This window comes from Tauraco erythrolophus, chromosome 4, assembly GCF_009769465.1.
Source record: "Tauraco erythrolophus isolate bTauEry1 chromosome 4, bTauEry1.pri, whole genome shotgun sequence".
In the NCBI taxonomy this organism is placed as follows: domain Eukaryota; kingdom Metazoa; phylum Chordata; class Aves; order Musophagiformes; family Musophagidae; genus Tauraco; species Tauraco erythrolophus.
Genome location: NC_141468.1, coordinates 88,268,450 through 88,340,538, shown reverse-complemented (window position 1 = coordinate 88,340,538; position 72,089 = coordinate 88,268,450). Strand labels below are relative to the sequence as shown.

General features: G+C 45.4%; 1 protein-coding gene across 1 annotated transcript; it reads right to left on the bottom strand.

The window, feature by feature from the left end:
* Nucleotides 1-16,189: 16,189 nt before the first annotated feature.
* On the bottom strand, nucleotides 16,190-59,052 carry RIMKLB (ribosomal modification protein rimK like family member B). The gene is made up of 5 exons (XM_086610788.1): nucleotides 58,878-59,052; nucleotides 23,529-23,759; nucleotides 21,546-21,632; nucleotides 18,470-18,673; nucleotides 16,190-16,653 (listed from the first exon to the last, which is right to left on the bottom strand). Exons 1-5 carry the CDS (start codon nucleotides 59,050-59,052, stop codon nucleotides 16,190-16,192), a joined length of 1,161 nt encoding a protein of 386 aa, XP_086466914.1.
* Between the last annotated feature and the right edge of the window lie 13,037 nt (nucleotides 59,053-72,089).

Below are 72,089 nucleotides of genomic sequence, written 5' to 3'. Positions count from 1 at the left end.
GCTGTTTATCCCAAGCACGGAAGCATGCTGATGTCCAAGACAAAGTGCATGGCCACCACACAGTGCAGGGCTCCGCTTACTGGCCAGCGCTCTGCTCACAAGCCTGTGCACCAACAGCGAAGCTATGGTGGGGAAGAAGCCTTCCAGAGCAGCATCCTCTCTCCCACGGATTCCACTCTTGAGGCAACTCTCATCCATGGCACGCTCACCCTTCTCAACAACATGACCATCTCAGCAGAGGAAGCCCTCCGAAGTAACACGTCTGGGAAACCGCTGAAGTGATGACAGCATGGGATGAGAGTGTCACGGAGAAGATGACGGGACATCTAGTTCCAACGCCACACCTAGGTTTGGCAGACTACCTAGAGGTAAATGTAAAGCGATAAACCAAGTTGGTCGGGCACGGAAAGAGCAGGTTGGAGAAGCAATGAAGGGAATAAGGTAAAAAATAAGGAAAGTCACCCAGAAAAACAAAAAAAAAAGATGCGGTCAAAACACAGCTGTCTGCTTCCGTCGTGCACAACTGGGAACACAGGCCAGCCAAGTTACAGAGGTTTTCCAGATCTCACACTAAACAAAATTACGTCTTTCCCAGTTTGGCCTCAACCCAAATACACTCCACCCCAAGATCTCTTTATACTACGCAAACCAGAGTTTTAGCAGTACTCCATTTGTGTCGCCAGCACGAAAGCACAATTCCAATTCAACGGAAACGCAGCAGAAGCGCAAAAGGAACAGTTTATATCGGGTTTCCCCAACCATCACAGCACAGGTCAGTATTAGCACCACAGACTTGTTATTACTGGTTTCACTGCACTGTACCAACAACAGTATCAAAATATTTTATTATGAATATCCAATTACTACTTAATTACTGATACCTAGTATCCATACTCAAAGGATAAATTCAAAGGAAGTCAAGAAAGACAAAGAAAAGTAAAACTTAACATGTTACTAACACGTTTCTGACCATAGGCTCTTGAACTGGAGCTTCTGAGCACGGTACACAAAGGGATGGATTGTGAGGAGACCGATCCCTCTCCTCGAGGATGACTGAAGCAGAGCCAGGGACCTCCTGATCTTCTCAGTGTTGCCATCTGCTCATTCTTAGTCACGTAAGACATCACAGTGAAACCAGACAGCTCCCTTTTCATTCACTTCTTTTCATTCTTATTTAACTTCTAATGCGTTTTAGGCTACGAAACACCAAAAGGAAACACGTAGTAACAAAACCTGCCTTTCTCCCCCTAAAAAAGGAAACCACGCTTTTAGGGTAATTCACACAAACATCAAAGAGTGGTTATGTATAATAGACACTGAGTAAGAAATACTCTTAAGCTACTCTGTGTGCCTGGGACAAGGAGAAGAACGAGCTGGGCCAGTGGGTAAGAGTCCAAACAACAGCAGGTCTTTTGCTATGACAAGCCAGTAGGAGTATGGCGGGGGTGGGGGGGGAGGAGAGAAAAAAAAAAAGTCAATTTGTGAACTTCAGGCAGTAGAACAGAGAGAAAATTGCTGAACATCCAGAAACAAAATAAAAAATAACTGAAATATAGATAGGGGCCCAGAATTAGCTTAGCAAGATGGGACATATGAAACTAAGAAGGCATTTAGAAGATTCCCAGCTGTCCTACCCTTACAATGTGAAATATTAAGGAAAATGACAGAAAAGCACTTATGGAAGCACCAGCACATGCACCAGCACACCCCCAAGTACTGAACGACAAAAAATCCAATGGCCACAGGTCTGCAGAGGCAGCCACGTTCCCTGCTTCCCGAGGTATCCAAGGGCTGCCAGAGGTGTGGTTTGACATACAGATGTGCAAACCAACCAACCACAAACAGCAGCTATTGGAGGACAGGCAGGCAGAGCACCAGCCACACTCCAACTTTCCCTGACCCATCACTAACCATAACAGGCATACAGAAAACAGGAATGAAAACATCCCTACCGTCACGTCGAAACTTGTTCAGCAGCAGAGCCCTCGCGCTTTGGCACGTTCCAGCAAACAAGTTCCTGTACAGTTTGTTGTAATATTGGAGAACAGAGAACCTGCTGTCCTAGAAGACATGCCTCCGTGCGAGGAATTCCATTTCAACCTTGAGTCATCAAATTGTTTACAGCGTGAGAGGTGATGTCTCAGCTTGACCTTGCACAACAGCACTGAGTGCCCCTCTCCCTCTTCCACTGAAATACCTCTCTAGAAAGATCTGAACGTTACATCTCGTTGCTACAATACATCGGTGGTTCCGTGGTCATGTGGATGACAGCCATGGAAGTGCTTTTAAAAAGAAAACAATCGCTAAACTCTTGGTCTAAAGGTCACCTTGAAGCCAATTCCTTCCTTCATCTTCTAATCTGAGGGTACTTTCTGCACAAAGTGTGTTATACTGGTTTTACCCAACTGTGCTAGCTTTCAGCCTAGTGTGATGCAATCTAACTTAATAAATATGTTGAAGATTTAGAGTCCGAAGGGATACGACCCTTTAATTACCTTACGCTCCCTCTTGCAATTACCAACCAGCTAAAGGTTTTACATTTAGCTCCATTTTCCACTTCAATTTCACCAATTCTTTGTTTTAATTTGGTCAAGCTTTACAACGCGTGATCACCTCTGAAAGATTTAGCCAGGATTTCAAGGACAGAAGGAAAAAGATTACAAGGAAACGGAACATCTTACCTTGTCAAGAATAAGAGGTGTTTACTGACAGTCTTACCAACTCAGTATCTTGCCTCCCTTTTTCGCTTCACTTTTTTTAACACGAATTTCAAGTAGGCACCTTAAAGAAATAGCATTAGTGTATGTCTAACTCTTGACAGCGTTTCACTGACAACAAACCAAGAGAGGTACGTGCAAGATTTATAACCTATGGTTTTAAAGATTAGCTCTCTTCAGAAATTAAACACAGCAAGAATTTATAGGAGCATGTCTACAACTGTGGCCTCAAAATCCAAAGGCACGTTATCTAATAGTTTAAAGAATCTGACAGGTTAAGAGTCGTGGTTCTGTGTCTCTCCAGCGGTCACCAAAGCTGTTTGAACAGCACCATCAGTACAGGAAGGTTTTCCTTTTACAACTCAAGCGACTCACATTCCCAGTGACTCAGGTGAACTCATAACACAACTGAAAACCCAAGGCCTGACACTGAGGTTTCCAAGGCAGTCGGGAAAATTACTCATGTCAATATAAAGCATTTAGAACTCTTAAGAATGAAATAATCGAAGGTGGCTAACACGATGAAGAATATCCAACAGATTTTACTTTTCTGGCTTAGCTGCATCAAAGCTGCAAGATCAACAGATTTCTGCAGTTCACCAGCACTTCAAGAAAGGGGAGTTGGCGCAGAAGATACCGAAAAGAACCTCACGGTCTCATGAATTAGAATTCACCACTCTTTTATTCAGTTCTCCATGTTAGCAGGACAGTGTTCATCAAGACTGTTAACCCCAACTATGGGCATCAGCCCATTCCGCACCGCTGCTGGTCCATGCTTTCTGCCCTTCATTGTGGAGGGGGCATTATCAAGAGATAAGTGCCCCGTAAGAGGGAAGAGAAGACCTCCTGCTGGTGTAGAAAAACCTAGAGAAACAAATTGTTGAAGAAGTTAGTCTTTTCCCCCCAAAAAAAATCATATCAGAAATTCAAGCAGACGTCATAGAAAAAGATCTCTGTAACTGGCATCTCTCCGGCTTCCTTGATAGCTGCATGAGAGATGCACCAAGGACTGAGCCACGGGTACCAAACCCCTCTTCTGACCTAGGAAAAGGCCCTTCCAGGTCAAGGAGTGAGATGTAGTGAAGGCTGTGTTCTAAAGGTAAAAATCTAGCTCCCGTTACCTTTCCTGCAGGTAGAGGAGTTCAATCTCTGCAACTGTTGATCCAGCATCTTTCACAAGCGTTACATTCCTGTGGAAATATTTCATGTGGAGGACAAATTGCGTAAAAGTTTAGCAAAGTCAAACTGCAGCCTCTTTCTGCCTAGTTCTCTCACTGATAAAGCTTCAGTATTTGCCATCCGGTAAACGAACATTTCCATTCAGGCATGGATGAGCATTCCTGCATCACGTTACATCCGCGCTACTCCTCCCATACACTGCTGGAAGGATGGGATGAGTGGGAAGAGTAACCGTAACATTTGTGCTGTTTCTGTAGGCCTGGTGTTTGTTAGAGGGATGGGAAAACATACACAAGGGCACACCAAGCTTCCTCCTGAACCTTGACAAAACACTATACACCTTTCAGGCTTAACACCCAACACCACTGAACAGACAGAATCCAGAGAAGAGTAAATCCCAGCAGATAGTGCTTTGCACAGTAGTAGTGAGGAAGAGAAACGGCACACGCACCCTTGGGCAAACCACACGTCTTGTAAACACCAGATTCACAGTTGTACGGTCAAAGTGACGTTCCTGTTGCTCGTCATGGTATCAGTGAAACAGTCCTCTGGACTCCTGGCCTCCCACTCCATCCATAAGACAGAGCTGAAAGGACATCCGTGTCATACAGCTGCTGCTTCACGGGCCCTTCCTGCTTAGTACACGTAACACCGTGTAGAGTTGTCACCTCTCCAGCTCCTTTCTCCCCAAAACCTAAGTATTTTACCATTCAGGTAAACTAAGCATCGAGGAAGCTCAGTGATGTCACTGCTCCCACCATGAGCAGGCAATCTGCAGAGAAAAAACGCGTGACTGGCCAAAGAGGTAGCAAAAACTGGCTAACGTAATATGGAATTTACCTCCCTCTCTAGCAACAAATGCTACTTTGTACGAGGGGTATCGTCCCAATAAATTCTGGAAATTAACATATACCCCTGAAAATTGATGAGCGTGATAAATTAGCTTTCTTCTGATTAGCAGACTTTATTGAAAAAAAAATCCAGTGACCTCTAACAAAACTCCATTTTTTTTCCACTCCTATATTAAAATACATCAATTATGTTGCAATTTGTCTAAGACAAAATTTCAGTCCTGATCTGGAAAACTGTATATATCGTATTACACTAAATCCCACATTAATATAACACAGTACCTATCCTTGGGAAAACACAAAGCATTACATGGTAAGGGAAATATGAAAATTCACCGTTGACCCAAAGCAACTGCACTTTCCAGTCACAGCTACACGGGACTCTGCTACTACTGCCTATGTCGCAATACGAACGCACAGACCACCAAAATCTACGTCAGACTTTAACCCTCTGTCCTCGTCCAGTCCCAGCCCAGATGAGCACATCTGGCCCTTCTCGGCGATGGAGCATTCGACACCTACTCCCCTGTCCGACCGACCTCAGCCCTTCACACCAGAGACATCTGAGGAGACAACACTTTCTTAATGAGATAAGTGCCCAGGAGTACATGAAGGAGTTCTAAGAGCAAAATGAAACGGCAACAGGAGATGTTGTTCAACACACACGACACTTTGAAAGCCCCTTCTCAGAAGTTCCTTTGCCTACTCTTACTAAAAGACAGACCAAAGAGCAAGGCCCTGAGCAACCTGATCTAGTTGGAGATATCCCTGTTCCTTGCAGGGGGGTTGGACTAGATGACCTTTGAAGGTCCCTTCCAGCCCTAACCATGCTATGATTCTATGATTCTATGACACCAGACTCTGGATATAACCAGTCCTGTAGTTCCTACACGTTTTGATTGCTTTCCCTTAACCATTCTGCTTCCTATAGCAATGGACAACAGAACGACCTACTTAACTCCCAAACACGCTTCCTTCCTTTCAAGCAAACAAAAGATCTGTTTCTCTAAGACCGAGTACTATACGCAGTTACTACAGCAAATCGCCTCCAAATAAAAAGTAGACTTAGCAGACAGACAGAAAATGGCATAAATCTTTTATGAACCCTTCCCACACACACACTTGGCGGAGCTGAATACGCTGACGCATTCCTGTGCAGACTCCGTGTATTCCAGTAACACTTGTACTTTTTCTAGATGGAACAAAAGGGGGGTTGCAGAAATACCTTGGAAACGCCTTGCCTAAGGACAGTGTAAATGGTAACTTTTCTATCAGCCTAATCCATAATCCACTTTTCAGGCAGCAAGAGGAACCCATCCGTTCCTCCCTGCACACGCACACCACCTCTCGCCTGCACGCGGATGCCTACGATAAGAATGGAAAATACCCTGCCCTCTTCAAAACTCTATCGCATCAAAGTTGTGGAGAAGGATGCTTTGCTATGTCACATCTAGTAGAAAAAAACCAAACCCGCTCTTTCGTACTGAATGTGAAAACGTGGAAGATCTGGGAAAGTACTCTAAATTCCTGCTTATTTTACACCCAAAACGTCTTTCCTAAACAGTTGATCCTCAGTCACCTAGAAGGGTCCCCTTGCTCACTAAAAAGGCGTACACCACTTCCACGCCTCCATCCCTTACTACGCCGAGAAGTGAAAGGCTACAGGTGTACCCGGGCAAGTACGCCCATGTTCAGGGTCACATGTTCCCAGGTATTCCTGTCATCTAAAATCAGCGCAGGAACGTTTTTAATCCACGTGACCACCCACTCTAGCAGGCAAGTACTACAGCTGGTTTCCATATCAACAGTTCTATATGGACTTCCAGCTCTCCTCCTCGGTAGCCCGTCCCCAAAGGCTGGCATGTCTTAGCATGTACTATGTACACAAAGTCTAGTGAGATTCCTCCTTACAAGAAAAAGCTGGGAATGCTCAAGATCAGCAAAAGCTCTTCTACTGCCTCATCTCCCTCTCTGCTGACAGACTGACATATGCTTCAGGCTCCTTTGCCTCTACTACCAGAATTCACTTTCTTTCGTATTTTCAGCCCGACCGGATTTTAAAAAATTTTCTCCACGAGCTTCACCTCACTCACGGACTTTGTTCATCATTATATTTAAGAAAACTCTTCAAATCTCCGTCCACTTTGCACATTTGACCTCCCTGCACTTTGCAGTAACGGTTCTGGGATTTCCAGCCTGCGGTCCACATACTATTTTTAAAGGCTGTCCAAAAAGTGAAGAGCTACTGAGAAAAGCACACCAGTTGCCCAGAGTCCTAAGTGGTACCCAATGTGCACTGGAGACTATTTAGTTGCCTGAATATCAAAAACTCAGATCCAGCTTCGTTCCCATAGGTAAGTGTTCCTGATTTTCGGGTGACTACCCCAGGTAAGGACAGAAAACAGATTCTAGAACTTATCAGCTCATACTTACCTGTAAGTGAACTTGAAACATTTATGAAAGTACAACAGCTACTGCTGTGTTCAGTGCATACTACTGTGCATATTAGTACGTATTCTGATCATCATCTTTTTTCCTAATCCACTCGGGTGCGTTTCCCTGTATTTTCAACTGATCCAGATTCAAATTTCCCTAGGCCAGACCATTCATCAGTGCTTCCATATCCTGTTCTCCCCTCTTCTACTTTCTTTTCAGAAAGAGAATTCATCCTAATAGAGGTCAGTATCTTAATCTCTGGTAGGAGACTGACTTAAACTGGAAGTGGGCTTACGATGGAACATACTAACGACGTGTGCAACCACAATTCTTTGAGGATGTCCACATCAGCGTTCGCCAAAGCGGAGTGCAGGTTCCCCAGGGGGGTACACGAGACAATCCATATGGTTGCAGCAAGAAAACATTTTTTTACACCATTAGTAAATACAATGAAATAAATGGTTAAAATAGCGTTCATTTCATCTTTATCTCATCCTTTTTTAATTTCTGGGTTTGTACATGTACATTTAATTTCTGGGTTTGTAACATATAAGTTATATAAACTTATAAATAAACATATACTGGAGTCCACGCTCAAAATGTTTTTACTGACAGGGATGTGCAACCAAAAAGTTTTAGAGCCCACTAGTCTGGATAACTGAAGAGGTGGTAGCAACTACTACTAGCCATTAAGTCAGAAGCATTATGTACTTTGCATTTCCCACTTTCTTCCTCTTTCAGAAAGAATTTTAACTGTTGGTGCTTTGAACATTTTTTCTATCATGAGATATGTGAAGTCTCCATAAAGAACACATTCCTCCACTATCATGGTCTTTCTAAGGCATCTATCATTTAATCTGTGTGGTGCTCTATAAATACCATTACACAGTAATTAACACCTACATCAGAGTCACCGAAGAGAAAAACGGATCTGTTTTTTGGCTTTTCCTGGTTTGGAGCTTTTACTTATTAATTCCACATTTGGGAGCGACAGCATTTGGGCGCCTGAGAACATTTTGCACTTTGAGTTTGTTCCTGTATCAGTATCTCATCTCCTCTTGACATAAAAATCTTTTAATATTATGTAGAAACAAATTTTTCTTAAGTGTTACATAAAGACCCTTGAGCATCTCGGTCGACATGAAGTTCCTAAATCCTTCTCATTACATCATAATGAGCTAATGATCAGTATGACCCTAACACGCAATTTATCTTCTGTACTGACTACTTTGGATTTACTGATATGACTAGTTAAACTCATAAAAAGAAGGCCAGGATTCAGAAATAGAGGGGAAAGTCTCAAAGAGGCTTTTTCTATAGAGAAAACCGACCAGAATTTTGAAAAATCCACCTAGATTCATTTGAGTAAGGGTGGACCCACTGCAGTCTACCAGACAAAATCAGAGTGATTTAAAGATAGAGATTAGACTCAATGCAAACCTATTTATTTATGACAGGTGAACCCCTGCTCTTGTCCCTAAATCTCAAGTAACCATCGCGTGCCACATGAAAATTCTGAGTTCTTAAAGTGTCATTGCAGCATGAAGCTGGTTGCTTATCATATGCATTTGTAAACTACACTCCTTGCACAAAAAGAACACATATTGATGACACAAAAAGTTCTTCTCACTCAAAGAGGTACCAGGCTTTAGATTGAAAAGAATCAACATTAGATGAGAAACGTTAAATATATTTATGCACACATGTAATTTCAGTTACCACCAAGTAGCATTGTGATAAAATACTCAGGAACGTTTCAAGAAGAGACCTATATGTACGAGAAGTACGTAAGAGAATCATCCCAAAAGTACCACTAGATAGAAGATGGGCAAACTGGCAAAAAAGGTGGAGCCCATGGAACTTCTCAGCCCATGAAGTTCACCACTCGCTGACAGTAAGAATGCTTTTTACCTTCACAAAACAAAATTCCATCAGTAAAGACTGCAGAAGCTTCCTCATTTATTCCTGGGTTTCTAAACCAGGTTAAACCAAACATGCCACCAACGGGGTAACTATGACTCATCTTCCTGAGGGGCACACAAATAGACAGACTAGGTAAATTCCTTCCAGCCTTATTTTCCAGCCCTCTTAGGACGTGGCAATTTTGGTGAAGTTTAGTTTTTTAAAGCACATACTGCGCCTTATAGTGGCAGTGGGGAAACTGGAATGTTGAATCAAAGATGAGAACCAGGACATCAGGTAACCAAACACCAAATCAGATAGATCGATGTGTCCACTGTACTACAGTCAGTCTTTTGAGGCTTAGAATTCTGTAAATTAGACTCACCATTCAAGGGGACAGTTCAGGGCCTCTGCCTCTCTCCTCCATCCCCCTTACTTCACTTAATACTTTGCAATCCACTGCTCCCAGTACCGGAGGTTTCTCAGGTCTCAGCCACATGAGTTTCTTCTGCTGCTGCTGCCACCTACCAGTTTTATTACTCTGTTGCAGCAGAAGGGCATACAGAAGAAGTTCCTGTTCAGCACGCACGTAATCATCATCCTTTGTCTAAGATGTCATGGCTTATTCAAGTTCTACAACATCTCCTCACACACTAGGCAAAGCAGTGGGCACAACCAGGATCAACACAGGGCTTTGAAAGCCATTCCATAAAGAAAGGAAGGAGCATGATCTGTGAAACCACCTTTCAAGCAACACATTAAATATTAAGACATTAATTTCTGCAGAACGTAGTAAATTTTGATCAACTCTCCTCACCAAAGATCATTTGCAGACACTACAAAGAACGAGTACCGTCCTTCTTTCAAGAAAATCTTCATGCAATACAAATAAAATCAGGTTAGAGATGCAAAACTGTGAGCAAACATAGATCTGTTCAACAAATTTGAGGAAAATCCATTCTTTTTTTTTTTTTTTTTAGACATTACAAACCCACAAATCTCTCCCCCAAAAAGACACCCAACCACATGCCTGAAAGTGTTACACCCGTGTCCTAGAGCAGCTGATGCACACAAATATACACAAATAAAGGAACAGGCCTGCCCAGTGCTGAGATGCAAGAAAGGGATGTGTCTGAAAGGAAAAAGCATTGGAATCATAAATATAACAGGTCTGCAAAATCGTCGTGCAAGTAAAATTTAAGACACAAATTATACACTCAATTATACCAGCGAAATTGGATATCACTCCACTGAGTTTCACAGAGCGACTCCAGGTTTATCTCAGTGTAACTGAGAGCAAAATTTGGCTCTAAAATTACCCCTCCCACCTTAAATTGAAGGTGCAATTTATGGTACTGCCGATAAATTTGCTTTGTTTCAGGAAACTATAAATTGAGAATATGAGAAGTAGACTATTTCATGATGATATAGACGAGTTATTAACGTTCACAGAAAAAAGTCGGAAACAATTGTTAATTCTTTACAGATGTCATGGGAAATAAAAATACCACGTCAGGAAACTTGGAAGCCTGTCTGAAGGCTCATATTCTTCCAGTTTGAATGGTATTCCCATTGTCTGATATTTACCTCTTTAAGTAAAACACAGGTTCTCCTCCTTGGACTAAGAAAAAAAAAAAAATTAAGTTTCCAGCACACTTAAGTGGCTTGAGAATAAGGGAGGGAGTTACCAGAGGAGGATAAAGTGTCTCAGTACTCAGATCTAGCAGTGAGGGCAACATAAATGCATCACCTCGTCCTCCCCAAACAGAAATCATCAGCCCAGAGTCTTCTGCTTCAGCACACGTGTCCTCCCATCCGTCCTCTTTACAGGATCCCGCTCTGTTGAATTTTAACAGATTTAACTTAACGTTCTTAGTACTAGTTTTTCATACCCATCAACCCCTAATTGATGTAGTTATATTTAATGTTCACTTGGCAAACAGAAAGCGTCGTATCTTCCGAAAACCTAAGCTAAAACAGCACACTTGAAGGCAAACTACCTTGAAGTAGTAGGAGGAGGTGGAATGTCTGTCTTGCGAAACTACCCCTCATATACCTACATGAGGGGACTCATTTTTGTCTCACCTGAGCAAAGCAAAGGACAATGACAGTTTTCTTAAAGGTCAACATGTATGTGGAGGGCAAATAAAGAAGAAAAGCAGGATTTTCTCTCAATATCACCGTTCAAGACATCATTCAAGGAGTTTCAGCGAAAGGAAGCGATGGGAAGAGAAGCAGGCAGACAATTTAACAAACTTATGAAGGTTATGGTAAGAGCAGAAGAGTCGATTTACCTGACAACAGGTCGGTCTGGGACGTCACCAAACTGCTGCGTTTACCATTTTACCCGCTTGCATTACTGGGGGGAAAAGTTTAGGAAGGAATATTCTCAAGGACTTTTCATAAGTTCTCACTCTCGCCATCGGAAAGGGGAGAAGGGAAGGTTTTCTCTGGATTGTTTGACTTTTATGGCTCCTGAAAAGTTTTGCAAAGAACAGTAACAAAGTGTGAACCGTTAGAACACATTTCTGCAAAAAAAGGGACAATAAGTCACACCAAACAGAGCCGCAACAAATCCCACCCGAATCCGCGCATCTAATTTGTGCCGTTGGCTTAAATGAATAAACAAACCAACAATTTTTCAACTCAAATTGGAAATATGAGAGGCTTGGAGACTTCCAGCAGCAGGCCAGGACCCACCATCGGAAGGCTCCAAAAGTCACCCTCAAAGGTTAAGAAAGACTTAAAGAAATAAAGCAAAGGAAAAGGCAGCAAACATCTGGTTATAAATCCTGCAGCGTTCAGTTTAAAACAAGTCCTAGAACAGCGAAAAAATTAAAAATGAAAAAAGACAGTAGCAACAGAAGTTACCTGTCCGAGCACCTACTATTCCATAGAGAGAACAGGAGTGGGTCGTGTGTCTCACACCAGCCATAAAGCCCATAAACCTTCTCAAAAAGAGCGAGCCATGAGAAAGATACTGTACATGCCATTTGTTCTCAGAGTCTCTCTAATCCCTTCAGGCCCCTCATGTATTTAAATGCCAGATTTTTGCAATAAGGGAGGGGAAAAAGATTTAGCAAAGGTCAGTGGTTTCGTTTGTTGGATTTCTGAAGTCCAGTGTAACATCTGAAGAAGTATCTCCTTTGGGTCTACCACACACAGATGTTTCAGAGGTATTTCCTGAGTAAGTATCACACATGAAAGCACGTGAAGTGGGAGAAAACGTTCCAAGAGCGACCGTGGGCTCCGAACAAAAACGTTAACAGTCCACATATGCATCAAGCACCGACATTGTGTTAAAAATGAGGTGTTGTAACATTCCAAGACGAGATTTTATAAAACACAGTAAAGCATTAAACACAAGGCTTGAGATACAACCCGTACATTGACATAGCAAGACATTGATTATAAACAGGGGAAGTTGAACAGAAGAAAATCTCCAGCGTTACAAAGAACAAAAATTCATCAGATGTAGTTTAAGAGACTTATTCTTGCAACCGAGAGTTTCTAACTGGCTCTTTCCATCATGATAACACACAAAACCAGTTGGATCACCACCAGCTGTATTAGCACTGTCGTAATCCAGCACTACGTTGACCGTTTCTCCAGCACATGCTCCCAAACCCACACATGGAGGTAGCGGTAGTGCGGCTGTACGGAAGTTTAGAATGTGTTTTTCAGCATATGGAACTGGAGGAAAGAGACAGCTGACGTCTGTAAAGGTCACCTTCAACGGGGAACACTGCCTGGTTACCACGGCTTAGCTTTACTGGTGGTTTTTTCCTGTATGTGAAAACCAGGCACTCCCCTCGCGCCCCCAGCCCATTTTACACACTGGAGCAATGGATAAGTAGGGATTTGTAAATTCGTGAGGTGTGCCCGTTTGTGCCAACGAAGCCTCAGGCGAGGTTTTCGTGCTGGATAAACACCCCAAGCCCAAACGGATGTAGGTGATGTTTCAAATCCTGTCTCCCTCCCTGACCGCTACGCACAGGCTTAGCTCCAAACTAGCAACGGAAGCACCAACCACCAAGGAGCACCTCACCCCAAGAGAGCCAAACTGTACATCTCTCAATCCACTGCATTTCAAAAAAAATCTTATGTTTGCTTCCCAAATTTTACTACTGTGAGGTGTAACCTGGACATCCTGAAAGGGCCATAGGACTGTAAAGATCCTGTGAGCCACAAAGACTCTGGAGACTCAAAAACCATCCCAGAACGTTCAGTTACCAGCTCTTTCCTCTAAAAGATGCTTCCTGTGATAGAAACACAGAGGTCCCACTACCCCAACTGGCACGTTTACTCCCTGCTGTTACTCCACACGTGCTCCACGTGTGTCACAGCTGAGAAGGGAAGGATTGACCCCATCAGCCTCTCAAGGAGCGCAGGCACCTACCGACACACAGAGAAAGGGGGGAAAAAAAAAGAAAATAAAAAAAAACCCAAACACACACCACCACCCAAATTCCCCTTAGATAAACAAGTGAGGAGAGAAGAGCCTCTGGAAGAGACTGCTCAGTGACTAGAAAATTAGGTTTCTTTCATGTTCTGTGATTCTGCAATTCTTCATGGAATTTTGTAGACCCTTATATTCTTTGGGAATAACCTGTGCACTTGAAGGCTCAGGAAGAAAGATCTGAAAACACCTTTCCTGCTGAAGCTCCTTTTTCTTGCTGGACCAGCCGGTCCGCTCTCCTGCTTAACACCAACAGCCAACCTTTCACTTGATTTTAATAATAATATTTAATTCTACAAAAAAAAAAGCCATTTTATTACATTCCTTTTAAAATAAAATAAAAAAAAAAAAAACAAAACCAAACTGTACAAAGAAGCATGATCAAACCTCCATAAAGCAGGTTAATACTGTTCTGTTTATTGCCTCTTGAAGACTCTCTGCATAGTGTCCGTGAGTTGTGTTTAAGGTCCGAGTGAAGACAAAACAGCAGAGCAGCAGAGAGGTGAGGAAGGGCCACAGAGGTGGGCAGTGCCACAGAGGTGGGCAGTGCCACAGAGGTGGGCAGTGCAGAGCCTCAGAGGGTACACGGGACATGCTCCAATAAAGTATCCGGAAAACAGCAGCATTGCACACACACAACCCCCCCCCCCCCCCAAACAAACCCTATTTTCACAAGATTATTTTGCAATTGTAAACGTTTTACTTTTTGTATTTTTAAAAAAAGAGGCTTATCTTTTTATATATATATATATATCTATAGTTCCAGGGCTTTACGAACCCAGAGAATAAGGAATGAAAAGGGAGGAGGAGAAGGAGGAGGAAAAGGAGGGCGAAGACAGGGACTGAAAAACGGACTCAGGATCTGTTTTGGTTATCTGTTTTCCAAAACAGCTCAAGGCTAACGAGAAAATGCACAGCCAGAAGGAAAAAAAAAAAAAAAAAAAAAAAATCAGGCAGCTTGGAAAAAAAATTAGGAGCTGAACAGCCAAAACCCAAAAAGAACTAAAGCAAAGCAAATGCGGCGCACACGAACACACACGAGCGTGTGCGCTCACACCACACACACGTAAGGGTCCAGGATCAACTTGTTAATTGTTTGTGGACCTAGGTTGTATGTTTTATATTTTTTTTTAATTCTGGCTGTTCTATCCTTTTTTTTTTTTTTCCTTTTCTTCCTTCTTTTTTATTTTTTTTTTCTTTCTTTTTTTTTTTTTTTTTTAAACTTTTGTTTTTTAAATCCACTGCATGTTTCCCAAAGCTAAGAATTGAGTATTTCTCCCCAGTTATACTCTTTGGATTTCCGCCAACATCAGCTTTTATGTTCAGTGGGGAAGAAGTGAGCCTGGTAAGCATCGTATGAACTGCAGCTTTATTCTAAAGTACCTCTAGATGTCTCATCACTTTTAACCAACTTCTCCCTCCTCCACATCTTACCACATCTCCCCCCTCCGAAAAAAAAAAAACAAAAACACTAAAAAAAAAATAAACAACAACAAAAAAAAACCCACCCCTCCAACATACAGGCTTTAACTCAGTGTTTTCTTAACAAATAGTCTGCAGTGTTTTCACTTTGGCCACTGGTAAAGATGCAGGCATAGAGAAGGGGGTGTTGGACTAGCATGTATTAAAGAAAAAGGAACATTAACATTGCAGATCTCTCTCAAAAAGACTAAAACACTAACAAACACAAGTCGCTGCACGTTTGCTTTAAACTAGTGTAATTCTTTTTTCACATTGGATTAAACATTATTTTGTACACCAAACATTACAGTGCTGTTTATCTCCTCCAATCATGCAAAAAAGAGTTAAAACTTGCCACTTCTGCCACAAATAGAATATGCCCGATTCCCCTACGTACCTTCCAAAATCGGAACTCCGAATGAGAAAAACTCAAGTATTAAAATCCTCCTTCAAAAGCTTTATAGAGACACAGAGCTGCCAATTAAACACCGAGATGGCACAAACCACAGATTTGCACAGAAAGCTCACGTTGAGTCAACTGACCACTCTTCTCTCAGCCTCATGGTTTGAAAGGCCACATCCTGAAACGTAAGGAAGCGATGACTTCCGAAGGATCCTGAACTTGCAGCTCCCATCTGCAAGAGCACGACCGGTAGGTGTCCAGGAGCTTTGAAACACCTGGTATTTAACACCTTCGACTCACACTGAGAATTTGAGGCACTCAGCAATTTACAGGATCAAGCCTTATCGAGGTAGAAGAGACTTCATTGGTGCAGTAATTCACAGAAGTTTCCAGAGAGCTGCCAGACAGCTTTCTGAAAAGTCTTCAGGCGTGAATCGTGCTCCAATGCTTGCCTGCGAACACACGTGAACTGCGAGACGTCTGGGGACCAAAGCAGCATCCAACCAAAATTCCCACTTAGGCTGTGAACTGAGCACCTTCACCAGAAAGCTGATGCTGAAGAGCCAACCCAATTTTTACGTTCTGAAAAAACAGCAGAGGCAGCAACCCCAGCACGCGTGCCTTTTGCTCTCCTGATGGACATCCCCCCCGTTTCCTCATTCCTCTGAGCTTCTCCGATAAACAGCATTGCAAGTTGGTTTAAAAAAGGAAAAAAAAAAAATAAAAAATAAAAATAAATTTACAAGAGAGAGTTCTGTCGGTCATCTATTTACAGGTGGCGTCACTCCACGAGCAGTTTGATCTCATTGGCTAACAGCTGGTTCATGTTGAACAAAGCCCCCGGGAGCTTGGTGAGCAACTCCCTCTCCGTGGTCTCAGGGTCGCTGTCGACAGAGCTGGAGCTAGCACTCATATTGTCGACAGCGGCACTAGCCGGAGGGCCCAGCTCTGGCTCGCTAGTCTCGCTGGCCGTGGACACCACGGAGAGCAAGGACATGCGCCGCGTCAAGCGACCGGGGGCGAGCAGGGAAGCGGCATAGTCCGCTATGATACCAGCTACATCTAGATTGCAAGCCTTGTCGAAGGCAATGAAACCTACGTTTGCGTTGGCCTCGCAGACGTAGAAGGAGCCGTCGTCCTTCATCAGCAGGTCGATGCCGCACACGTCCATCCCCAGGATGTTCGACACCTGGACGGCCAACTGCTTGCCTTGTTCGCTCAGCGAGCACATCATTCCCACGCCACCTGGGAAAAAAAAAGCCACAACTTGTGTCTGTAAGGCACAGGTGACTGATGTCCTTCTCAACTGCTTGGTGCTTTTTGGTTGGGAAGCTCCAAGACTGCTGAGGACTCAGAAAGCAACCTCCTTGCCGTGGTGACTACTAACGAGCTTGAAGCCACCGCAGGATTTCAAGAGATTCTGACCTGCCAAAAGCAAGTCAAGATTATGACTTGTTTAAAAAACAGTGAAGTGCTGACTTTTTAGTCAAGAAAGACACCACGCGTTTCTACGATCCTGGGATATTAAAGAGATGACTTCACAAAGCACCCTTGTTCCTTCTAAGGTACGGGCTTTCCATACATATTTATAAGTTATCACAAGAAATCTTTCAGCAAAATTAAACCAAGTGTTCCTGATAACAGCTCTAACAGATACAATTGAGGGGGATGAGGGTTCAGACATTCTCATCTGCTCATGTCCCCCTCAGCTTGCTATCAGAGGTTACTTCTCTAAAGCAAGGATTAGGGAAGGTTTGTGCCTGAATCTCAGCTGGTCCGGTTCACAGCCCATCATCTAAGTATTAACTGACTCAGACTTCATCCATCACAACACTTAAGTTCTTTTTTTAAAAAAAAAAAAAAATGATGACAAACCAAAAAACATTCAGCAGAAAAATCTTTCAGGCTGTATTTCCTCAGCATCGAAGAGTAACTAAAAACTCTCAGGCGTTTGGGGCATGCTGACCAACCAAAACTGTACCACAACGAAAACATTTTACCTCATCCCTGCTCAGGTCCGGTACGTTTTCAGCCAGGCAACCTCATCCCTCTTCCCACCATCAGAAACCTCCCTGTTCTACACCCAAAGCTAGGCAGCAGCTCAGTTCTGAGTGGGCTACCATCCATGCAGTATCCTTCCTCGTTCTTCCAGACTTGGTCTGTGAAGGAACAGGTTGCAGGAGCTGCCAGACAGACTTCAGGCAGCACAGCAGCTGCACAAGGCAACCCAAGGCTTTATTGCCTTCAGCAGTTTCCTCCCTTAACACTCTCTTCTACTCTCCTGCCAACTGGTTGTCTCCTCCACCTCCCTCAGCCTCATCTGGACACAGGCTGAGAGAGTTGGGGCTGTTCAGCCTGGAGAAGAGAAGGCTCCGGGGTGACCTTCCAGTACCTAAAGGGGCTACAGGAAAGCTGGAGAGGGGCTTTGGACAAGGGTGTGTAGTAACAGGACACGGGACAATGGCTTTAAACTGAAAGAGGGGAGATTTAGATTAGATCTAAGGAAGAAATTTTTTACACTGAGGATGGTGAGGCACTGGAACAGGTTGCCCAGAGAAGCTGTGGCTGCCCCATCCCTGGAAGTGTTCAAGGCCAAGTTGGATGAGGCTTTGAGCAACCTGGTGTAGTGGAGGGTGCCCCTGCCCGTGGCAGGGGGGTTGGAACTGAATGATCTTTGAGGTCCCTTCCAACCCAAACCACTCTGTGATTCTGTGATCTACTGTCTTGCTTCTTTTTCCATTCCTCTTAACAGGATGAAATGACTGATAACATGGCATTAGCACGACACTGCCACTACCACATCAGTCGTTCCGTGTTCCTAGAACTCTCTCCTCATTTTCATCCATCCCATCCATCTAACACTTCCAGCAGAGACTCTCTCTCCTCTTGCGCTTGCTCAACACACATCTCAATCCTCACTCTCGTGTCTCCTCTGTACACCCCCAACAGTTAAGCACAATTAATACAAAACATAACCTGCAGCTTATTTCAGTTGGCTTTGTGATTTTTCAACTGGATTGAAAAATCCTGCTCAAAAAACGATGAACAATGCTTTTCCTACCAAGCGAGCAGTTACTTTGCATCCTCCCGTCTGTCGAGCAGCGGAGCATGGTGCCCACCACACGGCCTCCTACCACGATGACACGCACGTCCTTGCCGTGGGACTCTTTAACGTATTTTTGAAATAAGTAAGGGGCATCGTGACGGATCAGATGGCTGAGGTCTGCCAGATGGTGCTTGTCTCGTGCCAGGAACACAGCTTTACCTGCATGAAGAACGGAACATCGGGAGATTGGAAGAAGCTCACATTGGAGATGTGAGCCACGTCAACGATTCAGCCCAGAAAAGTAAAGCCTCTGACCAGTACATTCACACGAGCCTCATCTGTAACTTTTACTAATTCTTCTGTGGACACCAGTGTTCCACTGCTTCAGTGCTTCTAAGTGCTCAAGTACTGACAGAGCTGAGGAGCCACATGAGGAGTGAAAAAATAAAAAAGAAAAAGAAAAGAAAACAGCTTTAGATGAAGGAGGTGGTCTTGTAATTTCAACTCCTTTTGGTACAAGTCCTAACAAGAGAAAAAAAGGAAGAAATACTTGAGGAGCAGCAGGAACCAGTGACATGAAACTGTTAAACACCAGGCAGCTAAGAACTCTGAAGTCTCTAGTGTGCCACTGCAGAACCGAGCGCTTCTCCGTGGGCAAGTTGCTGAGAGCTGCTCTTCCCAACATTGACAAGAGCTCACAACTCCAGAATGAGACTTTGCAGTGGAACAACTGGGCTCAGAGGGAAACACTACACTCCAACAGTACCCAGAAATAATTTAGCAGAAGATTCCACAAGACACAAAATTAATGGAATGCACTACAATTTTGAAAAAAAAAAAAAAAAACACAACCCACCCTTTAAGAAATCACTAGCTTTTCTGCAAGCAAACATCTCAAGGACTTGTTTTGTTTAACCTAAAACACATAATTTCATTCCCCTTCATTTCTATAGCACACCAAAGACTTGCTTGTTCTTTTCCAGTTTTACTAATACTGATGAAAGTCTCTCCTGAAATAGGCTCTACCATGTTCCACCTCATTTCTAGACTCACAAGACGGCATCCCTTTCCATCCATTTCCCAGCTCCTCCTCCCCTTTCTTAAGGACTCTTTTAGGTGTTATATTAGATTTATCTTTTGCAATAAGGCTGCACATTTTTTTTTTTTGTGGCAGAATTGTCACTCGACTACGCTACAATGTTAAGAGAGTCGAAAAACCAATTGATAAACCGCCTGTCTTAATTAAGGGATCAGAAATGCAGCAGCAGCAGAACTAGGAGAAACATCACGTGAAGAAGAAGTCCACCAAATGCTCCAAAGCTCAACTGCTGCAGCCTCTGCTTTGTCAGTATTTAAGGCCTCCCATAACACAGAACACTGCTTGAGGAACATGGAATTTCTCGTCACAAGCCAAGTATCAGAACGAAGACAAAAGCCTCCATGTGCTTTCTCCCATTCCAAACTTCAGCTCTCCCACAGGCACTTAATAATCCTACTGTATTCCTGAAATGGGATAGGAAGAACGATGCCTTGGAGGGGAACTACTTCGTTCTTGGGAATTATGCAGCATCATGACATCTTGGCAAAAATAACATTGGCACATTTGCTGCAGCAGCAAACTATGTAGGAAACGGGCCAAGAAGAGTACAGATTTTATTTGTCAGCCAGTACCGATGGCAGTGTTGGCCCTTTTTTTTAAAAAAAAAAAATACAATTTGCAAATGGCTCAATTAATTCCAAAAAGTTTCCCCAACCTTCCTAATTCGAAAAGGTATGTACTGTGCATAAATTTGCATTAAAATGCCTGGAATTTGAAGTGCTCTAAAGCAAAACTTGTAAACAGAGATTTAAATGAATTCTGCCTAAAAAAAAAAGAGAAGAAAGTCGGTAGCTGCAAACTCTTAATTTTTTAGTAGATCTTAACAAGAGGCACCCTCGAGTCAAATGCACTGTCTCAGACACCCTGCAGTTGTCAAATTCAGCTTGCTGCAAAGTCCAACTCCAACTTGGCTTCACTTTAAAACCATATAAACAGGTACCACTGCCAGCAGCAGCAGGTCTGACCTTCCTTTGCCCCAGCCTTTTGCTCTCACTCTTCCATTACATCGACACGAGCCCTTGTGCAAGTAAATGATGATTCTTTTAAGGAATTAATCCAGGTAAAAATAACCCATCTAGATTCATCCCCCATCAGTTCCTGGACCCATTTACTACACGGCTACAGAAACACTCATGCCAGCAGAAGAGATGCACCAGGGCAGCCCAGAGTGGGAACAAACTGATGGACAATAAGAAGGAAGAAGTGGTGTCTTTTCCTTGTGCTTTTAAGGTAACTGCTGGTTTACGTGCTTAAACTTTGGTTGCAGTCTCCTTTTTACTTCTAGTACTTATTAAATTGGTTTTAAGCTGAATTGAAAACAGTGCAACCTCCTTTGCAAATAACCTCTGAAATGGATTTTAAATCCGGTTTCCTCTAGTAGATTGCTATCTAACATTAAAAGAAATCGATGTACTGTTTCATATTCAACGCTTAAAACAAAAGACTGATAACAGAACAATTTCATCTGAATCTGCTGTATTAACACCAGCACTGTCAGGGACATTTTTATGAAAAACAGTGATCCAGTTTGACAAACAATACACGAGATCTTATTTATATCGAAATTCTAATTACAGACAAAATCAAATAGGAAAAAAGTCAAAATAAGACCGAATGAAGTTAAGATTTCATTTCTTATGCCTTTTTAGAAACACCCCTAAAATCCACGTAGGCTTCTCTGTACTGCCCTAAGGCCAGACCTTCCATTATTCCAGTTCCAAGCTTTCCTCACAGAAGTCACCAATGCACCACGGTTTTGAACCCCTACCCCCCTGCTATTGGAAGACCAGGTTCTACTCAAGCTGCTTCCCAGTGTTGCAGCCCACTCAACATTACCAAGTGGAAGGGTGGTAGAATTTAGACGTACCGCAAAGAAGTCCATCACCTAATAGAAGAACCTAGTAGAAGACCTTCCCAACTATCATCCCTTGATGAGACTGAAGGAGTGCTGCTCGGAATACTCCTTGCCCTCACCCCTGACCTCACACCCACCTCGGTGACCCCGCGTGTTCTTCACCACCATAGGGAACTCCAGCACTTCCGCCTCATCAATCATTTTGGCAAAATTCTCATGACCACCTGGCAAAAAGAAAACCAACAACATTATGTGCCACCAATCTGGTGTGGCCAAATTGGGGATGTAATTGCCACACATTCCTCCCACCCTTACAGCTTAGAAAACGCAGAAAAAACTATCAGTTAAGAGCAACTTGGTCTTGGAGCATCATCAGACTTTGAAGGGGCTTTTACTCTGTGGGATACTAACTCCAGCTTCCTTTGAAAAGGAAGACACAAGCTGACAAAGGCCTCTTGATCACAACCCCAAAAGGCTCAATCCGATCTTCCCAATCTGAATGCCCCAATTCTACCATCTTGTTCCAGTTTATCCCATTTACTTTATCAACTCCCACCTTTTCCAATGTCTAGCAGGAAAATAGCACAGACCAGTAACAGTTCCATCCAAACTACTAACCAGGGAAACAACATGGAAGACGAAGACAAGGGATAATCCAGAGGGCAACAACCCAAATCTTGTCACTCCACCTCCCCCCTTTCCAAGGCTTAAGTCTCCTGCATCTCATTCTCCCCATTTCCTGAAGTACCACTTCAACCTTTTTGTCTCGTTGCATCTCTAAGGACCTTAGAGAGGAGCTCTGAATGGCCATTCCCGTGATTACGATTGATACTTCAAGGTCATTTGAGTTCAGTTCAATTCACAGAAGGCTGACCACAGTACAAGAAATACAGAAGAGAAAGTCAGCAGGCAAAGGGATGAGCCTCCTCTACCAGCACGTGCGGTGAGGCGCAGAAGTCAAGCCACGACACTGGTCACAAAGCCAGCAGCAACCATTCCTACCCTGCCATGGATTTTAATGCATGTCATGGAATAACATGCCACTCAGGACATTCTGTTTTTCTTGGCAAACCAGCTCCCACTGATAACTTGATACTTGTGTTAAAAAAGGAAAGAAAAAAAAAAAAAAAATCATGCTTCTGTCAAATTCCAGAGGCAGGCATTAAAAGAAGTGGCAGGGAGTTATGAACAGAGTGGTTCTGCCATTACCCCATCGTTCATGGTTTCCCCTTCCCCTCAAAAAAAATTAAAATCTCATTCCTTTCTCAAAGAGCTACAGCAACCACATCTATAAAGAAAGCGTATGTTTCTTCTCAAATGTGTTTTCACAGAAATCGATGGAGATAGTAACCCATGTTTTTCTTTTTGTCAAGTTTGTTTGTGTTTTTGTCAAGTTGCCATTACAAAAGCCTATTAGTGCAACCACACAAAGGGGAGGGAAGCACTGGTATTTCCCAAGAAGGAAAAGAAGGCCAAGAGGTATCTTAAATTCTTTAATACATTGTAATCAAAAGCAGAAATAGCATCGGGGTAGCTGAGATAAATGGTTCCTCTAACCTTGCACGCTATCAGGAACCACAGACTCCAGAGGCAGGCACAAGAAATATTAATAATTAATTGTTCCAGTGGGAAACAAACTCCACACAATCGTTGAAAGTTGAACACAAGGGCCTGTATTCTTTTTGTCCTTTCATGGTAACTAATATATTTGCAGATCTTTTTATTCATACAGAAGTTTAATCTACTTTCAGGTTTTACCAAAGTCTAGATCTTTATAGGACCCTATAACATTTAGTTCCCCAAGCTCCTGTCCGTCGTTTTGGGCATTTGGAAAAGAGTTCACAGTGTCTTAGTAGTAATGGCCAAAGTTAGTTGCTTGGGAGGCTGAGGTACAGTTAAAATACTCTTCCCAAAGCATCACAGCTAATCAACAAAGCCAAAACTGGAATCTGAGTGCTGTGACCTTCATTTCCCTTTCTGCTTACTGAACGTTTATCTGTGGAACCAGCCTCATGCTACTTAATCCTATGGATTTCCAAAACTTGACTCGCAACTTCTGCACTGCAAAAGCATAGATTATGGTAGGCAACTCTGCCAGCCTTTTGATCCAAAAGCCTTACCATATGAAAAAGTGTCTGGAAGAGGCACACCATGACCAGCAAGTTCTTGAAACGTCCAGAACTTGTTGACACAGTTAAGGATGGCTTGGGGACGATTCATCAACCGACAGCCCATCTTCTCCAGGTGGCGAAGGACTGTGATATCGCTGTCGCTCTGGACCCAAGGTGTTGGCACACGCACAACCACCACCTGCGGGTAGGCAGTAATGAGCTCCCCATTCACCCGGAGACCTAAAGGAGGAAGAGAAAAACATCCCAATCAACTGCAAGGTCTTCAGAAGAAGGTAAACAAAGTACTGCACTATATGTGGTCACGACGGAGATACCAGAGTTCAACAGTGAGCGTTAAAACAGTGCAACTCTCCATAAAATGCATCTCTCTCAGCTATGCTGCTTCATACATATCACTCTTCACCCACTTAAAACTAGGACCAGGCAAAGAACAGACTGTACTGGGGCACACGATCTTGGGCTCTTCCCCAGGGTGAAGGACTTTTTTTGTAAGCTGACATCTCATCCCTTCTACGAGTGTTAGCAGCACAGTGCATTCACATCAACAGCACCAATAGCTCAGGAGGTTCCTGCCTCCCACTGCTGGTCCGTGCCTACGTGATTGTCATGGTTTGATGTGGAGGGGGGGGTGGTTCTGGTGGCAGGAGAGGGGTTTTGCTCCCTGCGACCTCCACGGTTTTGGAACCGGGTTAGGCTTAGTTCTGGCCACCAGATCAGACTGCCATCCCCCTCGGGGTTGAGTCAATAGGGCGCCTCTGCGAATTGCCCTATTTAAGTCAGGACAAGGGAACCGGAAAAGGTGCTTCGCCCAGGATCGACCAGAGAAGGGAGGAGGGCACTGCCCCCGCTCCCTGGCTCCCGGCCGGGCGGCTGCCTGCGTCGGGCCGGCGCCGCCCACGGAGAATGGCGGCAGCGGAGCCAGCTGGGGAACTCGGGGGCACCCCACTCCCGGGGTGCCCACTGGGCTGAGTTCACCTGGAGAGGACTGAGATCTGAGAGAAACAGCCGCATCGACAGCAGGTCAGTGAGGATGGAGCGGGAGGAGGTGTGCCGGAGCCGAGTTTCCCCTGCGGCTGATGGCGAGATGGCAGGCGGCCCCCCTGCAACCAGGACGGCCTCGGTGGAGCAGCGACCCACTCGCAGCCCGTGGGGAGAAGATGCCTGAGCCTGAGGATGGTCGTGTTGGGGTACACAGCAAGGCAGAGAGGCATTTGGAGTCTGCGTGACGACCCACGCCGGGGCAAGTGGCTACAGCTCCCTAAGTACCCGAGACTGTGGTATAGCCCACACCGGAGCAATCTGTGGGGAGGATTGTTTCCAGTGGGCTGGACTCACGCTGGAGAAGTTTGTGGATTTTTCCTCGTGGGTAGGGGATCCATTGGAGCAGGGGAAAAGGGTGTAAGGACTTCTCCTCCTTTAAGAGAGAAGCAGCAGTAACAGCACGGAATGAACTGACCTGCACCCCCCCAGTCCCTGCCCCTGTGCTGCTGGGGGGAGGAGGTAGAGCCGGGAGGAAAAGGAGAGGGTGGGGGGAAGGTGTCAGTTTTAAGATCTGGTTTTGTTTCTTTCTGTCCTCTCGAGTAACCCGTTTTTGTTTCCCTTTGTCCTTCTAAGTAATCATTAATAAACTCTTTTGCTTTGAGAAAGCCCTGTCTGGTTTGCCCAGGACCATGGTTGGTGGGTGCTCCCTCTGTTCTTGTCTCAACCCTCAGTCCCTTTGGTTTTTTTTTCTCTCCTCTCTACTTTACTGGAGAAGGAGAGACTGTGTGAGTTTTAGTTGCTGGATCAGCCTAAAACCAGGACAGCTCGTACCTTTCCCTGGTACCTTTCCCAGTCCCAGCCGTATTGATCCCTCTGTTTGTGGTATCACGTTACACAACACATTGCCAAAGTAACAGAGATTAGATATGACCCTTAAAAAACCCCAACCTGCAGTATTTTTAAACACAGATAATTTCAACCACCTGATTTATACTAAATAAATACTCAGACATAACTTCATCAGCTAACAGGGCAGCACCTCGTGACACTAAGGCAAGAACTAGCAGGAAAGGGAGCTTTGCCACCAAAACCAACGTATTAATCCTGACCTATAGCTGTACAGACTGTGCCTCTGACAAAGAAACCCTGAACGACAGGCTGCAGGAGCAGGAATACGATAGGATTGGACGGGAAGGCATCAAGCTTGACGACAGTCTGGCATCTGAGGATGGGAAAAGACAATTTGGATTGGATATTCGCTTTATTTGCCTTAATTTCAAAGCAAAACTTTCTGACTTGAGCGTAAAATGCACAGCTCACACTGCTGTCAGTACCTCTCAGTGCTGTCAAAAGAGAAAGAAGGTGAGCTGAGAAATCGCAGTGCATCTGCATTTCTGTGCCTAGAAAGGCCAGAACTATTCAGATCCAGCCCAGATTAATTCCCTGGTCAACCCAGTTACACCCACTTTTTGCCCCTGTAACTGCATACATGTCCTGATCCACGTGCCAGCTGTGTAAGAGTCATTTTAGAAAGGATGGCATCACCCACAGAGCCCCAGAACTGCCACTGTATCTTTGTTGTGAACCAAAATCACATCATTTTCTGACTCATAAATCTCTCGGAGTCTATTTGTTGTTTTGGAACACGGAATCTGAAAAAGAAAAATAGTTTGAGGAGATGCATTCGCCTCACCTGGAATTCTCCTGGTGAGAATGAGACTATCAGACTAGTGCAAATCCAGCCAGGAGTGACTTTGGGAACAGCAATGATGTTACCAACAAAACAATCTGAGCTTTTGTTCCAGATTAAGTAATTTTCGCTGCTCTGGATACTGTTCTCCCCAGAACAACAAAACCAAAAAATTCTCTCCCCTCGCAGAAGACAGTTTACAAACAAAGAGAAGAGCTCCTCAATGAAATGCATAATTTGAATCACTACTACTGACATGCGCCATAAAAATTAGCTGCAGTCTCCCAGCAACACGGGGCTGCAAACAGAAGCAGCTTTATTCCAGTAAAAAGGAGAGCCAGATTCTGCCATTGTGGAACAGGCTTGTATTCAGCATTCCATCCCATTAACCGTCAGGTTAATGGCCATCACTGCTGAGTGGGCTGATAAAATAATATTTATTCACTATGATGTGCTGAAAACACTAACACAGAAGATATTAATGCATACAGTTAATTTCTTTTCCAAAAAATCAATTCAAGACTGGAAAGAGGGAGAAAGGAAAAAAAAGATATGCTACAGAGATGTTACTTAAAGAGTGGTTAAGAGGTAACCAAACTCTTTTTTATGAAAATGGAGATGAATTCTCCTTCCTTCGCAGTAATTGTACCATCCTGACCCCTGAGCAGTAACAGCGAGTTACGTTCACGGTTTGCCTGTGTGTCGTGGTTTTTGGACTGAGGGTCGAGACAAGAACCGAGAGGGAGCACCCACCAAGCATGGTCTCGGGCAAAACATGACTCAGGCTTTCTTAATAAAACAAAACAATTTATTAACAGTTACTAAACAAAAGACAAAAGGGAACGAAACCGGTTACTTGAGAGGAGAAAGAGAAAAACAAGGCCCGATCTTAAAACAACACCTCCCCACCCCCTATTTCCCTTTCGTTCCTGGCTCTGCCTTCCCCCCAGCGGCGCAGGGAGACAGGGAATGGGGGAGTACAGGTCAGTTCATCCATGTTGTTACTGCTGCTCCTTTCTTAAAGGAGGAGGAGTCTTTACACCATTTTTCCCTTGCTTCGGTGGATCCCCTACTCACAAAGAAAAAGTCCCCAAACTTTTCCAAAGTAAGTCCTGCCCGCAGGATTGCAATCTTTCCCCATGGATCGCACCAGTTCGGGCTTTACCAGTCTCGGCCTCTTAGGGAGCTGCTGCCACTCGCGTCGGCGTGGGTCGTCCCACGGTCTCCAGATGCCTCCACGACCTCGTCGTGCATTCCATGCCCCATTATCAACAGTACCTGGTCGCGCATCCCCTGCTCCACGACCTCTTCTGGGCTCAGGCATCTCCTTCCCGACGTGGGTTTCTCCACGGACCACGAGTGGGTCGCTGCTCCGCCGAGTACACCCTGGCTGCAGGGGGGCCGCCTGCCATCTCCACACCGATTGCAAGGGAAGCCTCAGCTCCAGCACACCTCCTCCTGCTCCATCTTGGCTGACCCGGTCGCTGTGGTTGTCTTCTCTTAGATATTAATCCTCTCTGGGGAAGCTCGGCCTGGTGGGCACCCCGGTAGTGGGGCGCTTACCGAGTCCCCCATGCGGCTTCCCCGGCGCCATCTTGAGCACATGGCGCCGGCCCGGGCCCGAGCGGCCGCTCGGCCGGGAGCCGGGAGCGAGGGCAGCGCCCTCCTGCTCTCTCCTCGCTCCTGAGCAAAAAGCCCTTTCCCGCCCCTTTGTCCCAACTTAAATAGGGCCATTCGCAGAGGCGCCGCCTTGGCTCAACCTCCCCCGGGGGGGGATGGGACTCAGATCTGGTGGCACAGGGAGCAAATCCCCTCCCCTGACACCAGAACACCCCCCCACACATCAAACTATCACACTGTGGATGACAAACCACCCTCACCAACACGCAGAAGACAGATGTTCAGATCATGCAGAAGTATCCTGACAAATAACGAGCTGGTCCATGTGTTGGCTCTCCCAACGGATGCCCATGACATCGCAGCCATGGCCAACAGACAGCTACACAGTCCTCCGGAGTACCAGCCCCGAGAGCCAGGAAAGGGACATTTCACACTTGTCTAACACTATCCACCTTACCAACGTGTAACAACCATTCCACTCGTGCCTGGGGAACAATTTCTCAGCTTATCATAAAACACAGGGTATTCTTTGGCCCTGTGAGGGAAAGACTCCTAAGATGGAATATCACACTATAAAACCAGATGTAAACAAGACCTGTTCTTTCACTCAGTACCAGCTTGCTTTATTCTTCCTCTGCAAGAGGAGAATCTCCCAAATGGAATATGGTAGACCTTTAACATTATACACCAAACATCACATTATTCAGATGAAGGTGTAAAATAGAGTTTTGCAACACGAACTGCAACCACCTGGGAATGAACTTGGCCCATTACATCACGTCCCTCAAAGCTGAAAAGCCTCAAGTTTCTCTCAAAGACAGCTCTGAGTGGCTAAATGCAATGATTCCTCACCAGTTGGCCCAACTGGTTCTGCTGCTTTTCATTCCCAAACAACAGCAGGTGAGCTTAGAGTTCAAAGTAACTGGTCTCTGCTAAAAAGGCTTATTTTGACCCAAACAGATTAGAAGCCATCACAGGAATCCGTGACAACCACAGAAAATGGACGCGGCATTAAACTCGGGGGAAGACAGAAGAAAGAGGCAGAAACTTCAACTGCTGTTACCAGTGAGATCAGGAGACATGTATCCATACCCTAACAAATTCTCGAGGCAGTAGAATCTATCACGGCAGAGACCACTTGCATAGCAAGATACTCAGGATGACAATTGCCTCTCAACAATCTGATTCAGTACACTCTTAGGCTGGAAGAGCATACTTTGGAAAAAAACCACAAAATTCTGGAACTTCCCAGGCTTCGTTCATGCATACAGGGGATTTTTAGTACCTTCAGTCTTCTTCCCTATGACAAATTTGTCTCACAGTCACAATTTCCCAATTAAAAAGCCTCATTCAATCATAGAATCATTAATGTTGGAAAGGATGCCTAAGATCATCACGTCCAACCGCCAACCCAATACCACCATGCCCACTAAACCATGTCCTGAAGTGCTACATCTACACGGGTTTTGAACACTGCCAGGCACGGTGACTCCATCGCTTCCCTGGGCAGCCTGTTCCAATGTTTGACCACCCTTTCAGTGAAGAAATTTTTCCTAATATCTAATATAAACCTCCCCTGGCACAACTTGAGGCCATTTCCTCTCGTCCTATCGAGAGTTATCTCTTAAGAGAGTTATCATTTAGGTGGCATACATTCCAAAGGAAATGTCTCAAAATACAGACATACCAACAAAACTGAGTTATCCTGACTCAAGTTGGTGCCCATCAGCTAAGACTCCTAAGCTGACTACGTGCTTCTTCCCACCCTACAGCAAAACACAAGGCAAAATGCTTCACATTAAGCCTCAGCGAAGGGATCCCACAAAAATGAATCTCTCTGCACAACTGGGACAACCTAAATGCCCAAATACAGGCACTGTAACAACATCTCGTAAAGCTTGCAAGCCAAACACACTTCTGCAAGTCGATCACAACCACAGCCAGAGCACGTCAATTCTTGAACCTTCATCCTCACACCTTTCACAATCCGTAAGCACTGGTGCTTCATCTACCCAGTTATCCTACTTTCTTGTGCTTTGGAACTCTCAGGAGCACTTCTGCATCGATGGCATTATGGATGGCTAAAAAGGATCAAGATTTCAAGAAACTCTGTGTCTTGTGAACACCTCACTTCACACCCAAGCAGCGTTTCAAATTGCTAGACGTTTTCGAAACTCGTTCTGTTCAGTTTGCACTCTACTCAAATCCCTTCCCATCTCTACAAGAATGAGTTCATCAGCAGATTAACAGCTACTGCAAAGCAGTATCTCACATCCAGTTTGCAGGTTATGAACAACTGTACTTTCAGCTGAAACAATCCAAGTGTTTTCACAGAAGGAACAGTTTCAGAAGACGGGTCTAAAATCTCAAAGATCTGCAAGGACACCAAAAATAATTACAGAGCTTTTATAGTTCTCATTAGAGCAAACATCAGGCATTTTTAACAACAACAACAAAAAAATCTCATTAATGTCACATAAATTTACAAAAGTATTTTCATTTCAAATTATCATTTTGGAAAACAGTCAAAAAAAGCAAACTGAGTCACCAAGGCCATGAAGTACTTAGGACTCAAAATCAGGTCTCCAAGCACAGCCTGTGACTGTTAAGAACCACAGCCAGCTTCTTCAATGAAATGGTACGATATAAAGCTAAATGCTTGAAGCATTTAACACACAAGCAGAAGGGGATCTGGGTGGGCTCACGTGTAAATCAAATTACTGGTATCAAGCTTCTGTTTTTATACAATTCGAATCATCAGATGATAAGAGGGCTGGAGCACCTTTCCTATGAGGACAGGCTCAAAGAGTTGGGGCTGTTCAGCCTGGAGAAGAGGAGGCTCCGGAGTGACCTTATAGCAGTCTTCCAGTACCTCAAGGGGGCCTACAAGAAAGATGGGGAGAGGCTGTTCAGGAGGGCCTGTTGTGATAGGACAAGGGGTAATGGTGTTAAAATAGAGGGAGGTAGATTCAGGTTGGATATTAGGAAAAAATTTTTTACCATGAGAGCTGTAGAACACTGGACCAGGTTGCCCAGAGAGGTGGTGGGTGCTCCATCCCTGGAGACGTTCAAGGCCAGGTTGGACGAGGCCCTGAGCAACCTGATCTAGTTGGAGATATCCCTGTTCCTTGCAGGGGGGTTGGACTAGATGACCTTTGAAGGTCCCTTCCAGCCCTAACCATTCTATGATTCTATGCTCAGTGTTAATTGACAGACTACGGTAGGTGAAAAGACTAAAGTAGCTGTGAATGTCAGAAGTTATGACCTGGGGAAGAAACCCAAAGGACGCTGACATCAGAGTAACGAAGAAGAAACTTTCTCAGGGAGAAACACTACATTTACATTTACTTCTATACGAACATTAGAAAAAGCTGAACCAGTAAACAGGTTTCCACAACCAAAACCACCAAGCCTTTCAATCTGTGCTTTAAGGCAATGGCTCCCTGCCTTCCTACCCATGGAAGTTCATGACCTATCACACCACATTTCTGACCAAACGGACCAAAAGAGCAGGAATGATGCACAAAAGGTGGGTTTGCAGAAGTTCCCTATCCAGTGCTGCCAGGAATCCAGCAATATAAAATACTCTAGTCATTAAGCCGCCTTCTTTCAAACTTCCAAAATGTATACGTTTCACAGAATGTATCTGAGAACTGTGTGACAATGAGAAGTGCCCAAACGTGACAACAAAGCTAAATCATTCCTTGTGGAACATGGGCAGCTACCAAAGGAACCTGCACCTCTGCGGCCACAGCTGCCACAAGCAGCCACTTCTCTGAAGGAGAATTTAACTCCAGTGACTGCCTCTGTCTTTGGTGAAACCTCTCCTAAATGCCAAATGCTCTGGAATATCTAAGTAAAACAAAGCAGGAAAGGAGTGTTTCAGTATTCCTGCCCATGGCAGGGGAGTTGGAACTGGATGGTCTTTGAGGCCCCTTCCAACCCAAACCCTTCTGTGATTCCATGATTCAGTCAGACCCAGTACGTGCAATGCATTTCTAAGGGGCAAAGCACAGAAGTGGAATAATGCCCGGTCATCACACACGCAGCATTCCAAAAAATAAAATTGGAATCAAATTTTCAAAAGCACTAAACATATACTGGCTCCCATCACATTCCCAACAGGAGCTAACAGGGACTGAGAACTTCCAAAAATCATAGAATCATACAATGGTGAGGGCTGGAAGGGACCTTCAAAGGTCATCTAGTCCAACCCCCCTGCAAGGAACAGGGATATCTGCAACTAGATCAGGTTGCTCAGGGCCTCATCCAACCTGGCCTTGAACATCTCCAGGGAGGGAGCATCCACCACCTCTCTGGGCAACCTGTTCCAGTGTTCTACAACTCTCATGGTAAAAAATTTTTTCCTAATATCCAACCTGAATCTACCTCCCTCTATTTTAAAACCATTACCCCTTGTCCTATCACAACAGGCCCTCCTGAACAGCCTCTCCCCATCTTTCCTGTAGGCCCCCTTGAGGTACTGGAAGACCGCTATAAGGTCACCCCAGAGCCTCCTCTTCTCCAGGCTGAACAGCCCCAACTCTTTCAGCCTGTCCTCACAGGAAAGGTGCTCCAGCCCTCTTATCATCTTCGGGGCCCTCCTCTGGACCCTCTCCAACTGGTCCATGTCCTTCTTATGTTGGGGGCTCCAGATATTAAAACTGGGCTCATATATTACCCAGTTTTCTCCTCGGAGATCTATATGCTACCCAGCCAGCCTCCAGCTCTCTCAGCTTCGTTATACCAATTTATTCACCCATCCATCCACGGAGCCGCTCACATTTCCCAAACGAACAGCCACTTCACAAGCAGGCTGTAATAAACTCAGCTTATACCCAGCTGGGCAAAACAAGCCAGCCTGCCATCCCACAAACATTTCCTCGTATTTTGAGGACATTGCATTCTGCTACCTGCTTTTCCCCATTAATGAGCTGCTCCAAAAAAAAAAATAAAAATATATCACTGGATTTTTCTACAAACCCAGACTCACTCCTGTTCTCAAAATAGTGCATTACTATTTCTGGTTCATTCGTCCTCCCGATATCTGTCAGCCACAAGACGCTGCATAATATTTAAGTTAAAGTTCTAAAGTGTTTAATAATTACTCACAGTTTACTTGCAGAGAATTAAATGTGTTTCATCTCAATTGCCATATAAAAGCCAGCTTAAAGCTCAAACGGAAAACACTCCGAACTTTCACAGCAGATTACTCCAAAAACAAGATACACGTACCCTGAAACTCAAATGCAACTGGATCTCTGGAGTTTTTAAAACTCAGCATACTTTTGAGTATAAATTCTGCCAAAAGAGTGGCAGAATTTAGGAATAATTAACAAAAGTAGACTTAACATTACCAAAATACTGTTCTATACCCCAAAAGCTTACTGCAATACATTCCCACAAATTGGTTGATATATAGTATAGGACTTTAAATGCAATTTTATTTAAACCAGAACTTAACCTTGGAAGAGCAGCTAAGCACCGAATTTTCAGAACTCCACCTATTTATTAACACCAAACCAACCTCCCCTCTCCGGAGTTACACAGGCATTTTCTCCTCTGCATCACTCACCACCCAGCAGCCAAGGTTTATTAGTTTGACTGCTAAGTGGTTACATTTCTCCAAAATTCCACTGTCAGTGATAGCCAGTATTACCGAGCTATTTTTCACTCCAGCATACACAGGAACAGATTTCTACAACAGTTCTGTGCTGGGTGGTTTAAGCTCATATTCTCTCCCTGTCCTACTTAGAGAATCACAGAATGGTTTGGGTTGGAAGGGACCTCAAAGACCACCTAGTTCCAACCCCCCTGACATGGGCAGGGACACCCTCCACTACACCAGGTTGCCCAAAGCCTCATCCAACCTGGCCTCGAACACTGCCAGGGATGGGGCAGCCACAGCTTCTCTGGGCAACCTGTGCCAGTGCCTCACCACCCTCAGAGGGAAAAATTTCTTCATTAGATCCAATCTAAACCTCCCCTCTTTCAGTTCAAAGCCATTGCCCCTAGTCCTATCACTACATGCCCTTGTCAAAAGTCCCTCTCCAGCTTTCCTGTAGGCCCCCTTTAAGTACTGGGAGGCTGCTGGAAGGTCTCCCCGGAGCCTTCTCTTCTCCAGGCTGAACAGCCCCAACTCTCTCAGCTGGTCTTCATAGCAGAGGTGCTCCAGCCCTTAGATCATCTTCGTGGCCTCCTCTGGACCCACTCCAGTAGAACCATGTCCTTCTTGTGTTGGGGACCCCAGAGCTGAACACAGTATTCCAGGTAGGGTCTCACAGAGCAGAGCAGAGGGGCAGAATCCCCTCCCTCGCCCTGCTGCCCACGCTGCTTTGGATGCAGCCCAGGACACTGTTGGCTTTCTGGGCTGCCAGCGCATGGTGCCGGCTCATGGTGAGCTTCTCATCCACCAGCACTCCCAAGTCCTTCTCCTCAGGGCTGCTCTCCATCCATTCTCCACCCAGCCTGTACTTGTGCTTGGGATTGCCCTGACCCATGTACTTAACTAGTTTTTCACACCAAACTAAAAAGCGCTGGCATTTAACCCTGTGGGTTTTAACATGACCTCAGCCTCCTCCCAGAACTTGACCAAAAAGGCTTTCTCGCCAAGGTACGCCTCCACAGCTCAGCGGTTCAAACAAAAATCACACGGAGCAGAGACAAAACCCATCTCTCCACAACAGCTCCACGCCACTCTGCTCTGAAACAGAGAAATAAAGAGGAGCAGCTTCAGCTCCAAACCGGGAATTCCCAACACAAGCCTTGTGAGAACTTCCACAAAAGGCCACGGCTGCAGCTCCGAAGGGAAAGCAAGTGGCACCTGGGTGAAATCAGCTCTACTTCACGTCCCTTCCTGGGCTCAGAGGACCTTTTCCCTCCCCCAGAAGAACACGGAATCGTTCTCGGAAACACAGGGGCTGTTGAAAATGGTGAAAAACTTGGGAAGGACGATGACGCTCAAAATGATGATGGTTGTTGGGGATTAGGGGGTTCTTTTTGGGCACAAAGGGCAAACAGAGCACATGGCCATACGTGTATCTCACTAAACCAAAGCTGAGCAGAGCGTCTACGGCTGGATCTGTGCTCCTGAGCTACTTCTTTAGAGTCATGGATAAAGTTAAAGTGAATGGACTTAAATAAGTAAAAGGAATATTACAAACACAAATGAATTCCAGCCCACTACCCTGCTCGGTGAATTGATTTTATCATAGGTACATATATAAACATGGAAGTTACACTGAAATCCTGTTAAAACCTTAGCTACCTTTAGGATATGTATATAAATACACAAATTAAGAAACTTTGACATCACTAATAAAAAAAATACATTTCCAGAGACTACTTAGAAGACATTCAAACAAGTATAGAAAGAAATATACAGTATTTTAGCCCTATTATCAAATATGGATGCTTTAGTGAAACTGTTAAGATACATTTTAAATGCAGCATCATAAAAAAATTGTAAAGAAAAAAGCCACCAAAGGGGAATCAAAGAATTCATCAAACAAAACAAAACAGTGTTGGAAACGATGTGATTTCAAACACCTCAAAAAGACAATTTCTGTTTTTCCCACCAAGTTTGAAGTTATCAACACGCATCTGCTTCTCTAATTTGCTTCTGGGCAAAGTTAGAAGAATTTTAAATATTTTCCATAGCATAAACTCAAAGATAAAATATTCAGGATGAGATCCATTTACATTTACTGAAACTAAAAGTGCAGCTGTTGACCAAGCTTTAAATTATTTGAATTATAAGAAAGCAAAGTCTCTCACAGCTCACGTTAACGACTCTCTCCGAGAGCAAGGGAGATGCTTGTGACTTGGATGTTGCAAAAAGGTGCCCCAATTCTTACACAAGCACATGCATGCACACATGCTGTACAGCCACTGCACAAGCAGTGATTAGATTGTCTCCTGTCTATTAGATTTCCCAAAGCTCTTAATGATTCTTCACATTAAGAGAAAGCTCAGGCTCACAAGGATTCATGTACGCTGCCCTCGCTCACCGCGTGCCTTTAAAATGTGTTTCTAGCAACTGCCCTACAAATACTTTCCTTCTTATTTTTACACCTGAAACCCAAGGTTTTTTGGTTTCACCATCAGTTTAAGCTGATCTGATGTAAGTCAGAGGTGACAGACATGGGGACAAGCCTGTTGCTTACCACACTACCAGCAATGTGCTCTCACCACCTCTCCTTTGTCCGGGTGTTAGTGACAAAACCAAAGCCAACGGGAGGGGTGGACAACACGGTATTAAGTTTTCAGCCTACCACAGCTTTGCAGTTGTTAGTCTCAATATTAAGAAAAAACAAATTGGGCATGATGAGAGGGAGAACAACACTGCTACTTTGAGTAAGAGATAGGTATTAAATCGGCATAAGTCAAAAAAAAGTGAAACTAGCTTTTGGGGTGAGGTTTCACAAGATAGTGGAGAGAATAAGCTTATCATGGAATCCCAAGGAGCCTCACTGCCCTGTTGTGACCATACAGTTCCACTCATTCGCTCCATTTCTGGCACTTGTCTCATCCTCTCAGTGAGTTAGGTCAGACAGCTACACTTGCAGAGCATCATTCAGATGATGGCCTCCCAGAGGAGGCCACGAAGATGATCCGAGGGCTGGAGCACCTCTGCTACGGAGACAGGCTGAGAGAGTTGGGGCTGTTCAGCCTGGAGAAGAGAAGGCTCCGGGGAGACCTTCCAGCACCTTCCAGTACCTAAAGGGGCTACAAGAAAGCTGGAGAGGGGCTTTGGACACAGGCATGGAGTGACAGGACATGGGGCAATGGCTTTAAACTGAAAGGGGAGATTTAGATTGGATCTAAGGAAGAAATTCTTCACTCTGAGGGTGGTGAGGCACTGGCACAGGTTGCCCAGAGAAGCTGTGGCTGCCCCATCCCTGGAAGTGTTCAAGGCCAGGTTGGATGGGGCTTTGAGCAACCTGGTGTAGTGGAGGGTGTCCCTGCCCATGGCAGGGGGTTAGAACTAGTTCATCTTTGAGGTCCCTTCCAACCCAAACCCTTCTAGGATTCTATGATTCAGGGTTTTTTTCGCACTCAGTTACTTACCTGGGACATCTGTGGGGCCAGACCTGAGTTAACCAGACCCGACATACAAGAGCAAAGGGTGGGTACGGGTACACACAGCCACGGAGAGGTGAGGAGTAACACAGCCTGCCTTTTGGGCAGTGAACATGCAACCAGTTCCAACATCTGGCAAACCACCCCTCTTGGGCACAAACACCACACATCAGCACTACCACTGAAGGAAACAGTCCTGCTCCTTTGCTACTGCAGCTGCTGCTTCCAAATCCCACCATGTCCCTCCGCTGTACCTGCAGAAGTATTTGCACACCTACACAACGACCCGAATCTGCAGGAAAGAGAAGGCAGCACAGAAGCAAAATCATGTAGGCAAGAAGAACAGGGAAGGCTTTCCTCTACTTCTTTCAGTGTCAGTGTCATCTTAACATTTCCTGCACCTTAAAATCCTTCAGATGGCTTCTGAAGTAGACCAAGATTTTAGAGATTGTTATTGGGATTAGCAACAACAGGCTCACCAGCCACTGCTACTCCCAGGCTTGTTGCAGCACACTTAAGGTAACTTCAGCTTTCTCAAAGGAATCTCAGTCAAAAATAGAAAAAAAAAAACAAGACAGTCTAACCTCAGTAAAAAAAAAAAAAAAAAAAGAATAAAAAGCATTTAGTATCTTTTTTTCTCTTTTCGCTACCAGCTTCTTCTCTGAAAGGAAGGAAAAAATTCTTGGCCGGAAGAAAACAGAACTACAAATGCAAAATACAAAAATGTAACAGGGGAAAAGCAACATTAAGAAACTCTATATGAAAGAAAGCTCTCAAAAGGAATTTAAAAGAAGTTCTAACACAGCAGTTTTCCTATTTGCTTTACCCACTTCTGGTGTTCTTCTCCTCAATGATCAAGGGTGTTAAAGGCTACAAAGTAATTTCACATTTTAAGGTCAAAAGTTTGCTGGGAGAAAGAGCTTGGGTCATTTCTTTAATATATTAAGACTATACATTTATTAAACCAAGGAATGCCTTTTTGATGCCCCATTACAACTCAAGTTTGACAGTCACCCAGATCCTTAACAGCAGTATCCACAACCAGCAAAAGCTTGCACATCAGTGCAGTGAGACGGCTCCAGCGCTAACATACTGATCCCAAGTCCTACCCGTGTAGACCAAGGGAGTGGAAACGCTGTGCCACAGCTTCAGTAACCTCACCTGCTCAAAAACAGCATGAAGGAACACTGATGAAGGTGTTGGTCTTCCCTAAAGATAACATGGAAACCTTTCTATGTAGGTAGACCTCATAAAACATGTATAAGGCTCCAGAAAAGAGAATTGTTCAAATAAAATATGTTATATTATGTTTTATTTAACCTGGTTCAACTGCATGCTGCAGCAAAAAGAAGACATCTCATCTCCTGTACCCCCATACTCCTAATTCTCAGCTTGCATCACACCTAGTGATCATATGGTCATACAGGAAGTCAGATCAGCTTGTTGCTCTGAGAGGAGGGGGGAAAAAAAGGAAGAAAGAAAAAAGAAAACAAGTTATTATTTTTGCATTTGACAACCAGCTAACTCAGCCCACTGAGCAGTCACGAAATCATTAGACTGCAAGGGAAGTAACAGGAACCCTTAACGAGTGAGGGGACAGCAGGACTATTTCTTCCAGCAATGGTCTGCGTTTGTGTCAGGAAGCATTTTATCGTGTTTTTCACTTAATACTGTAGTTTCAGAGTCGTGAGACCTGAGTTTGCACTGGCATTCAAAAAAGTGGTCCTACTCTGCTCCTAATACTCACACTCCATCTCCTCACACCACTCCTCCTTTTGTGCTAGCATCAACGTGCACGTGGCTGTAAAGCAAATCACGAGGCAACTACTCTGAATTCATAGCAAATCAACAACACTTTTTTTTTTTTTTTTACCCTCGAGTCATTTCTAAGTGTGGTTTGTTACACAGCCATAAAAAAAAGTTTGAGTCATGTGTGGAACCAGCGTGACAACTGAGTAAACACCTTCCTGTATCTACTGAGGACGCACATCAGGCCAAGCAGGGTGTCACTGAACACAACCTGCCAGAAACAACAACAGAAAGCAGTGAGAAGGGTTCGAAACACAGCCCTACGTACTTCCTTTAGATCTTTTGTCTTTTGCAGTATCCTTTTTAAATAAAACAATCAGTTTAGAAAGACATGCAGATAATCTGCAGTGAATGGGAACATCAAATTAATATGATATCCTGACAAGTGAACGTTGTGTGCACCAAAGACGTGTTGCTGTGTGTCTCACGTCAAGTCCTGAAAAACCCTGACCACGTACCAAAAACTCGACCGTTCCAAAATAGTACCAAAACTACTTCCAAGTTAGTATTTATGATAAATAAGGTGTTCAAGGCCAGGTTGGATGAGGCTTTGGGCAACCTGGTGTAGTGGAGGGTGTCCCTGCCCATGGCAGGGAGGTTGGAACTGGATGATCTTTGAGGTCCCTTCCAACCCAAACCATTCTGTGATTCCATGATTCTATAAATACTTTGTACGCAGCTGTAATGGTCTTGGAAACTCAATGTTTTGACAATCTATGAATACTCAGAAAACGGCAGATCAGCACTGCCAAATGAAAAGCCAGCATCCTATTAATACATCAAAGGCAGCATGAACCAGGTCTAAGAAAAAAGTAGGGACAAGAAAGAAAGGAAAGGTCATCTGTCCAGTAAACAGAGATGTGACTGGAACAGGCCATGCAAAGCTTAAGGAGTGAAAGGCTCCAGGGTGATCTTATAGCAGCCTTCCAGTACTTAAAGGGGGCCTACAGGAAAGCTGGAGAGGGGCTTTTTACAAGGGTGTGTAGTGATGGGACAAGGGGCAATGGCTTTAAACTGAAAGAGGGGAGATTTAGATTAGAGATACAGAAGAAATTCTTTCCTCTGAGGGTGGTGAGGCACTGGCACAGGTTGCCCAGAGAAGCTGTGGCTGCCCCATCCCTGGAAGTGTTCAAGGCCAGGGTGGATGGGGCTTTGAGCAACCTGGTGTAGTGGAGGGTGTCCCTGCCCATGGCAGGGGGGTTGGGACTAGATAATCTCTGAGGTCCTTTCCAACCCAAACCATTCTATGATTCTATGAAAAACTGAACCTTAGAGAACGGTCACTCGAGATCTGAATTAAATGCTGTCCTCCTCCTCTCTATTTACCGCTCTGCTGCTCACCTGATGTGCCTCAGTTTACAAAAGCCCTACTGTCCCATCCCGACCCAACGCTTGTGAGTCACAGAGACTCAAAGCAAGATAAGATAAAAGTGAACACAGAGTAAACGAAACAAGAGGGACGTGCTCTTCCACCGAAACAAGCTATTCCTGCACTCAGCTCCCTCCGGCTCGCCCTTGGAGCCAGCCCTGCCACGCACACGCCGGCACCACCGGCCACCCCGGCAAACCTGAACATCACAACACTGACAGGTGGAAATAGGTGGGGTTTTTCACAAACTTAATCAGCTCGTGATTAGAAGGTGAGCAGAAGCCTAATTGGAAAGGTCTTTCCGAAAGCAGAAAGAAACCCAGAGGAAGACTTCAAGCAACCCAGAACGGCAGAGGGTTCTCCTCCCATCTGAGACGCATCTAAAATTTCCCCTGCAATGCCAAAAATCTACTAAATACCTTTAAAATGTGCAACTCCCATGCCTCATCTCTGTTACTGAACAACACCTTCTTCATCTCAGCAGTTCACCTTTTCATCACTTGAGCAAACTCCTGAACGGAGAAGCATCCCATGCGACTTCTCAACTCGTAACAGAGACACGTGTCCTTCATCTCCGTCTCCCGTAACAGAAAAAAAAGCTGAAAGCCCTTCTACATTGTCAGAAACTTTTAATAAACAACATCCAACTATTTGTCCTTCCCAAATCTTCCTAAACATATTGAGCTGAGGCTGAATTCTGGGGAACAGAAAGATCACCCCAGCTTGCTGTTCTGACCTGTCATTCCAGTCTAACGACTTTCTGGTCAAATTGTATTATAATTTATGAACTGGAGGCACTTATTTTGGAGACAAATGTGTCTCTCAAAGGAAGGAATGTAATTGTGATATTTCAAGAAAATTTTGGGTTAAAATTGACTCTAAAGCTTGCAGAGGTAACACCAACTCCCATCTCCAGGGAGATTCTGTATCTCATTTGTTGGGGTTTTTTGGTGTGTCAGAGAAAAACTTGACTTACTCAGATACAAACTATACAACAGTTTCGGGTCTCTTTATGAGTACAGTATTTTCCTACACCAAAAAAAGAAAAAAAAAAATTGTTCTAAACCAAAAGATATAAACCAAAATTTCTACGTTTTGACAGACATTAACATAAAACCATACACAAAGCAAAGCTCCAGAAGGAACAATTCCATCTCTCCCACATCTCTGGAAGCTCACTTGTTAGGCTTCTTTCCTCTTCTCACTTTAGAGGGTTAAAACTACGCCGCAGTAGCTGCACATGTGCTCCATGCCCATACTGTAGTGAAAATAGAAGCATAACACCACAGTATTATTTCTCACCTGTTTTGGATCCAGAAGCTTCCACCCAGTGCCAAAAAGATGTTAACTAATTAAGACATTTGCTTAGTATGTTCCCTAATTAAGACACTCCACACAATCTGTAATTATCTTCTTAAAGGAAAATGCTCCTCAGAATCACACAAGTATAGAGTCCTTCCAGTTAGACCAGTCACATAAAAAAAAAGTCATGCAGTGGTACTGTTGTAGTCACAGAGAGCAGACCACAGCAAGCAGAAGGGACAGCCCACACCCTCAGCCTGTTTTGACCTTTGAAGGCAGCACGTTTAAGAGATGAGCTATTTTACCACTCATCTCTAGATTGCAAGCGTAGTCCTGAGTTTACCAACCCCTACAAATCCACAAATATCTTCATAGAATGGTTAGGGCTGGAAGGGGCCTTCAAAGGTCATCTAGTCCGACCCCCCTGCAAGGAACAGGGATATCTCCAACTAAATCAGGTTGCTCAGGGCCTCGTCCAACCTGGCCTTGAACGTCTCCAGGGATGGAGCATCCACCACCTCTCTGGGCAACCTGTTCCAGTGTTCTACAACTCTCATGGTAAAAAATTTTTTCATAATATCCAACCTGAATCTACCTCCCTCTATTTTAAAACCATTACCCCTTGTACTATCACAACTGGCCCTCCTGAACAGCCTCTCCCCATCTTTCTTGTAGGCCCCCTTGAGGTACTGGAAGACCGCTATAAGGTCACCCCAGAGCCTCCTCTTCTTCCATAGATTCCTCTAAGAATCTCCTTTAAATATTGCGGATCGCATTTTTCTTCAAGTTCTTCCACTTGACAGCAACACAATCACAGAAGTCTCATTACCAAATGCCACTCTTGATCTGTTCTCGATGACGGAACTGTATTTTACATTCACTCCTAGTCTTCACCTCTAACAATTTCAAAAGATCAAAAACTCTTGGAGGAGAAGGTCTAACCGCATGCCATGCCCCTTGGAAGACCCAAGCAAGGAAGGGGAAGAAACAAGCACCTCTTTAGAAGACCCTGTGTTGGACAAAACACTTCCATAAGGTTGTGGTTTTGAGGCAATTTAAGTCGTTCCGTTGCTGCAACAGTTTTACTCTCCAGCCCCACGCAATCCCACAGCAGCACGTAGCACCACACGTAGTACCACCCGTTTCCTACCCCTCATACCAGTGCTCACCAGACCCACCAGTGAGCAGGTCAGCCTCCTACACCAGCGGGAAACTATTCTGCTCTTCTGTGCAACTCAGGTTTTTTTCATCCTACATTTACAACTCCATGGTCACTACCTAGTCCAGCTTCCAATTTTGTAAAAACAAACCTGCCAGACCGATTCCTCTTTCTCCAACCCTTGCTCTCCTGTCCTATGCAGACAATACTTTCTCCAGTGGCTCCCACTCTGCTAGGTAAGGAAAATTTGCAGCAGAAGTGCTATGAAGGCTCAGCCACCAGCCTGGTTCAAGCAGGACAATGACAAGCAGTAAGACATGCAGTTCACATGTATGGCGTCCCTTTCACCTGCACCCACAGACCTTGTTGACCTCAAAGCATCCACAAAGGGCATGCACTTTCGGAGTCCTGCCTCACCTTCAGTCCCAAGCATGTAAGGAGGAGCACACAAAGAACCTTTTCAGTCTGGGGTCAGAATGATCCTGGGAAGATTGACAGAAAAACAAAAGGAGGCAGAATATGAACACGCACATCTCAAAAACTTCCACTCTTTATTAAGTAACTTCTACCTTCCTACCTACACTTACAGCGTGACTCCAACCCATCATCTCTCCTCACTGGCAGCTGGAAAATTCACTTGCCTGGAGTGGATAAAGGCTCTTTCAGAAGGACAGGCTGCGAAAGTGAGGAGGAGGGTTTGTGCTCCACATAGTCGTAGAATCAAGGAATGGTTTGGGCTGGAAAGGACCTCAAAGATCATCCAGTTCCAGCCTCCCTACCATGGGCAGGGACACCCTCCACTACACCAGGTTGCTCAAAGCCTCATCCAACCTGGCCTTGAACACTTCCAGGGATTGGGCAGCCACAGCTTCTCTGGGCAATCTGTGCCAGTGCCTCACCACTCTCTGAGTGAAAAATTTCTTCCTTAGATCTCATTGAAATCTCCCCTCTTTCAGTGGGTAGAGCAGAGAGGCTCACACATGTGCAGCTTTGCTTTGGAGTGCACAGAGCTAGTCAAGACATCAGCAATAGACACATCTTACAACCACAGTTGTGACCATATATTTGGATTTTTCCCCCCCCTCCATGAGGGTGGTCAAACTTCGTGGCAGATTGCCCCGAGAGCCTGTGAAGGCTTCATCCTTGGAGATACTCAAAATGCAATGGGATATGTCCCAAGCAATCTGATCTAACTTCAGAGCTGGCTCTAGCTTTCAAGTTGGCCGCTCTGAGCAGAAGGTTGGTCCAGATGACTTTTCAAGGTCACTTCCAATCTCAATTATTCTATGATTCTCTGTGGCATTCTCCCGTGGTATGCCTGGCCTCTTATGGGGCTGCAGCAGCAGGATGCATGCTCCACAAGGCAATATTTCACAGCTCCAACTAGACTTCTGAGTTCATTGGGAAACACCCTTTCTTTCTTTTGCACAATCAAGATGATCTGACAAGTTTTTACAGCCATTAAAAAAATAAAGCTCGTCATGCTGGAAGCAGAAAGTGCCTCTATAGGTTTGACAGTTGAGAGGGGAACCACAGCCTGATTCCCTGACCACAATGAAACTTGGAAAGAGATTTAAGAAGAAATTCAGTACACAGTAAAGGCAAATCCTGTCTGAAAAGCAAAGCAATGAAACGGGGAAAAAGCTGCAAAGCTTTTATTGTTAAGCTATAAATAAACAACTGAAAACAGGTCTTGCTCACCACTATTCCATCCTCCTGGCAGAAGCAGCCATCCAACAATACAGTCCTCCTCAGAAAGATGCAGAAAGTTGTCAGGGGCACAGAGGGTGGTCCCCTGTAGCTCCTGAGTTGAGTTTGAATCTAGTTTTGTGGAACCACCACGGCAGGCTCAGTCAGGGTCACTAGTGCTCCCTTCACGGCTTCGCATTAAGAAAAAAATTCAGCTCCAAGCACAGCATCCTGCCTGGCCACAGAACTGGGAATGCAGCTCACCCTGTGGGTCTGTTCCTCATCCAGGAACAGAAGGTCCAATACTTCATGTTGATATCGAAAAGTAATATATTACTTTTATATATATATACACACACACACATATATACATACATACGAAGATGTTCTTAACGATGAAAAACAGCCCACAAGGCATCTCATAAAATACGAAACACAAACACTGAAAGCAGTGCTGTCAAAAGCACCCCAACAAAAAGAATTCCAGGAATGGAATAAGCCATTTTCCAAAGCAAATGAGAAGTCCAATAACAACGGGAACACGTCTATTTACACATTCATGAGACAAGTATGAGGGAGAACAAGGCACCAGCACAACCTCTCCAGGTATTCAGACAGGTAAAATAATTCCTCAGTCCCTCTGCCAGGATACATACGTATCTTGAATGTAAATACATCCATGGGCTACTAGCCCAAGACACAGTACTGGGTGCCCCAAGGAAATGGTTATCATTGCATCACTCCTGCTTTTCCCCACATCTCTCTTTTCCAAAACCTGGCTAGTAAACCCTGTCGATGCATCCAGCACAGTCCCCATATGGCTGCACACACGTTACCAAAAAATGTGCGTACCCAATATTACATTAAAAAGCTACATTAAGAGAAAATATTGAAGCCACAAAGTCAAGCACACGAAGGTTAGAAAAAGCCACTGCCTTCGATTACACAACATCATTTTTCCCCACAGCATTTCTCTAACGTGCACAGGAGGTAGAGCACCCACTGAACAAGCAGCTGCTGAGCACGGGATTTTGGTTTATATTGTTCAACACGCAGCCCATGGGTCGGTGTACTGAAATCCCTGCTTGAAACGCACCATTACTAATTTCTTCTTGCATTTTATTTCTTGTGGTTATCACCGTAACACCTGAGCGCTTCACAACCTTAATTTATTTTGGCAACATCACGGGAAACCAGTGAGTATCCCACGATTTCCCATATGAGGAAGGGAAACCCAGAAATAAGTGTTAAAGAAGGAATTCTAAATGCCACGTTTGGGAGACCATGATTTCCCAGTTGCTGATGCTGCTCCAATTGATTTTATTTGTGGATGCAAGTATTCAGCACTTTCACGAAGCCAATCCCAGTATCCAAAGTTTGGGCACTCAGAAAACACAAAACCATGCAATTTAAGGCAACTTCTGAACGGTCCAACCTAAATCAACAGACTAACACCTATTTTCCAGCAGTGTTCTGCTTCAATTGTCACAAATTCCTGCGAGCACAAAGAGGGCACCCTACAAATTGTCCTCAAATTCACCATGCCACAAGTTACGTTTCTTGAGCAGAACTCCCTGTCCTTCAAAGACGCCGATGAAAAAGTAGGATGTGATCAAGTAATTTCAAATGTAGCATCTGAAAACAAATACACAACAAAGCAGCCAAAAACTCGAGTTTGGCTTTGCAAATTTCTGTTTTTTGGTTATTTGCTGTTGCTACTCATAACAGTAGTTTATCTTTACATTCTGCATCTCTTCCCAAGGAAGTTTCAATACACAATCCATGTTCCCCCTGGTTTCCAGCTCCAGCTTCCTTCTCGAGAGGAGAAATTTCTTATCTAGCAGGAGTTTCACTGCAATCACTTCCCATTACCATTTCTTGTTCCAGCATCCAGAGCAGCATGGGCAGCAGGGCGAGGGAGGGGATTCCGTCCCTCTGCTCTGCTCTCGTGAGACCCCCCCTGCAGTGCTGCGTTCAGCTCTGGGATCCCCAACATCAGAAGGACATGGAGCTGTAGGAGCAGGTCCAGAAGAGGCCACGAAGATGATCCGAGGGCTGGAGCACCTCTGCTATGGAGACAGGCTGAGAGAGTTGGGGCTGTTCAGCCTGGAGAAGAGAAGGCTCCGGGGAGACCTTCCAGCACCTTCCAGTACCTAAAGGGGCTACAAGAAAGCTGGAGAGGGGCTTTGACACAGGCATGGAGTGACAGGACACGGGGCAATGGCTTTAAATTGAAAGAGGGGAGATTTAGATTAGATCTAAGGAAGAAGTTTTTTACAATGAGGGTGATGAGGCACTGGAGCTGGTTGCCTAGAGAAGCTGTGGCTGCCCCATCCCTGGAAGTGTTCAAGGCCAGGTTGGATGAGGCTTTGGGCAACTTGGTGTAGTGGAGGGTGTCCCTGCCCATGGCAGGGGGGCTGGAACTGGATGATCTTTGAGGTCCCTTCCAGCCCAAACCATTCTATGATTCTGTGTTTGCAAAGCATGCCACCTTCACATCAGATTTTTCTCCACTGACACCACAGTCCCCAGTCCCAAACCAATCTCATTCTTCCTGCCCCCGCTACATTTGAATGCAGTGATTTACTCCATTCAGGTCTTCATGTCAGTGAGAGGAGATACAACCAATATGAAAGAAAACTTCCATTTTAAATTGTGCTCAGACCAAACTGTAGCCCATCCCACAGCAGACAAGGCAACAGAAGTCCTTTTTTTGAATAGTACAGGGGCATGTTTCAAATGTTTTAGCTCTGAAGCTTAAACAAGCCTCTGAGATGCTTAATAAGCTATTTTTTGAAAGCATAATAATTTGGGACAAATTTATGTCTACTTTCATGAGTATAACAAGCAAAGCCACTTCATTGAGTTTCTTTTCCAAGCTAGTTCTTCCAAAAACACTCTTACAAATGTAGGGAAAAACAGAAACACATATTCTTTTCTCCTTGAAGTGCCCTCCTTCCACTGAATCACTTTGCAGAAAACTTCCAGAACACCCTCAAAAAGCCATCTAACACTTCCGGAGTGGAGGGGTGGGGTTTATTAATAAGAAGGGATGAATCATAAGTGATAAAAATCTGGTTCATCATGGCAATTTTTGGCCGATTGTAATGCTAAGATGGGTGATACAAGACCCAACCGCAACGTCGAAAAACCTCACGCAACATTTCACCAGATACAGTATGTCTCTTAAGAACAGAATCAACACTAAAAGCTAAGACTTTCTAACCCAAACTAAGCCAAGTACCAGTTTTGTACCAGTATCAGCTGCTTGGCCAACAGCTCAAACTGTGTTTCTGCTTTGCTTCAGCCATGAGAGAAAGAAGCAATACCCTCTTCTTACTGGAAAGCAGGGAAGAAGGCATTACAGATAAGGACACCTCATCCCTTTACCATCTTGAGTGTCCAAAATTATACTTTTAAATAAATCCTGACTTTCCCGGGGACTAAACACACCGTCAGCACGCCGGCAGTTCCAGCAGTTAAAGCACCCATTCAGGAGTCAAACCACAACATCAGCAGATTAAGTTAGGAACGCTGGGCTTAGCACAGATTAGCAAGCAGCAAGCAATCTCGTCACAGGCATAAATCAAATCTTCTACTTACCGTGGTGCCTTAGACAAATCTCTTGGCTTTCCTATATTTTGTTTCTGCATAAACGTGGCAAACCATTGCACTCGTACTACAACAATATTACTGAGGATTTAACCTGTGTTTCCAAAAAGCCCTAAAATTTTCAGATTCAATGTTATTTGAGGACTACTGAGTAAAATAGTTATACAACTGGAAAAAAAAAAAAACAACCAACTGTGATCTCAATCTCCAAAAATCTATTACTGATAGTCAGACTCTTCTGTACTGAAACAATATACACATTTATGTTCCATCGAGATATATGGTTACTGTCACTTTGTAAAATACCGTTTGAACAAATGGTCCCAATATAGCAAAAACAATCTAACAAAAAGACTGAAGGCCATGGTTCCCTTGAGTGCCAGATTTAATTTGTTCTAATCTATTTAAGTAATGTTTCTACCAAAAATTAAATCCTCAGATGATTCTCAATTGGGTGGTCTAGGCAGCCTCAAGAGCTAATTGAAAAATGAAGCCAGTAATTTTTATTGGGGGAGGGAGAAAGAGAATCAATTCACTAATTCAAAACCTTCGCAGCACTATTTGGAGCATAATAAGAAACCTGGAAGAAGCAGCTTGACTTTTCACAGTAGGTTCACAAAGGAATGCTGGCACTTTTCACAGTAAGCATTTGGTGGTGGCGGTGGAAATATTCTTTTAGCTCATCATTCAAGGACAGTTACTTGGATATGGAATCCAAATATTGACACAGCCATTAGGCTACAGTCTTCCTAAGCTGGTCTCTCTCTTTTCATATCAATCTGTTTTGTGTTACATAAAGCAAATATTTACAAGGTCAAAGATGAAAATATTACATTCCTAAGGTCAGGGCATGAAACCCGGGAAGAAATGCACTTGTACTCCATTACTTCCTCCACCTAAGACAGAAGTTTTAAGAGAAGTCTCTTACACTCATGCAAACGGCCCGAACTCCAGACTCTTCTCTCCACGTGATGGATCAAAAAACACCTGAGAAGGTTCCGTGGAGATGCACAAGGGCGATGTGCTTGTGAAGCTCCGGGAAGACTGTGAGAAGGGACTGACCACACGTGGGGCAAAGCAAGCTGACCTTATACTATGACAAAGGGGGTGGGAAGGTGGCGTTCAAGATAAAGGGGGACTGGCCAACTCTCAGTTGAGTGTATCAATTGGGTGCATGAACATTTGTCCACAAGAGCAGCAAGAGCATGAAAGTCTTCCCAAGATAACTAGACCAGCATGAGGGAGCACGTACAGGGCTCAGCCAAACCTAGAGTATAAAAATCCAATGAGAATCACATTTCTGTTGTGATCCAACAGCTGTCTGTGCTGCTTGCTTACTTTATGCCTAAACTACTTCTCAAACAATAAATGGTTTTATGTTCTGAACAACTAAAGAGAACACTTACACAGCTTTTTACAACTTCCTCTTCTGTCCTTGCAAAAACTTAAAAGAAAATCCCCCCGAGAAGTTCCACAGCATTGTACCAACACAAGACAACACGCTGGATACCTAGAGGACACTTTTAAATCAAGTTCTTAGAATTCAAGAGAGAGATTTATTGATCTCCTGATGGCTATGCTTCCCTACCAGATGTAATTCTTTAGACACAAACTGCCAAGAAACAGGATTTGATGGATTTTGAGCATATCATTTCAGTGATGTTACACTGCATCTATTACTGTAAACAAAACCACCTACCCTATTTACCGTGCCAGTGCAGCCCACTCCCCTTCTCAGCTAAAAAATCCAGGAGGGAACACTTATTACCTCACCCCTTGCCAAAAGGGATCAAACCACTAGTCTGTCTCTTCCAATATCTGCTCTTCCCCTACGCCAGTACTAGGAATGTTCAAATCTCCCAATATTTCTACCCATCTCATGAAGCATCATGTGTCTGAAACAGAGAGAACTTTCTGCACGTAAAGCACACGGTGCAAGTATTCCATTGGATTACTTTTTCACTTCAGCTTGGAAAGGAGCACGATCTTCTCCCCTCTCTTTCATGACAATATATTCCCAGGGTCTGGAAGCCAAATTCATCACTGGTACAGTTTTGCTGAAAGAAAAAAAAATAATAATAGGGCATGCAGCTAGTAGCATGCCCTCCCAGGAAAAAAAGGGGGAAAAAAAAGGAAAAGAATCCACGTTTTACTGGCAGCTGTGTCGAGATGAGTAGGAAGCACAGCAAGGCAGTCCCCTGTTCAACACTTGCACTATATGGAAGTACAAAGCAAGGAAATCTTTCTGTACAACAGAAAAATCCTTCTATTAGTTGAAGCAGTTAATCAGTGCAATTCTGGCAGGGTTTCTCTGACAACGGGAGCAGAATACCCTCGTTCTCAGAGCACATTTAACACGTTCTGCTTACCAAAGCTTGTTTAAACTTCTGACAATTACAAAGGCATCTTAAAACTCCATAAAACACTTTTAATCCTAAAACGGACTGGACTTTTAAACAGATACAGAAATCACTTAAGTGCTTCCATTCAAAGAACAATCAGTGAAAGGACACGACAGATTTTTGTGACTTTTGTGAATTATTTACAATACAAGGAAATAAAAAAGGAGTGATAGTTTCATTACACTTGTTTTTTTTTTTTTTTTTGGGGTTCTCTCTTTCATTCCAGTCTTTTCATGCAGCAAAGGGCAGATATAGAAGGAAAGTGTAATTCTTGAAACTGGTATTTCATCACATTTTATAGGCAGTTTATAAGAGAGAGAAAAAAAAGGGACTTCTGCATGGCCAGTGGCACTCCTAGAAGTCCATACAAGCTAAAACACAGGTCTGCCCACTAGAAGACCCACCTCAACACTGAACAAAGTTCAGCAGTACCAATCTCTCTCATATTCAGTTACTGAGGATCAATCGATCAACTGCCCATCATTCACAAATGGACAACAACCAGACTTGGAGAAAAAAAATGGAGAAAACCAAAGCTGTCATTGCTTAAAGAACAGGTCATCCAGTAGTTCCTCGATCATGAATCTAGCAAAGCAAGCATAGCTGTCAGCTCAAGTGTTCCACATCAATACTCGTGGTATTGACACCCGTGGCATCTCCCAATCTCTCACGCCCAACACACTGCCCTTGCCCTCCCGATTTCCGTGCCGCAGCACGCCGGTGGTGCCGTCGTGTTGTTTTGTCACAGCTCTCAAAAACACCCTCCACCAAGGAGGAGGGCTGACTTCGTTTAAAACTACACCAGTTTGCAGACCTGGTTCCCACGGCGACTGCTCAGACAACTGTGCCAGCACAACTCGCCTAATGACACAGCGCTGGAACGGGGATTGTTGGGAAACGACACAGAAACAGACACGGATGACACAAATGACACAGAATGATGCTTTGGGCAAGCTGATGTGGTGGAAGGTGTCCCTGTCTACAGCAGGGGGGTTGGAACTAGATGATCTTTGAGATCCCTTCCAACCCAAACCATTCTATGACTCTATGAAATCCCCAGCCAGGTAAAGACGGTCTTGTGAACCATCAGGCTAACTTTTTTTCCTTGACTGTGATGAATGGGAACACCTCTTTCCTCTCGCTTTTGTCTTTTTGACGTTGTGTTTCTCCCAGATGGCCATTCCCGTGACTTCTTACAACAGTGAAAAATCTGGCAATGTTTTCTGGCATTTTCAGATACGATGACATGCACGTATGTTCAAGATGACGTGCCCTCCAAGTCTGATTTTCCTGGCTGACTGTTCCAGAACATGTGCAAATGAAAAACTTCAGTCCTTAAATGTAGCCCTCTGAAATGACCATAATAAAATAGTTCCGTACAGAAACATTCCTACCTTTGCACCTTGCAAAGGCAGCTTTGGATCGAGCCCGTATCTACTGATGATGATGTATTGACATTTGCTAAAGAAGCAGAACGATTTTGAGAAGATCAAACCCATTGTTAGCCTTCATTATTTAGCACCAGCTTTAGATAACAGGCGATCACCCAAGTAAGAATAGAAATCCCCAGTAGTGGACAAAAACTGCAAGGACACCCAGGGTCACAGAGTATAAAGCCTTTCTTCCTACGTGCATTACAAGAAAGTTGTGTTTGGCGTCGCAGTCCTGAGAGAGAACAATTCCTCCTAAATCACCTGGCAGATGCTGAAAAGCACTGTTATTACAATATGTTTCTATGACAATAAGGCAAATTAGTAGAAAAAACAACTCAAACGGGATGTGCTCGTCTGAGGTAGCTAAAGTTGAGGTGGCCATAGTCACCCACCCCTACACACAGCTACCCTTCCAGAATCCCCTGCATAGGGTCCACCATTGCCTACTCGTAATGCTTACGGCTCAGCAAGGTTCAACACCAACCAGACTGGCCAGCGATCGGTGCCCACAATGAAAGAACATCAGAAACAGCTTCAAGCAGTTCTGAGCCCACCACACAAAACTCTCTTGGTTTCTAACCTCCTTCCAGCCCTTTGCACACAACGCAGCTTCTTCTCCAGCTCTGCTACCGCGTACCCATCTCCCAGCTCCGCGGAGGAAGCCGTGGCTGCTCGGGCTGCCGTTAGCAGCAGGAATCGGGCCAACTCCACAGTGCTCACCACGGCACCTTGCCAAGGCCACCTGCCACTGCTCCATGGCTCCCCGAGCCGCTGCTGCACCCCGCAGGGAAAGCTCCTACAGCGAGGTGCACTGCTGGACTATCGGTGCCAGGGACTGCTGAAACAGTCGGCAGGAGGAGGAGGCGACTGCGTTCCCCGTTGTGTGACAGACGACAGTCTCTAGGTGGCTTAAGAGGATCCGAAAAATATTAAGAGTTTTGATCTTTTGATAGAGCGCCAGTTCCATAGGTGTAAAAACCCTCTCTCATCATGGATCTGGCTGATGGAGCGCTTTTCTTACCGTTACACCAAAACCATGGGTATTCGTTATCCGACCTCACCCTTTTTCCCCCAGATCTCTATAATTTACAGAAATCTTTCAGACATCCTGATTGCTCCATGCTTATTTCCAATGCTACCTAATCCAGCGTGAGGAAAAAAAAAAAATACCAAAGATCACAACGATTTGTTACTAGTTGAGATTGAATTATGAAGGAAGGATGGATCATTTGAAACGAAATCAGATTTATCAAGATTAAATACTTAAATGAAAGAGTGACTAATATTGCAAATTTGAGGAAACCCAGATACCTAAAGCAGCATACCAGTAACCTTTACCAAGTCCAAAGATTCTATCTTCTAAAAGCTTCCTCTGCAGAAGAAAATGAAGACAAGAGATCGGTTCCCAGATGTCACCCATCTGACTTCAGAAAAGCCAGCTGACCACGCACAAAGTATTGCTGCTCGAGAACAGAGGGCTATTACGTCCTTTTCGTTCCTCACCTAGGCTCATCACTGGCTTTTACATTCCCAAAGGAAAAGCCAAGAAGGTCTTTGGAAAAGGTCACATTTTGGTTTATGCTTTAAGACACTCCAATTCCACTCACTCCAGCATCTTTAATAGTTCAAAGTTTACGAAAGCAGCTTTCCTCAAAGCCACTTGCCTCCACAGGACAGAATCAGAAAACATGGAGACTACAAAAACCTACAACAAAGGAACTGGTAAATTGCTGCCTCAGTGTTCTCAAACTTCTGCTATTCTGAGAGCAAAGGATTTTCATGAAGACATTCTTGAATATAATTTTAATGAAGGAAAGATCCAAACTTCCCCAGCATGTTCGTCACCAACGAACAGTTCTTGGACTGGGTTTCCCTACAGGGAACAGGTGTGCAGCCAGTGGGGAAGGTTATTGCCAAGTGCTAGACATGCACGAGAAGAAAAAGTCCTCTATTCATAAAGATGAGATGACCAATGAATTATCTTTAATCTCCTGTCCACTAAGTCTCATAGCACGCTTATTCCCTCCAGGCTGCCTCCACCCCCATCCCACCCCACACACTCTGGCTCACAAACTTTAATTTGTCTCGTTTCAATTTCCCCACGCCTGCTGCATCACGGCAAACTTAGATAAGTCGTTTAAAATTACACATTTTAACAGGACTCACCGTCGAGACTTCAGATGTGCCTGAAAACGTCATACAGAGATGTGTTAAATTACCTGCTAGTTATCTCAAAGGAATAAAGGAATTGCCAAACCAGATTAGGCAGCTAACCATTTAATTCAGCAATCCAGTGCTTTCCTTTCAGCAATAAACACCACAGCCTAGAATCACAGAACGGTTTGGGTTGGAAGGGACCTCAAAGATCATCCAGTTCCAACCCCCCTGCCATGGGCAGGGACACCCTCCACTACACCACGTTGCCCAAAGGCTCATCCAACCTGGCCTTGAACACTTCCAGGGATGGGGCAGCCACAGCTTCTCTGGGCAACCTGTGCCAGTGCCTCACCACCCTCAGAGGGAAAAATTTCTTCCTTAGATCTATCTTCTTCAAAGAAACATACACACAAAAATATCTTAAAGCCGACACTATAGAGCATCCCAACCATAAGAAAATTCCTCTGTAAAGTATGCCCTGAAGCTACAACTAAATCAACTCAAGTACAAGCCATTCCCTAAAAAAGCAACCCCATTCTTCCTTGTCCTCTGTACTAGAGCTAGCAATTGTGTGACCACAAAATGCGTGGATGCAGCAAGCTATTCCAACAGAAAATTGCTAATTATTTGGGCGGAGTTAGCGTTACTGGATTAGCCAACTCAACTCACACAAACGCCAGATCCTGCCAACGAGCAAGAGGATTTGGTCAACCTTTTTTTTTTTGGAATTAGATCGGTTTAGCTACAACATGAAAGCAAACCAAGGGAGAAATGAAGTCCTCCTACAACACCAAGGCTGGAAAGGCACAATCAGAACACAGCTGCTCCATTCTGCAGTAGCTCATATCAGACTGGTTTAGCTTCAGGAATTTAGCTCTTAAGAAACAGGCTACAGCCACACCATAGCTCGAGCCAGTTTAAATCAGAACAGCTGCAATATCACTCTCCACATTTTTTTTTTTTTTTCCATACATGCATTCCTGCCCAGTCCTGCGTACCAATGTTGTGCATGTCGGATTCAGCAACCATTTCAGCAGATTCAGCCCACCAAAGAAGCAGAAAAATATCCATTGTTTTATGCAGCTGGACTTTTACACTGATTTTAACTCAGCTTTTGCCTTGGAGATCTAGAGTGCTACCGCCAGTGGGGAAAGGAAACAGGAACACGTGGCTCAGGTAAGCAGACATGCAGTAACACTTGCTTAAATAAGGCATAAATCACAGTTATTTTCAAAAACAATTTGTTGAACTTGACCTATTTCCAAAATACCTTAAGCATAAATCAGTTCAAGAGTTTCCTTCTAAACTTAAAAGAAAAAAACTTTCATTCTGCATCTCTTAACTTGCATTTACAACCATTTTTTGGACTCGCGCCGTGCTGAGGCACCTAGCGTGGACCTTGAGCTACACGCAGGCTCATCCTGTGGCCAGTAAGACTAGGGCTGGCAGGGGATGCTTGGGATGCCAGGTCATCCCAACTTCCAGCTGCGGAAGAAAAGGAACCGGCGGGGACTGCGGGGGCTGCACCGCTGGCTTGCCTGGGAATCCCTCCAGCCCTGCAGCACAGCAGAGGGATGCCCCAAGGAGCTGCTCCTGCTGTGCCCGCTCACCCAGGTAACCCTACCTCTCCCCTGGCCACATCAGGCACATGGCAAACCTTGTCCTTCTGACATACACAGGCTTTGGAGGAGTCTCAGCATCACAGAAGTTCTCCACATCTGCCTGTGGCTCTGGGTTGCAGTGACACGTGCATCAACGTGCACTACTGACAGAGCACATGCCATGTCACGGGTGGAAGGGTCGATTTTCAGTTTTCATAGAATCATAGAATCGTTAGGGCTGGAAGGGACCTTCAAAGGTCATCTAGTCCAACCCCCCTGCAAGGAACAGGGACATCTCCAACTAGATCAGGTTGCTCAGGGCCTCGTCCAACCTGGCCTTGAACGTCTCCAGGGATGGAGCATCCACCACCTCTCTGGGCAACCTGTTCCAGTGTTCTACAACTCTCATGGTAAAAAATTTTTTCCTAATATCCAACCTGAACCTACCTCCCTCTATTTTAAAACCATTACCCCTTGTCCTATCACAACTGGTCCTCCTGAACAGCCTCTCCCCATCTTTCCTGTAGGCCCCCTTGAGGTACTGGAAGACCGCTATAAGGTCACCCCGGAGCCTCCTCTTCTCCAGGCTGAACAGCCCCAACTCTTTCAGCCTGTCCTCATAGGAAAGGTGCTCCAGCCCTCTTATCATCTTCGTGGCCCTCCTCTGGACCCTCTCCAACTGGTCCATGCCCTTCTTATGTTGGGGGCTCCAGAACTGGACGCAATACTCCAGGTGAGGTCTCACGAGGGCAGAGTAGAGAGGAAGAATCACCTCCCTTGACCTGCTGGCCACGCTCCTCTTGATGCAGCCCAGGACGCGGTTGGCCTTCTGGGCCGCAAGAGCACATTGCCGGCTCATATTGAGCTTCTCGTTTTGGTATATATCCCACTGCTTTGCTCAATTTTCCTTCGTGTAGAAGTGTCTTTTCCACTCTACCTCTCCCAAGGTATCATTTCAAGCTTTTCAATGTCTTATTGCTGACTTTTTGGTCTCTGAAGTCTTCAGCCATGCTCCTGACAGCCAGCAAGTCCACAAAGAAATATCAATGATTACACCTACAGAAACACCACATTTTTCAAGTTTTAAATAGCATCCTGTGATTTCCAACTTGACTTGGAAAGTTAACATTCTTTTAACAATTTACTTAAGAAAACGCTTAGGTTTTAAAGGGGAAAAAAAAAAAGTCTAATCACAAACACGAGTCTGTGGAAACCTATTACTTCCTCAAATATCAGGTATTTCCAGAGTCTGAGCCCCATATTGCTAAGCTTTCCACACAAACAAGGGTAGAACTGGAAGCTAAAGCAGGTTATTATCCACCAAAGACACATTCTTTTCCTCAAACCCTCTATGTTGTACAAAATTTTACTCAATCTGGACCCCTCACACAACAGTAGATAACAGAAAGGGTACAGAATGCATTACCTCCTGGATTTTGTTCCAGGATATCTTTTCCTAGGCCAGATGAGGATTTTAACAAGGAAAACGAAACACCAAACTTTTGCTTGTGTCCTCCACCACCGGAAATCCGTATCAAAACATGTGGGTAAGCACCAGGGAAATGAAAACTGGAAAATTCAGAGGGAAGATTTTTCAACTCTCTCCAAGAACAAGAATTGTTTAATACAAGTCTACTCCCCCAACCCCTCAAAAAAAAAAAAAAAAAAAAAAATCACAATTAGCCAGTCTAGATTATCTGTAAGGAAACTTCCATCTGCAATCTTTCAGCTTTTTTATCTCACTCCTTTTCAGAAGGTCAGTTATTTACATACTTCTGAATGAACACTCTGTATGCAAGTAATTTCCTTTTTTTGCATTCTCTTTCTAGTCATTTCCTTAATTTTTCTCATTCTTGTACTACATATTCCTCAGTATTAGTTTTCCAACTTGCATACTTTCATCTTTTCTCTTGCAAGAGAAGCAGCATTAGGAGACATTAAACAGAAGAGAGCAGGAAAGCCCAGAATTCATGCTTGCCATACTTAATTGCCCAAAATCAGGCAGAAGACAGAAAAGAAGAAAACATCACCAAGAAATAAAAACAATATTGAAATGCTGAAGGCCCAATTATGCATCTCGGAGGCTGCAGCTACAGCCCAGGACGGCTGCCCTCGCAGAACAGTGTCCAAAGCACAGCACGCTCGGAGCAGTAAGATGTTCAGACTTTCCGACAAGAAATTGCCTGGATTTGAAGACATCCTACAGAATTTCAAATCTCTGCTAAAAATCCTAGACACCTCAGAATAAAAGGGGAAATACATAAATAAAAGTTTACTAATACCAGAGTCAAACCCCCTGTTTTCCCACGCATTTGTGTTAGGCTTACTCGATTCATGCTACAATAAGGCACAAATTCTGACCAAAGTTCTTCCCCAGAGGCAGTTTTAAGGTTTCCCTCCTCTATAGATTGCTCAATAAGCAACTAGGTAGAAGCTCACATGGCAGCCTCTTCTTCAGGGCTGAGAGAACTTTGCTATTGTCTTCCCACATGGAATAATTCTAATACAATTTTCAGAAATTTCATTCTTCCTTGGATCTCCAGTGTTATTTTTTTTTGACTAATATATGGGGAAGAGCAATGGGAGAGGCAAAGGTACAGGACAACACTGCAGTCTCCTTCCTTTAGGAAATCCAGATTAAAAAGTTGGAAAAAAATTTTAATAGTGTTACACACCTTGACGTTGGTGGTATTAATATTCTTCCTGTAACATAAGCTTACTATCTACAGAATCATTTTATTTAACATTTCTAACACACCTTAACGTCTTGCTTTTCCTTTTTAATCACCACAGGGGAAAAAAAAAAAAGCTAATAGGAAAACAGAACGGAAATTCCACAATTTAGTTTAAAACACTGTAAGTTGTACTAATAGTTCAAATTATTCTGATGCATATACTTTGGTTTTTGGCATATATGTAACTACACATCCGTACAGCAGCACGCTGGAGTTAAGTCACATCATGACCTCTAGCTCCAGGACAATTTGTACTGTCCACTGAAAATTCCTTTTAGTTCATCTCAAGTGTGTTTGCTATATTGGAGTCAGAACATAAACAGAAGAAAAACGTCCCCCTGAAACTCTTAAATGTGACCCATCAACTTCAAGTTGCCAGGCAAAAATGAAACTCTCTAATTTCTTCTTAATTCAAAGGTCCTACAGTCCTTATCCTACAATGGACAAACTAAAGCAACCCTCCAGAGAGAAGTTCTACAAAGAGAAGGCAAAAATATTTCTAATGCAAACTAAACAATTATATTTGATTATCACAATGAACGCTGAAGAACACGGTACCATGCACATCTACATAACTTAGATGATGTATGGTGGCCTGGCAGCCATGGAATTCATTACTAAAGAAAACAGATATCCCATTTTATAATCTTTTTCCACATTCCCTTTCAGCACGTTCCCAGGCTTAGCTCATGCTCACCAAGATTTCCATCCTCAATGGTCAGCACCACTTCATCCATCACCAAGGCCCGGAAATCGAGCTCCTCTTCACAGCACTTGGCTTTCAGCGCTCTCAGGATCTCCTGCTGAGGGTAATCTTCTCTGATGCGACGGTCTGTCAAGAACCACAGCCTGGGAGCAACCGAACTGCACATCTTGGACTTGTCTTGCAACCTTGAAGACTTCCTTCCAACTTCTAGATGGTGGAGAAGATGAAACTATTGTTAGAGTACATGGGCTCATACCTTCATGCTCCCTATTGTCCCGAGTCCTCCTCCCTCTCCACAAGTCAGTACTTTTCAATGGAGTGCAGCTTCCAACCTCCACGTGGGAACACCATGTCTATGCCTAATCTGCCACAGAGGTAAAAAAAAAAACAAACAGAAACAAATCCATTTACATTCAATGGAACATAAACGCTAAAAATCAAGTCTTGGTCCTCATCCTAGTTTCATCCACAAGAAGCACACACTTGACATAACTACTGGTACTGGTAGGAGCATCTCCCTTTCTCAACCGTACCGAGAGGCATATCAAGGACTGAAAACATTTTGCACGGCCGTGTCTGAAAGCCAGAATTTCAACTTCACAACTGGGATCATTCCGTACAACTGGAAATAACTCAGCCCCTCTCCTAGGTTCTGCTGAAACACCGGTGGCAGACCTGATGGATCCCTTTCCACCATACATGGAAGACGGAGCGTGCCAAATTCTTGACGTTAAAAAAAGCAGTTCAGAAGAAAGGAATAAATCCATTCAAACAGAACTTCCCACGTAAGTATTTCAAGACTGATTTGCTCTTAAAAATGCTTCACATCTACTGTGGAATATATTTAGTATTAGAATATATTAATGGAAAAAACAGTGGAGCAAGAAGCATCAACAAAACGTTAAGAACACTGAACATTAATGTATGTAATCTAAAGCAAAATCAAGCTTTGAATCTCAGTGCCTTTTCTTGCTCTAAAGTATTTTGTTTCTAAATCACCTTTACACATAAACAGCACCAACGAATTCAGCACCAAAACCAGAAAAACAGTTTAAATTGAAGAATTCCAGCGGTGTTAGAAGTGATGACAGCAAGGTACTGCTCCTTCTCCTTTGAATACAGGGGATTTTGACTCATTTTGACTAGATACTAAAATATTTTAAAAGCTGTACAACAATCACAGGTACGCTAATGGACTGCTCCTTTAGATTCCATAAAAACAAGAAGCACCATGGTGTGGGGAAAAGGAATTCTGGAGAAAGAGAGAGCTGTTTCCTGTGACACACTTGAAACTTCTGTATTAAAATAAAGAGGTAGAAATCACTTTTCTCACCATTATAGCTTATTTCATAGATTTCATAGATTTTCTAGGTTGGAAAAGACCATAGAGATCATCCAGCCCAACCGTCCCTAATCCCCATTAAACCATGTCCCTAAGTAGTTCATCCACCCTATTCTTAAACCCATCCAGGGATGGGGACTCAACCACCTCCCTGGGCAGCCTGTTCCAGTGGCGGACAACCCTTTCAGAGAAGAAATACTTCCTAACATCCAACCTGAATCTCTTATCTGAGCTTACATGAGTTTCAAACAGGATCGAACTCTGGGATAGAAACAGGAATTTTGCCTGGTAGTCCCAACAACAGGACCTGGTGCCAGCAGAAAATGTAAATGCAGAAAGACCATAGGTACACAACTGCTTTCACTTAATATTACAAAGAATTCTAGTTTCTGCAGCAGGTGTGGGACAACAGGATTGTTTTGCTACAACCCTAAGAACACGCCAATTTTTTTTTTTGTAACTAAACAACAAGTTTCTTTTACTAGCACAGCTTCTTCTTAAGAAGAAGGTAAAATTTTAAGTGGCCATTTTTATTCCTGGTACTGAGAACCATAATGACAACAAAGACTCCGACATTTTTTCCATTGCTTCGGTAAATGAGGAGCAACAACAAAGCCAAGGACTGAAGTTCTTCATGCTCACGGAGTGAAAGGAAGGGGGAGGTAGGGAAAGGCAACCACAGATGCAGAGCAGCCCTTGACAGCAGTCAAGATGCTCAAGGTAGAGCAGGAAAAGGAGCGCTAGCTCCCTGCAGGAAAACAGGTATGGGAGGTTGTAAAAAATATCTTTTGATATCTCAAAGAACCTTTTTTATCTTCAAAGCAGCTGAAAGTGCAAAGGGCAAGATGAGGCTTGGGGCTTGCAAGGGCTGACGAGTGTCAGATCCTGCCTCGCTCTTGGCTCTCCCACCAAGGGATTTCTCTACGCGGTAGTTTACAGAAAACTTCCTGGGACAACATCCTCAGCTAAGAAGTGGGACAAATTATATTTTCAGACATGGCACCACTACGGCCCAGTTCCGAAGGCTTCTTGTCCATTTACCTTTCTTTCTGGTATTTGCAGGAAGGACTGGGGAGACCACACAGCCCCACACAGCTCTCTCTCGAAGAGCAGGTCTACCAGGCCAGCCTGTCCCTCTTCAAAACCAGCTACAGAACATCAAGAACCTAAATATATATATATATATACACACACACTAGACAAACTTTGTCATAATTAAAAGAAAAAAAAAAAAAAAACAAACCACAAACGAGACGCCATCACAGATTTTCAGCCTGTTTGGTTTTTTTGGTTTGGGGTTGGGTTTGTGGTTTGGGTTTTTTTTCCCCACTCAGTACCAGTTCTAAGGCTGGTGCAAAGAACAAGGTATTTTCTCTCTGGCACCCTTCTCCCCATTTTTGCTTGCTACCAACCCTTGATTTCTTTGCCAACAGGGATCTGCTTCCATTTTTGTCCAATCTCTTTTATACACGGCCCCACTTCCACTCCCTTAAATCAGCAGAGACTGTGCCATTCCCTGATTGCCATTCCAGTACTTTCTTTCTTAAAAAAAAAAAAAAAAAAATCAGCAAAGGATTGAGGAAGAAAGAGAAAAAGGTATATCCTTTTCTTTCCTCCATCTTTATTCTATTTTTGAGAGGCGCTTACAGCATCATCAAGAAGAGCCATCCGGGTATCTCAATTAGCACGTTAAACCATCAGACATAGAAAAATGCCTTGGGTATGGGTATCCATCACCCTCCTAACATCATGTCCCATTTCTTCTAAATCTTAAAAGTTTTATGAACATATATACAAAGGCTCACATCTCAGCACAAGGCAGGCAGGTAACAATCTCGAGTCTGGAGGTAAAGATGAAGAAACTCATTTTAGATGAAGTCACAAGCCAGTGGCAGAGGCAGAAACTAGAAATCCGAACTACCAGTTCCTTGACCTCCAACCCAATACTATGGGGTTTCTTTTTCCACCTGGAGAAATACGCTTTTCACACCAACATTCTCCTCCTAAAAGCAGAATCTACTCACCAGTTTCAGCCTCTCCTTATAATCTCTATTTTGATTGTGCAAGAAGTCTCACGGAACACAAAACCTGCAATTTACCCTATTAACCCAAACATCTTAACAATCCCTCCCACATTGTCAAGAAAATGGTCTGTAGGAGGAAAACTTGCCTTGCAGTCGGATGCACAAAAGCATTAAGCTCTCGAGTTGCGTACGATTTCCAGATTTTTTTCCCTAAAACCCAACTCCACCCATTTCAGTCTAAAAGACACAGCCTCAGACAATGCTGGGTGTGCATGGAATACTTCCTAAATCATGAGAGCATCTATTGCAAAACCAGAGGAAGAGCACATAGAATCCTAGAACGGTTTAGGTTGGAAGGGACCTCAAAGATCATCCAGTTCCAACCCCTCTGCCATGGGCAGGGACACCCCCCACTACACCAGGTTGCCCAAAGCCCCATCCAACCTGGCCTTGAACACTTCCAGGGATGGGGCAGCCACAGCTTCTCTGGGCAACCTGGTCCAGTGCCTCACCACCCTCAGTGTAAAAAATTTCTTCCTTACATCTAATCGAAATCTACTCCCCCCGAGATGTGGTTTTCACCACTCAAAGCTACTATGGTCAACGTAAGTACAATCTTTCAATAACTATTTAACAGATGTTTGAAATGAAACAGAAAAAAATCATCAAAAACTTAGCTGTATAAAACAGTCTGGGAAGAGATAAAAGGGTGGCATGAAAGTAAAAGCTCTATGATAAAAATCAAACCGTGTGTCACACCGGCCAAGCTGATGCTTCTGCATCTGCTTCAGAAAGACGCGGTGTGGAACAGATTCCTACTAATTTACAGAGGGAACGGAACGCTCAACTCAACTTGGAGCCGTGGCATCCCTGCGCTGCTTTATCCCGGCGTTCCTACAGCAGCTTCCTCCCCTCCCCAGCACATGCCAAGGTATCTCCTCCTGCATTCCTTGAATACGTAATACACCTTGAGCAGCTGTTCTAACAAAAGCATTCCCTGGGCCACTTTTCTACGTCACATCATAGGCAAATGTGTTTTACCCACACAACAGGGAATTCAGCAATCGGATCAGCTGTCTAGAGAGATGGGGAAATCTTCTCTGATGACCACTTTCTCCCTTGAAGGGGTCTTCACAGAGACCTTAGAGACCTGCCCCCAGGAATGGGAGATGGGTCTCCACTGTCCGTTTATTCCTTGTCCTGTCTTCGACACCCAAAAGCGGGAGGAAAACGCACTAGTCTCTTTTTCATCACGATGTGTTTTCCCCTAAGCTGAAACAAGAACCCAGTGATTAGGAGATACTATTTCATTTATGTATTATTGATAAACGTGTAACATCAAAGCCATCTAGCAGGCAAAAAGATCATTCCGTATCCTTCCTCTTCAGAACGCAACTACCCAGGGCCTTTGTATATCGTAAAGATTAGGTTGTTTCTTCCCTCTGGGAATGACAAATGGAATCCTAGCTGTTTTGTAGCACTAGGAATCAAAGTGACCCAGCTATCTCAACTGCTCGACTTGTGACCTGACGTTGTAGCACACTCCCGTTGACTATAGTGCAATCTGGGAAAGAAGTTAGCGAAGCAATTGGTACCGTCTGCCCCTCCCAGAATCACCTCTTTGGGAAATAAGTTAGTGGAGCAATTGGTACCATCCATCTCTCCCAGAATCACCTCTTTTTAGACCTTGGCTCAGACTTGGCCTCGGTTACAGCACCACGCAGCCAACACCACTCCGTGGGTTCCAGCAGTTAATAGAGAGGTAAAACCTAACCTTCGTTTAAGCATTCCTCTAGGCATGTTTAATCCCTACAGCTCAGATAATGGCCAGAAAAATCTCATGGAAGTGAGAAGGAAAGAGCAAAGAGACTGACAGCCACGACTGCCAGGGGAAATGGAGAACTAGGAAAAACATGGCTCTGAGCACTCGCACCTGCGCATTCACCGTTAACCCATAACCCTTAACACTTGTTTCCAGAACAGTGTTATTCAAGCTGGAAAAGGTATTTTGCTTCCCATCACAAATTAGCTAAGGCTTGAAATGGAGTACACGCTTCCAATCAACCCATTGTCTCCATCATTACAGCAGCTTCTAGAATGTTATTTTGGAGGCCACACCTCAGGATACTGAAGCCCTACGAACAGTCGGCAGATGCTTCTAAGCTGCCTCCTTTAGGAGACACCTCAAGGCAGAGCTGAATTACAAAGTCAACCTCAGGTAGCAGACGGGCTGAACAGCCAACGAAGGGTCATCCAGCGTAGGACCCAGCACACGATCCGCCATACGCTGTCACGGAAGACGCTGTCTCACCGTAACGAGAGCAGTGTTTGAAACATCCCAGAAATACGACTTCATGTCATAGGGAGAGGGGATCTGAACACAGTTCACAGCTCTTTCAAGCATAAAGCACAAAGATACCAGGATGATGATCATCTACAGAAAACCTGAAGGAAATATGTATGGATGCTGAATATAACGCACGGCGATATATACAGAGATAAAAACTGACGTCCTGAAACACGTATTAAAATTGCTTTAGAAAAATAAATCCAAGATAAATCAACTCATTCCTGACGCTGCTGCTTCACGGTGATGCTTAAGGCCAACCTCAAGAAAAATTCCTCTCTTACCTACCAGAGCCCAGTTTTCCTGTCAGTTAACTGTTTAGAATCTTTGGAAGGACGTGTTTTTAAAAACTGAAGAATCTGAAAAAATAAGATATTTACTTAAATGCATTTTATATAATATACTGAGCAGCTGCAGCGCAATCTGTCCAGTGCTGCTGCATTATCATCCGCCCTCTACACACATGCATCACAGAATTTCAAGTCACTGCAGGCAGGTGAGCCTCGAGCACACCTCTCTGAAAGCACATCACGGTATTCACCTCCTCTTCCTCGTGAGATCTGTGGACTGCAACAGTCAAAGGAGATCATAGGAGATGGGAATATATTAACCGTTCCCATTCATTCCCAGTACAACCTCCCAGCTCCGCAGAAGGGCAACGGCACTCCCGGCGACGGCTTTCATCTGCTCGTCCCCACCTTGGCACCGAGCGATGTTCAAGGCGGCAGCAGGACTCCTTCTGGGCACGACTGCCTCTGAAAGGCAGGCATCCACGCCCCCCCACCTCGTCCTTCCTCCTCTTTGCTCCTGCTTGCAAGTAGGTGGTAACACTCCTCATTCACACACCCCAGTTCCTGGTCTCCAGTGAATAATCCATCCTCTTCCCTCTCGGCAACACCAGCCTGATACTGGGCAGCATCAGCTATTCTTCCACTTGGGTCTGAGTATTTTTTTCCCCCCCTACAACAGGCTCTCAGCTTTTTCACCCCCCTCTACTCCGCCTGATCGCACAGGCACGCACGCCCGTGCCGATAAAACACACGTTTCCTCCCGCATGAGCCGCTTTTCCGAAGGGAGAGGATCTGCCACCTCTGCCCGGGTTCCCCCGCAACGTGGCACAGTGCCCCCCTCCTCCCCGAGCACATAACCAGTTTTCCCTGCTCCCTTCCCCCACGCCACTCTGTGTCCCTGTGCACGCTTCTCCCAGCGCCTGGAGTGGGGGAAGGGAAACACGAACCGTATGAATGAACGGGCCCGAGAGACTTACCAGAAATTTGGGTGAGGAAGGAGCAAAGGACGAGAAAAAGACACCAAAGATGGGTGCTTCCTTCAGCGTGCCAAGCGCTCCGCCAGTTCTGGCTCCCTGAAGGAGGTCACGTGTCCTGCTCCGTACCCCTTCTCCTGGATCCTCTGCTAAGCAAAAAGGGTGGCAAGGAAATCTTCTGGATGCCTCTCTGCGCTGCGCTCCAAAGGAAGGAAGGGTACTACTGAGGCTCCCAAACCAAGCAAGGGATGATGATGATGATGGTAATGTCCTCCTGGGCCTGGAACAGGGTGATGGCTAGCGAATGCCTGAGGGACCAAGATGGGTTTCTGAGAGGGGAAAAGGGGAGCAAATGACTGTTAAAATAATTCCCAAATCGTCCTCCCCTATGGGGGAGGAGGGATGGGAAGGAAGAAGAAGAGTACTGGTGAAGAGCTAGCTACGGCTTTCTGTGTAAAACAGAGTCAATCCTCGTGTCTCTGCTTCCTCAGAACTAAACCCCTAAATGCCTCTGAAGTCACCAACACCTAGGGAGAGAGAAAAAAAAAGGAGAAACATCTCTATTAGACAAAACCAAACACATAAAGGTATCTAATAAACTAAATCCCAATGGAAGAAAAGGTACCCTTCAAGACAGTAAGCAAAGCCAAGAGACAGGATGAACACAATTAGAGGAAATGTGCAACTTCAAATAATTTACTCAAATACACTATGACAGAAAGCCATTTTGGGGAGGGGGAACCACGGAAGGTTAAGCAGTTTGCTCCTTTACTGAAAAACGTGCATTCAAAGGAAAGATAAATCTGTATTTACACGTGAACGCATGGAGAAATTAAGTTTTAAAACCTACGCAAACTATTCCTATTTATTTGTGTGTCTTTAAACCCCTCCCCCAGAATAAACATCTAAAATTCAGACGAGCAGACCGGAGAAAAGTACGTTTCAGGTCAGCAGCATAAATTCCCATGCGTTAGACCCCACTCTGCCACGGAAAACAAACAGTTCTTCACCAAGGCTGACCAAAAATAACCCAAAACAACACGCCTGGAGGACGCTGGGTGCAATCTCGGAGTTAAGGACTGGCAGCCGCGCACTTGGGAAGCGGGGCGGCCGGCAGACCCCAGGCAGTGAAGTCACCCATGTGCAATTAAACACCGGAAAACAAAAGAGGAGGCGAAACCCAGCCGCAAAGATTTCCTCCTTAAGGCTCCACGGCAGCCCCCCGAAAAAACGCCCCCTACCACCCCCCCTCCGAGCGCAGCTTTTCACGTTCACGCCCGCGGCAGCGCTTTCTCCCCCCGGTTCAGCGGCTGCTGGCGGGCAGCCGCCGCGCCAGCCCGGCTGTGCCATGCGGGAGGCGAAGCGGCGACCCCCACCACCACCACCACCCCACCCCCGTCCTCCTCCCCCCCCCCCCCCCCACCCCGTCCCCGACCCCGCACACGCAGCACTCCGCCCCAGCGCGGCCGCGCCGGGCGAGGCGGGAGCACGGCGGGGCGAGCCCGCATCCCGCCCAGGCCCCGCGCGGCACGAGCTGCCCGGAGCGGCCATCATCACCCACCACCCATCACCCACCACCCACCCAGCACCCACCTGGGCGCCCCGCTGGCCGGCCCCGCGCGGGCGCGGCGGGAAGGCGCCGGCAGCTCGCAGCGCTGCTGCCCCGCTCCGCGCCGCAGCGATGCACAATCACCATGGGCGCAGCGCGGCGGCGGCGGCGGCGGCGGGGCGGGACGGCTGCGGGGACGGTCCCAAACCCCCCCCCCCCGCCTCCTCGTCCCGCTCCGCCCCCTTCCCCCGGGCACGGCGGACCCCACCCCCGGGCTCGCACCCGCTCAGCCCAACGTCTCACCCGCTCCCGGGCACCGCCGAGCCCGCGCCTAGGGTTGGGGGGGGGGGGGGGACGCGCTGGGGGTCCGCCGGCGCCCCCCTCCCCTCCGGCAGCGAGCGCAGGAGGGGAAGCCGCGGGGCGAAGGGGGCTGCGGGGAGACTCGCCCCTTCCTCCCCGGCGGCGCGACACGGCGCTCCGTTCCGCTCGCCCCCCCCGCGCTCCTTCCCCCTCCTCCCGGCGGCGGGGGCGAGGAGGCCGGCTGTTCCCTGCACCGAGACCCCCGCCCGCCGCCGCCGCCGCCGCCTCCCGCGCTCGCTCCCGCCGCCGCTAACGGCCGAACGGGGCGCGAGGCGGGGCACCGGCCGCGGGAGCGGCGAAGCGCGCGAGGGCCGCCGCCGTCCCCCCCCCCCCTTCCCCACCGCGGCAGTTATGGCGCCCGTTAGCGCTGCTGGGGGGTACGTGGCACGCGAAGCCAAAACCTTTTGTCCTCCGTGCGGCAGATAAACGTGCGACGTTATCCCGCACGCCGTCACGGGTCCGGCAGCCCGGGCTGCGCCGTGGCTCCCGCCATCGTTCCGCTAAAACGAACCGTTGGCAACGAACGGCGGCGGCGGCATGGCGCGTGTTCGCCAGCCGCCCTGTTGAGCGGTCCCTGGGGCGCACCTGCTGCCCTCCCGCCGTAGCGCACCCTTGGGCTTCGCCGTAGTGCCCACGGGTACACCCCATTGCACACGGATTCGATGGATGGGCCACTCGGTGGAGGAGGAATTGGCTGGATGGTTGCGCTCAGTGTTGCAGTCAACGGTTCAATGTCCCACTGGAGACCAGTGATGAGTGGGGTTCCTCAGGGGTCAATACTGGGGCCGGTGCTGTTTAACGTCTTTGTCAGTGACACGGGCAGTGGGATCAGTGCACCCTCAGCACGTTTGCTGTGACACCAACTGCGTGGTGTGGTGGGCACGCTGGAGGGAAGGGATGCCATCCAGAGGGACCTGGACAGGCTGGAGAGGTGGGCCTGTGAGAACCTCATGAAGTTCAACAGGCCAAGTGCAAGGTCCTGCACGTGGGTCGGGGCAATCCCAAGCACAAGGACAGGCTGGGTGGGGAATGGATGGAGAGCAGCCCTGAAGAAAAGGACTTGGGAGTGCTGGTTGAGGAGAAGCTCACCATGAGCTGGCAACGTGCGCTGGCAGCCCAGAAAGCCAGCCGTGTCCTGGGCTGCATCCAGAGCAGCGTGGGCAGCAGGGCGAGGGAGGGGATTCTGCCCCTCTGCTCTGCTCTCCTGAGACCCCCTCCTGCAGTGCTGCATTCAGCTCTGGGGTCCCCAACACAAGAAGGACATGGAGCTGTTGGAGCGTGTCCAGAAGAGAGTCATGAAGATGATCTGAGGGCTGGAGCACCTCTCCTGTGAGCAGGGGTTCTGCTACTTACCTGACATGATGGGACTGATTTCCACAGTTGTAGCCTACATATTACAAGACAGAATGCCTTAAATCCCGCTGCAATGCTTATTCATTCCTGCTGCGGAATGATGCACGGTAGTAGCCCGTAACTCCTACTTTGGTACACCTTCTACAAAAGCATAGCCAATAGTTAAAATAGTCGTAACACAAACACCACTGCACGTTCCTCAGACTGACTTTACGGAAGGGTACGCATGTTTGTTCACTTGGTTCTGCAAACGGCCAGGTCCTGCCCCCCAAACCTCAGACAGCTCTTCTGAAAACTGTTTGCCTCATGAGTGCGCCACAGAAAAGGCTACCTCACAGACTGTGTTAGTGGCCAAAGTCCCCCTTTACCCAGACGTCGTACGATGCTCTCCTGCCTGCGTAGGTTCCTCACCAAGACTTCTGGCTTCTCATGGCTGCAAGCCAGAGACCGCTTCTGGAGGCCAGGGTCCCATATGCCCAACTCTGTACAACCCTAGAGGGGAGAATACACCATTGCTGGCTTAAACACCAGCCAAAAGTACAACCCGAGAGCAGGAGGCAATCGTAGCCAAGTCCTGGCGGGGTAGATAAATTAATAAATAAATTGCACCAAAATGCTGGACAGTGTTTTCGTTACTTTGATAGTTGCAGAATAACACCTTCTTTGACAGAATGACTGCATTCCAAGTCTTCTGGAACAGAGTTCCCACCTGCACCAAGTTCACGCTTCCAAAAGTTGTAATTTCAGGTCGTGAGGTGCGTGGATTTGTTTACACGGGGAATTTACTACCAAAAAACTCCTGTGGCATCACTGCTCTGCGGAAGATGTGTGCCACCACTGCACGTCGCCCAGCGGGCACACCTGCTTCAGAGTGAGAATTCTTCGGGATTCCCTGCTTGTAAGACAGTGTAGAGCAGAGAGGAAAGAAAATGTCCACTTTAGGATTTACACAGCTGTAACTAGGGTGATATAATAATAGCAGGTTTTGTTCTTTTATATTTCCATAAGAAGCCAAGTGGTAAACAGGTGCCTCCACCCCCCCAAACGTGGTTAGCAGTTTGTGGAAAGAAGAGAACTGCACAGCTGGGAAATTCAGTAACGGAGAATTTTGGCCATACAAATATGCGTTCGGCTACAAGACATCTGAGAGAAACTCGTTTCACGAGTACAGGAAAGACACTCAGCGCGGTGACGATGAGACATTTGATCTATATCTCAAACCGTTTGGGATATTTCAGCTGGGTCTTACGATTGCCAGTAATAATTTATTCCACCCTTTTATTCCCTTTGCCTCCCTAGCCCTCCCGTACGCAAATCGTAGCCTTCTCTTCCTTTTATTACCGTTTGTGGGTTCGACGATTTGCTGGAGCGTGTTGAACTTGGGGACAAAGAAACTTGGAGTATGGAAGTGAGAACAATGATGGAGTCAGGCTGGATACTCTGTATCTCTAGAACAATTTCCCGCCGTCTAGAAACTTAGGTCAGTTTGGGGAGAGTCCTGAAAGTCTTTTGCTGTTTCTTTGAAGGGTGGAGCTGGATAAACTGTCAATTTATTGCTCAGGAAGTGCCCACTGCTGCAGAAGCTTTTGAGTTCTTTTTGAAGAGTGGTCACTGCAGCTGGATTGGATGTCAATGTGACACTTCCCTAGAACTAGGCAAATTTTTTTTTCCCTTTTTTCTTTTTTTTTTTTTTTCCAGTGAAGGTGAGGTCTCTCCTGTCACCCATAAATCTGTTCTCAGGACAAAATTCTCACTATTTCATAGTGCAAGGAGAATATTGGCTAGTGCCCTCAGTGCCAATGGCCCAGGCTACCAAGTTTCACCCTGTAAGAAAGAAATTGTAGTAGTATCAGCCAAGAATGGACATCTCAGAACATTAGACGTTCCTGGCACCTTTCTTGTAAGATTTTTCCCATGCACTCTGAAATGCATAATGTAAGGACTGGTCCAAAGCCTTCATGTATGCAAAATCCGATTTCACGGTTGATTCCATGAAACATCTTTTGTCACCGAGTTCACTAAAAATGCAAACCAGCCGTTTAGTCCCGAAGCCAAAGGCTGCGGAACGTGATTCCGTCACTCACATCAGGAAGTTTCATATAGTGTCTCTGGCTGGGTGGATGAGCTTGGGAGGGAAAAATGGGGGAAAGTCCAGGCCGCAGACGTTGCTCAGCTTAATTATTTATACCAATTTGCTTAAGCCTGCGCACTGCCTGCGTCTGCAGTAGCTGCTCGTTTGGTCAGCTGAGTCTCATAGCCCTGTTTGTGCTTCCCACCCGGATGACTGAATAATAAATAAAAAATATTAGGCAAGGTAAGTGCCCTTGTTCACACATGAATGCCCGGGCTCGCACACGGACACAGATGGTCCCACGGAGGGGTTGTGTTTCAGGGAGAAAATGGCTGTATCATTCTTGTTTCGCACTATGTAAGACGAGGACTACGCAACATGGTGCGAAAAATCATCTTTAATTCCATGCCGCCTCAGTTCCTCATCGGTTCTGACCGCTGCGCTAATTCCTGTTCTGATAAACCACCGTGAGACGATGGAAAACAGGGAAATCCCTGCCAACACGAAGGACTGCCAGCTGAGGGGTCTGCTCCCAGTCCGGGTCCCACTGACTCAACCCCCGGAGCGTTTCGGTGGCACCGCGCACATCTCCAGCCTCCCGCGCCAGCGGCTCCCGGCTCATCTCTCCGAGGCCGGACTGGACCAGCCGCCACACGTGCCCCTCCGGAACATGGCACCGAGCTGGCACACATCACCCACCCGGCCCCGAGTGCTCCATGCCCCCCAGCCTACCCCGCCTTCGAATAAGCCCCGTCCGTCGCCCCCCCCCCCAAGGTTTCCCCCCCGCCACTGCCCTCCCGCACAGCTCCGCGCCATGATGCCGCGGCGCCAGCTGGAGACCCGCTGCTCTGCCCCCCGCCTCCACGCGTGTCTCTCTGCGGCCAGCGGGACGG

Bases quoted from the DNA above. Each gene is read 5' to 3' on its own strand.
- RIMKLB (XM_086610788.1), bottom strand. From the start codon at position 59,052: ATGTGCAGTTCGGTTGCTCCCAGGCTGTGGTTCTTGACAGACCGTCGC. The intron at 21,633-23,528 runs GTAAGGCTTTTG...TCTTTTTGCCAG, and splicing joins TCCAGACACTTTTTCATATG to GTGGTCATGAGAATTTTGCC. The intron at 18,674-21,545 runs GTGGGTGTGAGG...TTCTTCATGCAG, and splicing joins GAACACGCGGGGTCACCGAG to GTAAAGCTGTGTTCCTGGCA.